This window comes from Callorhinus ursinus, unplaced genomic scaffold, assembly GCF_003265705.2.
Source record: "Callorhinus ursinus isolate GAN/ISIS: 27379988/994484 unplaced genomic scaffold, GSC_fseal_2.0 scaffold48, whole genome shotgun sequence".
Taxonomy (NCBI): Eukaryota; Metazoa; Chordata; class Mammalia; order Carnivora; family Otariidae; genus Callorhinus; species Callorhinus ursinus.
The window spans coordinates 11,068,104-11,138,557 of NW_027397110.1; the positions used below are offsets into that span (position 1 = coordinate 11,068,104).

Here is a 70,454-nt window from a genome sequence, read left to right on the forward strand (position 1 = left end):
AAGAAGGTATTTCAAAACCAAATCAAGATTGAAAAGGCAAACAAAAAAGAACTCCTCTGTTGGCAAATTGTAAAATGCTTCCTTCCTCCTTCTTCTGTTGCTTCTCTGGGCCCACCTTCCCATCACCACCTTCCTGAATTTATTATCCTTAACTAGGAAGGTCAGGTGCACTCGCAATGGAACGAAAGCATGACAAACAGGAAAATGGAAAGCTAACCAAAGCTTGTTTAAAAATGAAAACACGTTGTTCTGAAAAGAGAAAAGAGCTTCATTCTGTCCTACTGACATCCATGATCACAGACAAAAAAAAGCACGGAGGTCTCGTCCATGTCAATAGCTGGGCTTCACTGGCCTGGTTATTTTCATATTTTCATTTGGAAAGCCAGAAGAGCGACCTATGCGTGATCTTAGAAACAGCCATGATAGCACATAGTGATGGGCACGGGGGAGGGTCCCAGATGTCACAACCCCTGTCCTGACACAGACCCAGGCTTCTTCATGAGCTCTGGAAGGTGGGGGCCCCTGGGGGAAGGGGGACACTGTGTATGATGTGGGGAGGAAGCTTAGTCATTATACACATCTCCTTGGGACCCATGAGAAAGGAGATGTATGTGGAGGAGACCCAAGTGACACAGATCGGAGAGAAGACCATCCCCACACCGTGAGGCCCCAGAAAACTCCACTGGGGAATTGGCCAACATTCAGAAGTCCCTGCTCCACCCAAGTCCCCTCAGGCCACACCGCCAAGCCCCGCTACGGTCTCATCTCGAGCATCTCTTGCTCCACGCTCATCCCTAATATTTGCAGGCCCCAGGGTAGGGGTACGAATCAAGCCCACATAGCATAAATCTGAATACTTAACAGCTACAAATCAAATGAACAAACTTTGAAATATGTTCCATCCTTCTCTCCTGACCGACATTTCTTCATGATGACCTAAAAGATTCGGTGCGAATTTGGAAATCTCAACCTCGTCGGAATTCTGTACCCAAAAAGCAGCATGGGGCAACCCCACCCTGGCTCCTAGCCCCCAGCCCGGCCCCCTTCCCTTCCCACCTCCAGCTCCACTCAGCTCGAGCAGGGGTCCTCCCACAAAGGGGCTGCCCAGCCCTGCCTGCACATCCACAGTTCCAGATCCAGCCACCCAAACAACTCCTTGGCCACACCTCGGGCCACCCCGACCTCAAGACGAATGGTAGCCAACCCTGGAGGCTGGCTCAGGATCTTTTGGGCAGAAGTTCTTGAGTAGCAGGCACCAGACAGAAGTCTGAGAAGCTCAGGGTAAGCCACATCCCCATGGAGGGGGGCAGTGGCCCAAGGAGGGCCCGAGCAAGGTTCCCCAAAGCCCAGTGCCCAAAGCAGGGGTCCCTCTTGTCCAAGTCTGGGGTTAGCACAGCCTCTGCCGCCCAAGGGTTCTGACTCCCTGAGGGCAAGAGGCCACAGAGCTCAGAAGACCTATCCCTTCGTGCACAAATGCACAGCTGGAGTCCAGAGAAGGCAAGCAACGCGTCCACACCTGCACGGTGAACCGCTTCAAGCAGGCTCCAGGCTGCAGCCTCCCAACCTCCGCAGTCCCCAGCCACCCCTTTGGACAGAGGTTTGAAGAATCCCTTCTCCTTCCTCCTCCACTCATGCTCCAGGCTTAGAGTTCCCTCCTCACAGTAGTGCTGACCTCACCAAACTCCGAAGGCTCTGGGAGCATCTGCAGGAGGGGTGGGGGCCCGAGGAGGGAAGGCGGCTGTCTGGGTGAGTGTCTAGACCTGCCTAACAAGGAGCATCAGTTTGGACTGGCTTCCAAGCCAATCGCTGAGAATGCTGGCTGGTAGCCAACAGCCGCCTGCTTCCCTGGTGCACAGGCTCTGGAAAGAAGTGTCTCTGGGCCTCCTTGCCGAGAGACTTCTCCCAGGTCCAAGGAACTTGACCGGCTGCCTTCTCTGCCCCGGGCTGGGCGCAGGCGTCAATCCAGCAGGGTGGTGGGGCAGCCTCCTGTAGGTCCGCGGGAGCCAACCCTGTGCATCCCCACAACTCTGTGTCCAAGATGCCACATGGTACCTTGAAAACAGCCACGGAGGGAGGGTTTACACCCCAGAAAGGGGCAAATGCTATAAACCGGGGACTTTTTTTTAATGAAGAGCTGATTATCAAACATTTACCCGCACACCAGTGCATAAATCTGTAGATACGGTGTGTGCATGTCGGTTCACTTGTGCACATCTTCAAGATACATCCTTACCCCCGCCACAGTGTGTGTGCCTGTGTGTGTTCACATACATATTTTTATGCGCGTGCGCACCCACACGCTTCGGGAGTTAGAATCACTCACACAAACATATTCGTTCAGTCTGTCAGCTTTTATTGACCACGTCCCCTCTTCCCAGCCCTTGATCTTGGTCCCAAGTACACAGACATGACAAAGATATGAGCTTTCCGGCAGGAAGCAGGGCCATGAACAGGGAAACGGAGGATTGCTGAGAAATAGGATCAAGCCGCACCAGGGCGTGAGAGGAGTGGGGACTCATCCAGGGCGCGGGGTGCCCAGAGCAGGTGGGGCCTCAGCAAGGCTCTTTCTCTGCACACGTAATCTGTGCACCCACAGGTTCATCTGTGTGCCTGCTTCCTGGTGCTGCCCCTGCCTGATTCTCAGAGACAGAACGGGACCACTCTGATGCTTTTCATTCATTCATTCATTCAGCTCCCATTACGTGCTGTTCTGTGCTCAATGCTGGGGGAGTGGCAATGGAGACAAACACGGTCCCAGCCTCCTCTAGGTCCTGTTCCAGAGGGGAAGCAGGAAAATTTGCAAGTTAAGAATCAAATAATCAGGAACGCCTGCGTGGCTCAGTCAGTTAAGCATCTGCCTTCGGCTCAGGTCATGATCCCAGGGCCCTGAGATCGAGTCCCACATCGGGCTCCCCGCTTCGAGGGAGGCCTGCTTCTCCCCTGCCTGCCGTTCGCCCTGCTTGTGCTTACGCGCTCTCTCTGGCTAGCTCTGTGTCAAATAAAAAAAAAAAGAATCAAATAATCATATCACAAATTTTCATGAGTGCTACAAAGTACATGCATTGGGGTGATGATTTAAAAAAAAAATAACAGGGGTTGACCTCGCCTTCAGTCATCTGAAACTTAGTGGCTTAAAACCACAATAACCATTTTCTTATCCCTTACAATCCCATGGTTCTTCTGCGCCACAGGATGGTGATGGGGGCGGAGGGGGGGGCTGCAGTCATCCGAGGGCCTGACTAGGCTGGAACCACCACAGGGGCTCACCCACGTGCCACAGTCGATGCAGACTGTCGGCTGGGAGCTCAGGGAAGTTCTAGACCCGAACCCCTCATTTCTGCCCCCTGCAGCCCCTCTATGTGTCTTGGGCCTATCACAGCATGGCAGCTGGGTTCAAAGCAGCAGAATCTGGAGGCTCCTCATCATCCGAGGGCCTAGCCTCAGAAATCTCAGCAAGTCACCTCCGCTACATTCTGTCTGTCAAAGCAAATCCCAAGGCCAGTTGGTGGCGGAGGGGGGGGGTGTAGAAACCAAGTCCACCTCCTGCTGGGATCAGCAGCGTGCAGCGAGAGGGGGGCAGCCATCAGGCACCACCTTTAAGCTTAGATACTGCAACCCCTTTAGATTGAGCTGTCAGTATAGGCTCTCACTGATAATTTCAGCTGAAATTTTTAGGGTAAGGAGGGTGAGCTGGACAAAAACAGGGGATGGGAGAGGAGGGAAGTTTCTAGGAGGAGGGAAAAGCATGTGCAAAGCTCCTTTTCCTGAGGCAGAAAAGAATTCGGCCTGTGAGTAGACATAAAAGATGACCCAGGTGATTACCCCTGATGAACAAGGGACAAGTGACATGGGATGAGTAGGAAGAGGTGGGCAGGGGTCAGTCCTCATGGGACAGGACTTTGGATTTTATTCTAAGTGCAAGGAGAGCCCCTGACCCACACGTGACAGGGAAAATCACCACTGAGCTTTCTATGCAAAATTCACCAAGCCAGGGCTAGACACTGTAAGGGGACAGATATGAGTAAGGTACGTCCCTTTCCTACATCCAGGCACCCTGGAAAAGAAGACGAAGCAATATGACAAAAAGCACAAGCTTCCTGGCAAGCAAGGCAAGAAGGGAAACATCACAAGTTCTGTAGCTTTCATTGTCAAAGCCAACACTTCGGTTGCTACAGAGAAGAAAAATTGTTTCTCGACATCGAGCTCTCTGAAGAAGAGAGAAAACACACATGAAATGATATTTAACAACTCAAGGCTAAAAGTAGAGAAGGCCAAAAGAGCAGCCCAGACAGAACCAAGATGGAAGCCTCAGCATCCTTGCGTCTCCAGGCAGCCATCCTCTGAAAACAGCAGGAAAGGGCAGGTGGGAGAGCTTGGGCAGGAGAGTTAGAAAGGCCTGGATTTGCAGCCTTCACCAGCTGTGTGATGCAAGCAAAAGACAGCCTCCCAGAGCCTTCACGTCCACATCTGCATTCGGGTTTGATAATCCCTCTATAGGATCAGCAGCCAGGACGCACCCAGGAGATCTTGAACGTGAAAGCTCCCAGCACAGTGCCTGGAAGTAGGTGGTGCTCAATGAAGAGTCATAATACTCATGGCTAGAATCTAGTCGGCTTTCCCTTTGTGCCGGGCATTAATTTAAACATTTTACATTTTAATGCTAACAGCAACGCTGTGAGATAGATCCTATCTATTAGCCCCGTTTTACAAATGAGGAAATGAGGATGGGAGAGGTGGAGCTCTAGGACCAAAATCACACGGCAGGAATATGGTGGAGCTGGGACAGTAAGCCAGGCAGTGTATTGGCTCTCCCCTTCTAACTCCCATTCTACCCCGCTTCTCTAACAGTGGTCTCTAACTTGTTCCCCTTTTTATCTTCAACCCGCAGTGCATACCCAGTCAGTCCTGCTAGACTGCCCACCCCTGAATAGAAGCACCTCCCTCTATAGAACCAAAATCCCTGTCCCATTGGCTCACCTCACACTCACCTCCCTCCCTCTCGTCTCCCAGAGATGCTCTGCCTCTCTCCTTGTCTTAGTTCTGCCCGATGGAGGTTTTGAAAACCAGGCTAAACTTTTGTTTTCCATAGGACAGTCCTTCAGAGTCCGTTGCTTCTGCCTAACAGACTGGCGAAGGGCTAACAGAGGGAAGGCTCAAAGCTGGCCATGAAAGATGAAGAGGATTCTTCTCATAGGCTCCTTGACCACAGAGACATGGCTCACTTATCACCTGCTTGGCACATGGCAAGGCCTCATAATCTCATGAAGTGAATAAAGGTGAGCAGAATTGAAGTGAACTTAGTTGGGTTGGATTGAACTGGCCTGAACTGAATTGTAAGGCTGAATGGATGGAGGGCGAGTGGGCAGACAGATGGATAGATGGATAGGTGGACAGTTGTTAGTTGGACGGATGGGTGGAGAGATGGATGATTGGATGGATATTTAGATGAATAGTTGGTTGGATAAATGGAAAAAATGGATGGATTTTTAGATGCTGGGATGATGGACAGATGGATGGATGGATGGATGGATGGATGGATGGGGTGGATTTAGTGACTGTAGCTGGTAGGGAAATCTGGTAACTGAAGGTACAGGGGTGGGAAACACTGAATAAATCAGTATGACGGGGGAGAGGGCTCTCGCCAGGGAGAAATAGACAAAGAAATTCTCCCTCCTATAGGGACAGATGGAGGTACTGGGGAGGGTGTGGTACAAGTTATGCGCTCCGTGGCTACTGGGAAGGGAGGAGTTAACAGCAGGGTGGCTCCCCCACCAGCTGCGACCAGGATGACACTGACAGATTACAGCGTGTCCTCTGCACTAATAACGCTGCCGAACCCTCCTCCTGCTGCTCCCCAGCCAGCTCCAGCTCCGGTGGATCAATACCAAAAGGCTCACACTGAAAATCCTCAGCCAACTGCCTCCAAGGTTTGGACACTTTAAAGCACAGAACCGCAGGGTGGAAGGGACCTCGGAGATCACTTCATTCCCCAGACTGGGTGCTCCCTGGGCCAGGAATGGTATCCCATTCACCTTGGCATCCCCTGTCCCATCATAGGGCTGGGCAAGGACCAGGAGGATTCCCAAAGTTTGCTGAGTGAAGGAATCAACCTCCCGGCCAGCGCAGGAGTCCTCACAAAAACCTATCTTCGGCAATGGTCTTTCTGCCTCTACTTACATACTTCTAACCACAAGGGGCTCTCCACCTTTCCCAAGCAAACAGGACCTTCCTTTGTTGGCAGATCTGACCATTAAAATCATCTTCTCTATTTTGAATCCCCCCTCTTCCATTTATTTGTCCACAAACACCTCTTTCCCAATTTCTTCCTCTTCCCTAGCCACCCCCCTTCCCCTGTCCCAGACCATCCAGTAATCCAGTCCTAGCCTCCTGGGATGCTAAAAGCGCATGGTCAAGGGGGAATAAGAAGGAAATTCACACTCACTGAGCAAGATAGGTCAGAAATCTAAGCATGTTGTCTCATGTCATCTTCATGTTAACACGAGGTGAGTGCTATTATCCCCATCTCACAGATGAGGATCCTGAGGCTCAGAGAGGGTAAGTCACGTGCCCAGAGTCACTCAGACACATAGCAGTAGAGCTGGGGCTTGAATCCGGGTCCACTGCAGCCCAGGAGCCCATAGCATGAATATTTCCCATGTCTTTGTTCTCAGCCTCAGATGAGTCTAGAAGGGACTTAACCAGACCTCTAATCCCCCACCACCAAGGGAGGTGGAGGGGACTGCCAGACTGTGGGCTCCTTGCCCAGAGCTTGCTGCTTCTCTCTGTCTCCCCAACCCAGACTGTGGCTTCTGAATGGCGTTTCTCATGGAAGGGACCCAGGGCTCCTCAGAGAGACGGCGGATTCCAGGACTTGGGAAGGGAAAGTACGAGATGACTCCGGAACATTTTGTTCTTCCAGAAAGCCAGGAAGTTAGCAAAAATGACGCAGGCTGGGTCACAAGACTCAGCGTGAAGGGGCTCCTTGGGGCCAGAGATGAGACCATCTCAGCCTGGAGGAGGGGAAGACACCAGACGACCTGCTTGTTATTTTTGAAAACTGGTTTCAACACAGAAGGAGGTGACAGTCAAACACAATAATGTATACAGTACATACGATTACATGCATTATACATATGTTAGATCTAACGTGTAATAGTGTATCTACATATAGGCTCCCACTCTCCGTAGGAGAGTTCGGCAGCTGTGAATGCTTGCTCAGATGCAGCCTGGAAACGTCCAGAGAAAGAGCCCGTGCCCCCAGCCCATTCCAGCCCGGGCCTCTCTCGAGCCCTTCCGCTCCCCACCACCCTGGGACGGCGGGTTGATGAACCTCCGTGAAGCGCCAACTGGCCCTGAAGCCCGGGGAGGGAAGCGGCTTACCCAGAATTCCCTGTGGGTCACTCAGGCTGGACCTCCCGAACTCCTGAGTCTGTGGCCTTGCCGTCAGCCCAGGCCCAGCGGCTCAGCTCTGGTGTACACTGGATGAGCGGGAACTGCTCCAGGAGTCAGCATGAGGGACAGTCCCAGCCCCCCATGGGCCACCTGCCTCCCTTTCAGTGCACCTCCATCCCTGCTAACCAGCTGCCTGTCGTGGTGACAATCCCCTCCTCCCCCCCCAACCCATGCGCAGCCTGGCCCCCACCCAGTCCCTCTCTGGGCCCCACTGGTCCTCATTCCCTCACCTCCCTCCTGTCGCCGTGTCCTCTCCGCGCCCCAAGTCCAGCCCTCTGCCCTCACACACACACCCCCTGCTACGTCCCCCCTCCCTCCAAGCCTTCCTGCCCCTTGCTCAAACCATAATTTAGCGGTAAGACCCTTTCAGATCACCTGAAAAAGTCAGGATTCAATCCCCGACAGGCTGCTCCCAAAGCCCAGGTGTGGGATTAGCATGCACTTGTCTTTTCTTACCTTTTGGGCTTACGTCTGGATAGAACATCTCTAAAAGAAAACACCAGAAACTACTAAGAGTGGTCACTTCTGGGGAGGGAGGGCTGGAAGCAGGGTTGTACGCAAGAGCTCCTTCACGGGGCACCTTCTGAATTTTGTACCATATGCATGAAAAATCTATATAAAAATTAATGAATTAGCTTTAGTAAAGGTGACTGTTAAAAAGCAAAAAAGGCAAGTCCTGACTCCACCGTTTCTGGTTCTATGACCTCGGACAACTTGCTGAAGAACATCAAGCCTCAGGTTACTCATCTGAATAATGCGGATGTTAACAGCACCCGCCTTGTAAGGTCGGTAGCAAGCCGAGGCTCGGGGAGCGGTTAGCACCACGCATGGCAAATCGGCAGTGCTCAGTAAAGGTGAGTGAGGGTCTTCTCTTTGTCCATGTTCTCCAGGACATTCTGAGCTCTTTGATGGCAAGAACCACAGAGCTCAACTCTAGATCTCGAGCTCAGCATGCTCCTGGCATGACGATGAAAAGTCTTGAACAGTCTTGAAATTTCGACTATGAGACACAATTCACTGTCCTCGGGACGGCTTTCGAGGCCCCTCTGTGGCTGCCCTGCTATCTTTCCCGCTGCACCTCCTCCCCATCCCCAAATGCACAATGACCTTTGACAGCGCTTTGCTTGTGTACACACAGCATCGTCCCTGACCCTCCCTTCCCTCCCCCTGCAGGCTCCTTTTGCCTGGTTAACATGCAAACTTGTCTCACCCTTCAAGATCCTGCAAAAGGCGCCGTCCTCTTTGTAGCTTGCTCCTTAGCCCCTAGTAGACTCACTCACCCCCATGAAGTTAGAACAGACCTCCAAGCAACACCTGCCAAGCTGTATTGTTCACTATTTGCCCTCCATCTTCCCCAGGGCTCTGAAAGTCCCAGGAGGACAAGGGCTGTGTTTTTCATCTCTGTGTCCCCCGTGTTTAGCACGTAGCGGGCTCTTAGGGAGGGTTTGTGGAATGAATGAATGAATGACTCATTCCCGACCACTCAGCCACCTGGCAGCCTTCGGGGGCCAAATTACGGTGAGTCACTCACGCGCTGCCCATGCCTCATGGTGAAAGCAGTGATCTAGACTCTTTGCAGTCTCTACACAAGCTCCAACCCAGACGCTGCACCTCTCAGCCTGAGTGCATCCGGAGAACCTTCCAGGTCTGGCCCGGAAGCTGCAGCTGGCATGCTGTTGGGCACTGCAGCTTCGGGGAGGCCAAGTGGCCTGAGGGAGCCCACCTGCCTCTCCTCTCTCTGCTACAGATGCCTGCCGAAGCCCTCGGCAAGTGGGACAGGGAAGGGTGGGGACGGAAAGGCAAACATGGCAGCCCCTGTCCTCACAGACAGATACTGGCAATGGAGGACGTGCCTGGTCACCCCGTTCAACCTACCACCTACGATTCATTGAGTGCCCGCCGTGTGCCACTCTACTCTGTGCCTTTACACAAGCCCTGGCACCTCTCTGAGCCTCAGTTTCCTCCTCAGATGCGGGTGGAAATATTCTCCTCATCTGATATATCAGGATTATTTAGCAAATGGAACCAGATAATCTATGTTTCAGCATTATTGGGTTTGTTGTTGTTGTTCATATATCTTAATAGAACAATAGTGACTAACTGAAGCCCTCTCCTCAGCGACCATGGTGACTTACACATAGTAGGTGTTTAATTGATATTTGAGCCATTGAAATGCAGCCCCGTTGAGGGGCTGGACTTTTCATGGCTTGGGGAGCAGCGCCACGCTGTGGCCGGAACTCAGAACACATGAACCTTCTGGTAAAGGGATCAGGCTGGGAGGGGGCTACTGGGAACCCCACAGAGGTGGTTCTAGGACAGAGGGGAGGAAAAGTCAGACTGACACCACAGCACAGGGAGAAGTTTCTTCCCCGCCCCGCCCAGAGGTGGTATGGGCTCAGAGTACAAATAGGTACAAAAAGGGTTTAAAGCAACACTCCAGATTATTTCTCCACAAATGGGTCTTTGGAAGAACCAGAGTGGCCAAGGAGCAGCCCAAACTACGTGCACAGGTGGTCTGGCCTGGCCCTGTGAACGACACTGAGCATCCTTCATCCAAGAAGATTTGAACTGGCTCTACCATTCACGAGCTGTGTGACCTTGAGCAGACTGCTGCCCTCTCTGGGCTCCAGTATTCTCATCTCTGCAATGAGGTCATAATCCCTGCACTGGTCACCTCAAAGAGTTGTGAAGGTCAAAAGGTGAAAGAAAAGCATGACCAGTTCATAAATGGTCAAATGCTGTACAAACATGATGTGTGGTTTTTATGACTATTTCCAATAACAGTAATATCTGCTATTTATTGAGCTACTCACTATGCTAAGCCCTTCACCATATAATTTCACTTAATTCCCACAAAGCCCTACAAAATAGGTACTTTTAAGAAGCCCATTTTGCAGATGAAGGCATTGAGATTTGGAGAAGTTTAAAATTGTGTCCAAAGGCACACTCAACTAATAAGGAGGAAAGACAATATTTGAACTCAGGACAGTGGAACCCCCAGATCGAGGTAGTCAGCCACAAGGCCATGTTGTCTCGATAGTTTAAGTCACTGAACAGGGATTTAAAGATAGTGCCTGGGGGTGCCCGGCTGGTTCAGTCAGTAGAGCACGCGAGTCCCCATCTCAGGGTCATGAGTCCAAGCCCCACAGTGGGCACTGACCCTACTTAAAAAAATAAAAGATAAAAAAAATAAATAGGGGCACCTGAGTGGCTCAGTCAGTTAAGCGTCCAACTCTTGATTTCTGCTCGGGGTCATGATCTCAGGGTCACGAGGTCAAGCCCCGTGTCAGGCTCCATGCTCAGCGGGAAGTCTACTTGCGATTCTCTTCCTCTCCCTCTCCCTCTGCCCCTCTCCCCAGCTCATGGTTGCTCTCTCTCAAATTAATTAGTTAATTAGTTAATTAACTAAAAGTAGCCCCTGATATGCAATGGTAGATGTCTTGAAGAAAACAAAGTAATTATTGACGTTTCTCCTCTTTTTCCCAGGGAAGTTGGCTTCATTCTCATCCCAATCTCAGCATCTCCTTTGACCTTGGAGCTTCCTGAGAGAGGGGAGCCCCTTGGGCTCTGCACCCAGGGTCCTGTTCAGTCAAGGTCAGAGAATCCCAAAACATTCCCTTCCCGGGTCCATGCCCGGAAAAAAATGCCGTGCATGCTCGCACATGCAAAGGAGTGGGTATGGCAAAGGCAGGCCGGGGACAGGTCCCCTTCAAGGTGTCTGCCAAACAGATGTGCCAAATCTGTTGGAAGAAGGTGGCTATTTCTCAACAGTCACGATGGCCCTCACAGGTCTAGAGTCCTCTTGAGCTTGTGAGTGTCCCCCTATCCGTTTTCTCATTATCTCGTCCCCAAGAATACTTCCCTGGGGTCAGAGTCCTTAGCCCTACTCTACAGGCAAGGAAACCGAGGCTTAAGGAGATGAAAGGAGTTACCCATGGTACAGGTAACAGGCAGGTAAGTGGCAGAGACAGGATCAAGATTCCAGAGTACAAACTGCAGACTCCCAAGGCCCACGGCTGTTTCTGGTGGACAGTCCTGGTTCTAGCCTGGGTGTGCCATCGGCTGGCTGTGTGATCACACGAGCCACTGAGCCTTGGTTGCTTTATGGCAGAGATCCCTGCCAGCTCAGAGGACTTGGTGTCCTCTGTGCACATCCTTGAGCCGTAAAGACAAGGGTGTTTAGCAGCATTCGAAGGTATTATAGAGAAGCAGCTGGGCTGTGGCCTCCTTTGGGAAGCTTTCCCTGGCTGCCCACGGCTGAGTTATTACCCCTTGTTGTACTCCCAGCGCACTCACAGCATTGCATTGTAATTTACCTGCAAATTCCCAAAAGGCCAGGCAGCAGGCACACATGAACATAAAGATGGGCAGGTAGGATGCAATAGGGAAGAGTGGGGAGTGGGGCAAAGTAGAGACACCCCCCCCCCAGCCTGGACGGCAGTACCTATGCAGCTCCAGCTTCTTACCATCATGCACGAAAGCCAAGCTGGTGTTGCTAGATCATAAGAGAAGCCAAAAATCTGGATGTTTATGTGAAATCTGCTTTTTTTAAATGTAGACTCAAAATATCTTTCATTAAGCACCTTATAGGTATTACAGCCCCTGAATCAGCCACACCCGCTTTCCCACTAGACTTCGAGCTACTTGAGAGCATAATTGGTTCTCTCCCTCTGAACTCTGAGTGCCCAACTCGGGGCCTGGATCCCCACAAGTGACCAATGATTGCTTTTGAAACGCTGCAAGATCTTGCCCCCGTCAAAGCCTCCACACGCTCCCGGTGCCCATGCTAATCTGACTGGCGTGGATTAAGGGTTTATTGCACACCAGGCACTGCTTTAAGCACTTTACCTATTATCTGACTTAATTCTCACTACCTACTTACTATAATTCCACCCATTTTACAGATGAGGAAGCTGAGACTCAGATGGTTGCGTGACCTGCCCAAGGCCATGCAGCTAGTGGTAACCTGGGTTCAAATTCAGGCAGTCTGAATTTCTAGTCCTAAGGCCACTGGGAGCCAGGGCGGGCAGCAGGAACAGAGAAAGAGAGCAACATCTGTGCTGCAGAGAGTGGGCCTGCAGTTCAGAGAGGGGCGCCTATTAGCTCAACAGCCAGCCTGAGCCAAAATCAGTGTTTGCCTTTGTCCTCAGGATCCCACATCCCAGCTTCCAACAGAAGAGCCAGTATGGGGGGGAGAGAAGGAGCCAGGAGAGGCCTGGTTATTGCTCATCCCATTGAAACAATCAAGCAGTCCCAAAACCAGCTAAATGGTTCCAAAGAAAATGGGAGTCTATTTTGTCTCCTGTCAACAGGGCTGCAAATCCTGATATATCTCAGGCCCCAGCAGAGAAGCGGATGGCTCAGCACTTGGAGAGATGCCCGCACGAGGCAGGAAGTGGGGTGGATGATTCAACAGGTAGCTCTCTATTCTGAGAGCGGATCCTGTGATGGGTGAGTGTACAGCCAGCTGAGATAAAAAAATAAATTTGAATGCAGACCATCAGAACATACAGCAAGCTTCCCTTTCTTCCAGGGGACTTGAAGTGTCCTTTGGGGCTTTAATCCCTCCAGGTTTTCTATTTTTAAAAAATTTGCTGGGGCAACAAGGCTCTTCGGAGGCTGGGGTGAGCTGGTGACTCAAAGGCTTCCCTTCCTCCCAGCACTCTCTCCGACAGAGGATAAAATGCTGTGGTTCTATGGAGTCAGCCTGGGGCACCATGGTCCCCACCCTCAGTCTTTCTCATCTGTAAAATGGGGCAGTGCTCTCTGCATCGTCACTGAGACAGAAGGGTCAGTGCACATTCCCAGTTCCTCATCTGAAACCCTTGGAACTCGATGTATTTGATTAACCTAGAGCTCTTTGCATTCAAAAATGCATATGGAGAGTCTGCCGTATATTATGGAATATGCCCAGTGAGCTCTGGGGCATATTAAGGGTATTAAGGGTATTCTATAAACCCTTTCATTTTTATGCAACAAAACGTATAGTCATACTAGGTGGAATAAGATAAAGGTTATAAATAACATCCTCTCCAATTCACATCAGGTTGGCCAACAAGCGCTTGCCCCAACCTCATGAGAAAGCTTTTGGTTTTCAGAGCTTTTTTGGATTTGGGGGTTATGTCTGAGGGCCAGCTTTGGTTTCAGGCATAGCTGGATTACCATGCCAATTGCACCTCTACCAACCGGCTGACCTTGGGCGAGACACATCTCCTCACTGCGCCTCTCTTTTCTCATCTAGAAAATGGGGCAATAATCCCTGTGGAGGTTCATGGAAGGCACACAGGAGGTGCAGGTTGCCAGCCACGCTGATGGATCACCACCAGGAGACCTGGGTGAATCTATCGGAACAGTTTGGGGTCTATCTGCACACAAGGTAGGAGACAACTCCTTTTAACCAATGTCGTGAGGCAGCTATGTAAACAGATGATCCATCTATTAACGGAGAGCACGAGAAATACAACCGTCAGCAGGACAGGGCACTTTTGTTAGCCTGACCAGCATCTACCGCCCTGCAATAAAAGCTCTGTGAGGATTCAGGGTCTCACAGGGCCGCTGGGTAGGAGGGAGACAGAACAAGGAATGGCATTATTCTGAAGAAGCGTTTCTCAGCAGAGGCAGCTTGAGGGGACAGCCTTGCCCAGGAAATGGGGGTGCTGCTCTGGTCAGTGTGGTCAAGAACCTGCTCCCCAGACAAGGCCAGCCCCTGGCTCTGTGCCTCTCCCTTTCTGTGTTTCCACTCACTCGTCCGTTCCTTCTGAGCAGCTTTCCCTTGATAAACCATGACCACACACCAGGCCTCCTCCCAGCCAGATTCCCTCAGAAACTCTTAAGTCACACATTTGCTGGCAATCAACTGGTGCCTTTTAGAAAAGGCCAGTTTGGGGTGCCTGGGTGGTACAGTAGGTTGAGGGTCTGACTCTTGGGCTGTGATCTCAGGGTCATGGGATCGTGCCCCATGTAGGGCTCTGCGCTCAGTGTGAAGCCTGCCTGGGACTCTCCCTCTCCCTCTGCCCCTCCTCACTGAGCACTTGCTCTCGCGCGCTCTCTCAAAACAAATAAATAAATCTCACAAAAAGGAAAGGAAAGGAAAGGAAAGGAAAGGAAAGGAAAGGAAAGGAAAGGAAAGGAAAGGAAAGACAAGAAAAAAGAAAAAAGGAAAAGACCAGTTTACATCTGTGGCAGATTTTAAGCTCCTAAAATGGTCATGACAACACCTCTCACTCCACATGCTCTTCCAGAACCTGGTGCCTATGACAGGCAGGCCTGTGACTCGCTGGCAACCAACAGAAGGGGTGGACTTCTGAGACTAGGTTGTAGAAGGCCACCCAGCTTTCAGCCTCCTAGCCAGAATACTTGCTCTGGAAATCTTCAGCCCCCATGTATGTAGTCTGACTGCCCTGAGGCCGCCACATTGTGAGAAAGCCCAGCTCTCTGTGTGGACTCCCCCCATGGTGAGACTCCGAGACCAAACAGAGACAGAGAGAAAGAGAAGGGTCTAGCCAGCCTCCAACTACTCCAGCTCCACCCACATCCAACTAATATAGCCCGGGAGACCCCAGGCTAGAACCAGCCAACCCTTCCCAAATTCCTGACCCACAGAAACCAACAGAGATGATAAAAGGATTATTGTTGTTTTAAGCTGCCACATTTTGGAGGGATGTGTTACACAGCAGTAGATAACCAGAACAGAGGGCAATTTTATTTCCCTCCTGCCTAGGGTGACCAAACTCCCAGTTTGCATGGAACCATCCCAATTTATACCTTTTGTCTGGTATAATTTCTTTCACGTTTTTTAAAAGATTTTATTTATTTGAGAGAGAGAGAACATGGGGGGGGGAATAGAGGGCGAGGGAGAAGCAGGCTCCCCAAGGAGCAGGGAGCCCAGAACGGGACATGATCCCCGGACCCTGGGATCATGACCTGAGCCAAAGGCAGACACTTAACCAGCTGAGCCACCCAGGCGCTCCATCTGGTATAATTTTTGATAGTGACCCCTTTGTCTTCCAAAAGGACCCCAAAATGGATGGCAAATTATATGGCCAGGTTTTCAAGCACACCACATATCCTGACAACTCTTTGCCTTACAATCTAGAATAATCAAAATACACGCGATGCCTCATGTGTAGGCAGCGTTCAAGGAATATGCTTGCTTTCTTGTCCCTTCCCTGTCTCTCCATTTTGTTCTGTCTGGATGCTCAGCAGTTTTACCAAGGGATGTCTTCAGGAGCAGCCCCCTCAAAAGCTCCAGAGTGCCTTCCCCCAGTAAATGGGCCTCAGGGAAAATGGGGCATCGCCATGCAACGCAGCTTCAAGACAAGCCCAGGGCTTCCCCTTTTCACCAGATTCCTGTCACTGAGCCCCTCCCGTGGGGAAATGCTGGAGCTGCCACCGATATTCAGGATAGGAAGGGTCTGAGTAAATTAGAGATAGCAGAGGCAAGAGACAGAGGAGGGGAGTGAGAAAGAGAACCTTCCAAATCTCAGGAAAGGCCTTCCCCACCACCCTGTAAGGAATGGAAGATACTGAATCCACAAAACTGCTCTCAAATCCTGGCTCAGCTATTACTCACTGGACCAAGGACCCAACTGGCCTGAGCCTTCTCCCCACCCACATTAATGGGAGGGTTGATGCCTGTCTCAGAGAACTCTGAGAAAGAATCAAAGAGATGATTAATGATATAAAGCACGAACACATCGTCTGGCATATAGTAAGCACTCAAAAATGCTACTTCCCTTTTGAAGGTATTGGAGGTTCCTATTAGAAAATGCCTTTGCCTTATCTGGCAGGGACAGGCCAGGACAGAACAGCACAAGAGGCTGGTCAGAAAACAGGAATAATGGTGCCTCTCATTTCTAGACATGACAGGAGGGGATGTACATGGAGGGCCTGGCAGTCACCTATGGCTCTCCCTTTTTCAGTTTAGAAATTGCTTTGCAGTCACTGACTCGGCTAGACTGGGAGCTATTTGAAGACAAGAATCTCACTATCAATCATTATATACACAGGGTCCTGCTGCAAAGGGGTGGCTCTTAGTGATACCCACTGAATGAATGATTGCAGACCAATTTCGATCCTCTAATCCATTGACTTAGTCAACCAATACTAACTGGGCACCTACTTTATGTCAAGCACTGTTCTAGCAACTGGGAATACAAGCCCTATCTCCACCCTCTCAGGGTGCTCCATGTGATGGAAGAGACACGCAGATCAAATAGGTACACCCATAATCATTTAATTACCATTGCCACAAGCGTTCAGAAGGGGAAGCACAGGGAGCAGGAAGGAAGGTGTCCCCAACGAAGTGACATTTGACCAAGAGCTGAAAACTCGTCAAGGAACAGAGATGCCTTCCAAGCAGAGACGATAGCTTTTGGGGAGACCCTGAGGAAGGAATGGCAGAATGCAGGCACTGGAAAGAATGTGGGCCAGTTAAGCTCAATGAAGATGCCCAAGCCAGCAGCTGAGAAGGAGCTCATCCGCCCTGGCACTGAGCAGGCTCCACGAAGATGATGGTGCCTGGATGTTGCCAGAGAGGTTAGAGGGGAAAGAATGTGTTCATGTGGGGGGGGGGTGTAGAGAAGGAAGTTAAGAAGTCCCCAAAAAAGAGGGGAAAAACCAAGTAAGAATCAGAGACCCCAGAGGAGGGGAGAAGAGTAATTCCAGAAGTGGCCATTTTGTTAGAATTCTGACAAAGTGGAAGGCGTGGGCAAATGAGGCCCAAGTGGCACTTGAGGTGACACCAAGAAATAGACAAAGGACCCAGACATGTTTACCAAAAAGAAGTCCAAAGAGGGTAGAGTGGCATCAGAGAATGAGCTCCCCAGCACTGGACACATCCAAGCAGATGTAAGCGGCTCCCAGGCTCTTCCCTGCTCGCTCCCTCTTAACCTCCAGGCTCTGCTCAAATGTCACCTCCCCAGATGGGCCTCCTTAAACTCTGCCCTTATAAGTGTGGCACCCAGACCATTCTCTAACACAGAGCCCTGGTGCAGCATCGTTACCTCCTTGTCACATCTCTATACGCTGCCCAGTGTCTACCTTCCCCCCACTTAAAAGTACCCTCCTTGGGGCACCTGAGTGGCTCAGTCGTTAAGCGTCTGCCTTCGGCTCGGGTCGTGGGTCCTGGGATCGAGCCCCGCATCGGGCTCCCTGCTCTGCGGGAGGCCTGCTTCTCCCTCTCCCACTCCCCCTGCTTGTGTTCCCTCTCTTGCTGTGTTTCTCTCTGTCAAATAAATAAATAAAATCTTAAAAAAAAAAAAAGTACCCTCCTTGAGGGCAAGACCTTCACCCACTCTGCTCCCTGCTGCATCCTACACCTAGCCTATACCAGGCACATGGAAGGTGCTCCACAATGTGTCTGTGGAATGAGGAAATAAAATCCCAGCTTTGCCTCCCACTGGCTGTGTGACCTCGTGTTAGAGACTGTACCTCTCTGAGCCTCATTCTACCAACTGTAAAATTTGTATTAAAATATGATTGCCATGAGCTTCAGATGAAATTAGGGACCTTGTCGGGCACCTGGGTGGCTCAGTTGGTTAAGCGACTGCCTTCGGCCCAGGTCATGATCCTGGAGTCCCGGGATCGAGTCCCACATCAGGCTCCCTGCTGAGCAGGGAGTCTGCTTCTCCCTTTGACCCTCTTCCCTCTCATGCTCTCTATCTCCCATTCTCTCTCTCTCAAATAAATAAATAAAATCTTAAAAAAAAAAAGAAAAAGAAATTAGAGACCTTGTCACTTCTAAATTGCGATGCTACTATTAGCCATTGTTGGTAATAATGAAAAAATTCATCACTCAATCACCCAAAGGCAGTGTTTGTGCCTCTCCAAAGTGGGAAGACAGTGTGAAATCTTTGGAGAAATGGGGATCTGCCCTCAAACCTGCATTTTTCTGGCAACAATGTTAAAGTTTTTATTTTACAGCCTCTGAAAGCAGGATCCAGAGGTCCTGGATTCATTAAGCATTTCCTGGGCACGCTCTGTGTGCCAGGTCCTGTGCAGGGCCACGAGGTCTCCTCATGAAACAATGCAGCCACATGGTAGAGGAACGCAGGGTCTGGAGTACCAGAGGTGGGGGACACTGGTACCAGAGACAGACACAGCAACAGAGGGCTCCACCAAGTACTGCAGACACACAGAAGAAAGGACCTGTCCGCAGAGATCCTCACACGCCCAACAGACATTTTCCAAGCACCAACTGTGTGCTAATTCTAGGTGCCGGCAATCCTACAGTGGACAAGCTATGTAAGATCCCACCTCTCCTGAGGCTTCCATTTCTCCTAAGGAGATAAAAAACCAAACAAATAATTTTTTACAAGACAAATGTTAGTCATCCAGTAAAACATCAACAGAGAAGCAAAAGAAGCAGGAGCTGGGTGGCATCCTGAGTTCGAGACCCCAGCTTCTCTGCACTGTTCAGCCTAGAGCACTCCTCCATATCTCCATCTGGAAAATGGGAAGACTAGTAGGCTCGACCTCACACAGCTGTGGTGAGAATTAAATGACTTCATGTAAATCCCCGGAGGAGTGCCAGGCCCCTGGTGGGGAGAAAGTAAAGGGCGTGAGGCTCCTCAGAGGGGTGGTCAGGAAATGTTTGTTTGATGAAAATAAGAGTGCGTGAAGATCTAGAGGAAATGCATTCGGGGCACCAGAGGACCGCAGGTAAAGAGGTCTCCGGGCAGTAATGAACCTGGGTAGGACCCAGAAAGAGAATCCTGCCAGTGAGAAGCTGCCATTTTGAAATTTGCAGGCCACAGAACAGAGTGCAGGATTTTATTCCCAGGCTGGAGGAGAGCTGCTAAACTGTTCTGAGGTGGGAAGACGGGAGATCGGGCGCACTCTGATTTAATGTAAAGGAGGGTCATCCCAGCTGCATGGAGACAGGGGGATGGACAGAGAGAGAAGCAGCAGGGGTGTCAGTTGAGAGGAGGAACAAAAGCAAGAGCTCCCACCCAAGGCCAGAGACTCACTACTGAGAATGAGACAGGACACTCCAAATCCTTCTCCATCTGGGGAGATGTCTGGGCCAAAATATGGGAAAGATGATTAAACTCTGACACAAGCGAGAGACAGCAGCAGATGGCCTGTGAACCCACAGCAAAAAAAAAAAAAAAAGAAGAAGAAGAAGAAAAGAAAAAAGACATGATCTAAGCAATTGAGCAAAAATACATTTCCCCTTACATTTTGGAACACGCTACAGTTAATATTGATCTTAATTACACTAACGTTAATCGAGTGCTCATTTATGTGCCCAGGCCAATGTGCTAAATTTATTTTCTCATTCAATTCTCTTAAAACCCCTATGCCTTCATTCAACAATTCAATAAATATGTATTACTGGCACCCCTCTAGGTGAGACAGACAAAGCCTCTACTCTTATGGAGTTTATACTCTAGAGGCAGAGACAAAACCTAAACAAGGAAGCAGAAAAATATTTCAGAGCATGATGAGAACTATGAAGAACACGAAGCAGGGTAAGGAGGCGAGGAGGGTTGCAGGGAGTAGCAGCGTCTTTAGGAAAGGTGGTCAGAGATCTCATGGAGGAGATAACTCTTGGAACAGAGGTGTAAATGATGAGACCAAGCCAGCCATGGTTAAATCCGGTAAACAGTGTTCCACGCAGAAGTCACAGCAAGTGCAGAGGCCCTGCTGAGCTAGATATGAAGTTGATGTACTTGAGGCTTAGAAAAAAGATCATGGTAGCTACAGCAGAGCGAGTAGAGAAAGGCAGGATACAGGGGTGCCGGGGTTGTGTAGATGGTTAAGTATCTGACTCTTGATTTCAGCTCAGGTTGTGATCTCGTGGTCGTGAGATCGAGCCCCGTGTGTGGGGCTCCACACTCAGTGGGGAGTCTGCTTGAGATTCTCTCTCCCTCTGCCCCCACCCCTGCTGTGCTCAATCTCTCTCTCTAAACAAATTTAAAAAAAAGAAAAGTCAGGATATAAAGTTGAAAGGTAGTTAGGGACCAGACAGGCCACAGGAAGACATTCATGTTTCACTCTACGTACATAACAGGAAACTGCTAGAAGACTGTGAACAGATTGCTTTGGGTACCAGTGGAGAAGGAACCCTAGAGAAGCAAGAGTGGACACTGGGAGTCCAAGCAGGAGGCAGGATATGGTGGAGGAAAGTGGTAGCATTCAAGGTGTATTTTGAAAGTTGGGATGCCTGGGTGGCTCAGTTGGTTAAGCGCCTGCCTTCGGCTCAGGTCATGATCCCAGAGTCCTGGGATCGAGTCCCATCGGGCTCTGTGCTCTTCATGGAATCTGCTTCTTGCTCTGCCTGCTGCTCCCCCGCTTGGCTCTCTCTCTCTCTCTGATAAATAAATATTTTTTTAAAAAAAGGCATATTTTGAGAGTAGAGCAAGGAACACTGGGTAAAGGATTGAATGTGGAAATGTGGGAAAGGGAAAGGGAAGTACCGATGATTAACTACAAGGCTTTGCACTGAGCACCATTAACTGGGTGCCATCAGCAAAAATTAGGAAAACTGGGAACATGAGCAGGTTGGGAGAAAATTTATGGAAACAAATGCACCTATTAACATTTTTTTTCTAAATAAAGATTTTATTTATGAATTTGACAGAGAGAGCACAAGCAGGTGAAGCTACAGAGGGAGAGTGAGCAGATTCCCCACTGAGCAGGGAGCCCAGAAGGCTCCATCCCAGGACCCCGAGATCATGACCTGAGCCGAAGGCAGACGCCTAACCGCTGAACCACCCCCTACCCCCTAGGGCGGCCCCCCATTAATATTTTCATGTCACAGATAAGTAAGCAGCTTGAAGAGAAATCAAATAACCTGTCCAAGTTCACACAACTGGTAAGTGGAATTACTATTTTCACATGAATTTATTTTTACCTTCATAGTGCTCAATTATTATCATCTCCAATTTACAGATAAGGAAACTAAGGCCCAGAGATGTGAAGCTTACACAGCTAGCAAGTGGCAGAGCTGAGCAGATATCAGATCTAACAGATTTATTTTCCAATAAAGGAGTCACGCTGGGAGACTGATAAGGAATCCTAGCAGACCAGATAGAAAAGAATCTGCAGTCTGAATAAAAACACATCCTCAGATTCTGTTTCTATGTTTTGAAATCCCCGAATATGATTCCAGGACAAAATCCAGAGGCCAACAGTTGCAGAAAGGACAGCACCGTTGTCCTTTGTAGCAAAGTGGTTCCCGAGTCGCCACTTCAGAATCACAATCGCTAACACGCAGATTCCAGGCCTCCAGCTTAGACGTAGCTGAGTAACAGTCAATGGAAGTGAGACCCGGAGTCTCCATTCTACACATTAGCGCTCCAGAAATCTTCGTCGTACGACAAAGCTTGAGAACCGTGTAAGTGTGGTTGGAATCCTGGCAGCTACCCCCTACACTCGCGATCGGAGCTACTTACGATACCTTAGCCCTCCGGGCCTCAGTTTCCGAAACTAAAAGAAGGGGAGGGGGCGGGGGGTGGAGGGGGGCCAGGAGGGACGAATGGTAACCGTAAACTCGGCCCCGGACCGTCAACCTGCCCCCAGCTGTGAGACCCGAGCCACACGATTGGCCAGAGAAGGCGGTCACTCTGCGATACAGAGTGGCCGAAGCTTCCGTGAAGCGCTACGGGACACAGACCATCACCACTCCCCGCCTCCAGCTTCCAGTGCACCCCCGCCACGTTTCAAAAATTCGGGACGCCCTCTGGGGGCGTCGCCGGATGCGCCCGTGACGTAACTGTAACACACCTCCGGCGTTTTGGCTCCTTGGAGACCGCGAAGACGTCTCGCAAAGATCGGTGACGAATTTCCGGGTGTGCCGTCGCTTTACGACTCGTGCGTTCTGCCGTTGATTCCGGAGGAAGCTAGAGGGCAGTTTACGACAGCGCCGATTGTGTTTACGGCGCCGGCCGGTGCGCGCGCATCTTTCCTCCTCTTTTCCCTCTTCCTCGGAGGGCAGCCAGGTGCGCGGTCTCCGGCCCGGAGCATCTCTCGCCATCCGGGCCCGGCAGAGGCCTTTACAGGTGAGTGGAATGTTCCGTAGGGTTCGGTGGATCTCTGGAACCGGCTTGGGCTGGGCCCGGCCTTCGGAGCCCTCCCGGAAGAGACCTCCCGTACGGGACCTCCCGTACGTCTCCGGCCGTCCCCGCTGGGCGGGGCAGGAATCCGCCTTCTGGGACCCCAGGCCGGATACTCTTAGGGCTGCGGGGCACAGCCTTGTGGGTGAGGTCCCCTGGCCTTAGACTCCGCTTTTTGGCCACGGGCTGAGCGACTTTGATAGTATCTCGTAACCCAGTTGGGTCTCAGGGTCTTCCAAGTGGCCAGAAGCTCCCAGAGTTTCTGTGAAGGAGGTATTGGGGGGTTCCAAACTGAGCAGTGTTCGACCCTGCCCTGAGGAGTTCACAGTCCAAAGGTTTTCTTCCCTTTTCTGTGAAATGGAGGGCTGTGGTGGCACAGGTTTGATCTCTGATCTGAAACTCCTCTCCGGAACTGATGGCATCCAATCTGTAGTGGCCGCGATGATCTACACAACAGTGCCCCGCCAGCCACAGGGCCCCTTGTGAGTGCCCCACCCTGCCCCTGTCGCCGGTACAGCTGTCATTCTGATGCAACTGACAGGCTGTTTCTGCTTCTGGTTCCATTCTGCTCTTATTTTACACATGTTGAAGCCAGGGGACGTCCTCCCACCTGCTGGAGAAGTGCATGCCAGGCCTTAGGTCTGTTTCCTTCTTGAACTGTGGCAGAACGACTAGATTTTTTTTTTTTTACACGTTTTGAAATATTGGTACTGGGTTACTAGGTACGGTCTACAACCCCATTTGTTTTCGGGCTCCTGCCGAGCTATCACATAATGGGAAGAGTGCTGGACTTAAGGCAGACAACCCTGGAAATCAACTCTCTGTTGAAACAGTGGGCAGATCAACAGCTTAATTGGCCGAGTTGCAAATTTTTAATCTCTAAAATGGGGGTGTGGGGGAGTTAGTACTGTTAACTTATTCAGCCCAGTGTCTGACACACTGTAAATACTCATTTTAACGAGAGTTGTCTTGAAGCTGCCACTCCTTGTCTCAGGCCTCTTCCTGTAGTATAGCTTAAGTTTAGAGTCGGAGGATGAAGCTCTCAGGCGCGTTCCCTGTTGCTGTCACCCCGGTGTCACCTCTGTAGGAAGCTTGAATCTCTTCCCTGTCATGGGACACTGAGAAGAACTTCCCACGATCACTATGCCTGTGCGCTTTGATTACTCTTCAGGCTCCAGAAATATTTGTGCAATGAATTTTCCTCTGGGAACTCACCTGAGGATTACGGTGGATGATAAGTGCATAGGTTTTTGATAGGAACTGTCAGGCAAAGATCTGCTTGAGCATCACACAGAATATGGATTCCAGCCAGACTGCTTTGGTTCAGATTTTTTCATCAACTAGTGTTGCAAATTTGAACAATTTCTTAGCTTCTCTGTGCTTCAGTTTTCTGATCTGAAAAGTGGGGATGATACTAGAAGCTACCTCAGGATTGTTGGGGGCATTCACTGAGTTTATGCAGGGAAAACACTAAGAACAGTAACTGGTACTTATAATCAAACATGTGACATATGGCCACTTTTATGGCCTAAGGTTTATGGTAACCTCAGCTTTCTGACAGGCTTTTTGCTTGGCTCTGTGTCCACTTGTTCTGCATAAGGATTTGCATTGATGACAGAAAATCAGAAGAACAAGAAAGAAAAGTTAAACGTCAGACTATGTTTACGGACTCCTTTCTTTTCTCAGCACCCCACGTATAAATGCATTTTTTGCAAGTCCCAGTTGTAATTGTGTGGTATCCTACAATGGAAGCATTTTCATATGTGTAACTACCAAGTCTTTTGCAATGATCTTGTGCTATGAATTAAATAAGGGTCTTACTCATTTTACAGATGAAAAGACAAACTTGGGGAAGCTATGAATTGTATGCCTTGGTGAAGGTGTTTTTGAGAACTAGAACATGGTTATTACACTTAAGAAAAGGTTTCATTCTATCAAGCCTGAGATGCCACTGAGTTTAAGAAGCACACTATGTTATGTAGCACTAAGAAATACAGCCAATCAAGCATAAGGTGCAGACTCATTTCAAAGACGTTATAGTGAGAAAAGTGGGTGTCACAGAATCAGTGCAATACCGTAAATCAGTTTTGTTAGTGGTCTTCCAAGTTTTAAGTATTCACAGTATAATCTACGAGGAAACAGATTGAGTTAGTAGGAGCTCAACAGTTGAGTGTTCCATTTTGTGTGTTGCCTTTTGAGTTTTATCGTTATTATGTCTTAGCTTATCTCAGTGGAAGGCTGTTTGTACTCGGAGGCCTTTCTTCATGAAGCTACTCACATTACTTGTGTTTTTAAGGTTTTAGAAGATGGCAAAGTTCATGACCCCCGTGATCCAGGACAACCCCTCAGGCTGGGGTCCCTGTGCGGTGCCCGAGCAGTTTCGGGATATGCCCTACCAGCCGTTTAGCAAAGGAGATCGGCTAGGAAAGGTACTTGCCTGTTGGTGAGAGTGAATCTTTTAAACTGTGGCTGCTACCCTCCATTAGTTCATTCCAAGTTCATTCTCTCAAAAACGTAACTCCTGTGTTCCTTATAGGGACACCAGCTGGGGAAGGCTATAACGTCTGGGTACTTCCATTAGTCCTAGGAGAGCTGGGCACTTACAAAGGCCTTGTGAGCCAGTCCTTCTTACGTTTTCCCCAGACTGCGTCTTCACTTATGGGGGTTTCTGGGTCAGCAGAAACGTGTCTGACCTGTGTTCCCTTTCTTCTCTTGTTGCTCTCACAGGTTGCAGACTGGACGGGTGCCACATACCAAGATAAGAGGTACACGAGTAAGTGTTCAACTGACTGCCCAGACCAGGGCCTTGGGAGGATTGTTACTTTTTCTAGTAACCTCCCACCAAAAGCATTCTAGAACAGGAACAAAACAATAATGATAATTCATAGTTTTTAGGGGCATAGTCTGAACTGTAGACAGTTTGGGGTTTTTTTCTTTTTTATGGCCCCAAAACTTAGACTGTTCTTTAAATTGGTTTAATCTGTTATAGTGGGATTTTTTTTTCCCTCCCACTTTTAGGGAGCCACGAACCTTTTCATAGATCCGTTGATTCCCATTTTGCACACTCCAGTACCTGGGATTTACTGAACCTGGGAAGCCAAATCAGTGGACTCCAGATTTATGACCCCAGATTTTAAGATCTTGATACAGTAAATGGGTTGGGTTTTTCTCTGTGCCAGTTGAGATTGTTAGAAGTGACTCCTTGGAATACTAAGTTAAGATTATCTTAGGCAGGACGCCTGGGTGGCTCAGTCAGGCGTCTGCCTTCAGCTCAGGTCATGATCCCAGGGTCCTGGGATCACGTCCCACACTGGGCTCCTTGCTCAGTGGGGAGCCTGCTTCTCCCTCTGCCTGCCACCCCACCTGCTTGTGCTCGCTCTCTCGCTCTGACAAATAAATAAAACCTTAAAAAAAAAAAAAGATTATCTGAGGCTGAGGCCAGCAGTAAAGTATATCATAACCCATTAGACATGTCTGCCTTGGGTGATGATTACGCATTTGCATAATGCGTGTCCCATGTTTGCCCTTTCTGGGAGAGTAAATCTTAACTCCTGTTCTTATAGAATAAGGCAGGGCGTGAAATGGGCTTGAGGTCCTCAGACGCAAGATGTCTTGACTTAGTTCTTTAGATCAGAGCCATTCGAACTTGAATGTGCACATGAATCACCTGGGGATTTTCTTAAAATGGTGATTCTGATTTAAGGGGTCTGGGATGAGTCCGTCAGCGTGCGCTTCTGCTAAGGGTCCCGAGAATACCCTTTAAGTAGCAGGGCTTTAGACCAGCACGTGTGTAAAGTCTGTAGGTAGTAGCTGTTACACCCCACTGCCTTTGCTTGCAGATAAATACTCTTCTCAGTTCGGAGGTGGAAGTCAGTATGCTTATTTCCACGAGGAGGACGAAACTAGTTTCCAGCTGGTGGACACAGCGCGCACACAGAAGACCGCCTACCAGCGGAATCGGATGCGATTCGCACAGGTAGGCCAAGAGCCAGCAATCTGACCGTCTTGGGGCCATTACCATTGGCTGCCACCTGCTAAAAATGCTACCTTGTGTGTACTGAAGAAAGTTCATTTTCGTAGGTCTTCCAGTGACTTCCAAGTAGCTGACCAGTGAGACACCATGCTAAAGTAAACTTTACTGGGTCCAGAGATGCGTTTAAATAGTTTAGGTTTTTGTGGTAGGCTAGGACGTCATGTCTCTGTGCCACTCAGAGGGGGTGTTTGCGTCAGGTAAAAAGGTGCCTGTTGCCTCATTTGATTGCTGTGTGCAGGCTTTATTAAGTAGATGGTCCGGTCAGGCTGCACCTTATTCTACATAAAGAGGCAAACTGCACCTCTAATAAGAGCCCGTAAACCTGCTTCAATAAAAAAATGTGTGAATGTATGTCTACGCGAATTCCAAGTAAAGACCTCCCATGAAGCTCTGCCTGTTGTTCGTCAGATCCCCAGGATTTTAACATGGGTGTTTTTCTTAATTCCCAGCGGAACCTCCGCAGAGACAAAGATCGACGGAACATGTTGCAATTCAACCTGCAGACCCTGCCTAAGAGTGCCAAGCAGAAAGAGAGGTGAGGTCTCCTGTCCTGGAACGAGTTACTTTTCCAGGACTGAGCGTACTCTGAAATCACTGGGCCAGAGCAGGAGGATGGTTGTCTTCCCCGGCATTACAAACAAAAACAAAAACCTTCCAGATGGCAGTGAAGCCACTGTTTGAGCCTGCCGTCATTCTCTGAGGGCCACCACTGGCAGATCGCAAGGTACTTGGCAGTGGCCGTGCACTGGCAGGAAACAAGGGCAGATAAGAAGAGCCTGGGGGCTTCCCTCTGCTCGGTTCTGCCGGGGCCTCCTTCCCAGGAGGCCCTGGGAGCTGGGTCAGGCAGCAGCCGCCCTGCCCAGGCTGGGGCTGCCACTGACCTCTCCAGAGGGGGAGTGAAACCCACCTGGTCGGTGTTGGGGGGCAGTGTGCCTCTTGAAGCACCTGAGTATGCGCTCTTGGTCTGCTCTTTTTCACAAAGCCCCTGTTTTCTTAGTTCTGAGAAGTCATTGGTGATGTTGCGGTTTAGCAGAAGAGGATGGCAGCTTCTACCTTTCCAAAAGCCATGGACTTAAGGATCTGCGCCAAAAGCACAATCTTCTTGTCTTTCTAGAGAGCGCATACGACTGCAGAAAAAGTTTCAGAAACAATTCGGAGTGAGGCAGAAGTGGGACCAAAAGTCACAGGTAGTGTATCCACACCAGACTTCTATCTAGAAATTCAGTGTTGTTTGTTTATTTGGTTTTATAAGCGCTTTATTGAAATAAAATTCACAAACCATACAACCCACCTATTTAAAGGGTACAGTTCAGTGGTTCTTGGTACATTCACGGATACGGGCCCGCGTTACCACAGCCAGTTCCAGAACATTCTCCTTCTGAAAAGAACCCCATGCCCTTCATCAGTCAGACCTTGTTCTCTCTCCCCAGCCCTCGGCTACTACCAGTCTCTTTTATCTCTGGATTTGCCTCTTCTAGACGTTTCATATAAGCAGACTCCTACAACATGTGGGCTTTGTGCCTGGCTCCTTTCACTGAGCATGTTTTCACGGCTCATCCGCCTTGTGTGCATCAGTACCTCCTTATTGCCGAATCTGTTGTATGGATATACCAGGTTTTGTTACCTGTTCACTGGGACATGGACGTCTGGGTGGTTTCCACTTGCTGTTGTTAGGAAAAATGCTGCTGACAACGTTTGTGTGCAGGTGCTTGTGGGGACGCGAGAACGGAAGATGCGTGTAAGCAGGAGATAGGCTCGGGTGGCAGCAGTTAGGTTTTGCTGGATGCGATGCTTGCTGTGCTAACATCCTGTGAGAAATAAAAGAAGCTGCTAGAGCTCCTTTATAAAATACATATGTGTGAAAGAGCTGGTGTGCCCCGGGTGCCGATATCACCTAGGAGTAAAATTCCTGGTTGTTTTTGACCTTTTGACTCCTTCAGTCCTTTCCTAGATTGTAAACTCCAAAGAGTCAGGGATGCTTATTATAAAGCAGCCAGCGCGTGGTAGATGTTCCAGAGAGATTTATTGACTAAAACCTCTTCACACTGTTAATCTGCCTTCTGCTTAGGTTACGTGTTGGTTCTAATTCTTTTCCCTCCACTGATTTTGCACTGCAGAAACCCCGAGACTCTTCAGTGGAGGTCCGTAGTGACTGGGAGGTGAAAGAGGAGATGGACTTTCCTCAGTTGATGAAGATGCGCTACTTGGAAGTATCAGAGCCCCAGGACATGTAAGTGGCGTCTTTGGCTACCTTCCGGCACGCGCTCACGTATGGGCGAGCAGGTTGTGTAGCTCTTTCAGCAGAAAGAGAAAGACCGTAGTTGATCAGAAGCAAAGCTTTTCCTGACGTTACAAAGAGCTGTTTACCCCAAGTAGTAGACAGAAGTAAGTCAGTGGGGGCCAGAGTGCCAGGCCAGAAATCTTCGTACCTGGATGCCTCCGTAACTACCCGCATCCCTGTCTTGGCCTCAGTCTCCCTGTCATTAAAATGGGGAGTTTGAGTCGGTTGTGTTCACGCTTAGTGACAGGGACCTGAGTGAACTCTGAGAGCTTGTCTCTCCTGTTCTCGTCGGGGAAACCATCTCTTCTTTTATATGTTGGATTTCTAGATAAGACTTCAGATTCCGTGGCTTTTCCTTTTTTTTTTTTTTTTTGAGATTTTTTTATTGTTTAAAGAAAAAAAAAACACAACAGGGGTGGGGGGGGTGGTGGGCAGAAGGAGAGGGAGAGAATCTCAAGCAGACTCTGACTCCCTGCTGAAGGCAGAGCCTGATGTGGGGCCTGATCTCACCACCCTGAGAGTATGACCTGAGCTGAAATCAAGAGTCAGATGATGAGCCGACTGAGCCACCCAGGTGCCCCTCCATGGCTTCTTTTTTAAAAAAAAACAAAAACTGATCTTCCCGTTTCCTTGGCGTGTCTGCCCCGCTCTTCCCTCAGCGAGTGTTGTGGGGCCCTGGAGTACTATGATAAAGCCTTCGACCGCATCACCACGAGGAGCGAGAAGCCGCTGCGGAGCATCAAGCGCATCTTCCACACCGTCACCACCACAGACGACCCTGTCATCCGAAAGGTGGGCCCCTGTGAGGAGTGCTGCCAGTTTCTATGGCCGAGTCCGCAGAAGGAACAGCACGCGGGCATATACGTGAATCCTGTGGACCTCAGAAGCCCCTTTTTAGATAAGATGCTCCCGAACAGGTCAGGATTCGATGGGAATACAGGCACCTCGCTGGCTCCACCGTAATGCTGGTGTTGAACGGAGCTGGACTCGAGTCCCGTCTCTGCCGTGCTTCCTGGCGCCACCTACTGAGGCCTTCTCTCCTCCCCTGTGCGGTGGGTAAATGTGCTTACCACAGCCACTGGGGTGAGGACGAGAGCGTCACAAGGTGCCATCCTGGAATGTAGCGAGTGGTCGGAGAGCTGCCGCCCCTCGTGTGCCGGGGCAGTGCCGGCCAGCGGAAGCCTACGGACTCACCCTCAGACAGCTCGAGGCGCGCGTACAGGAGGGCATGAAAGCTCCCTGCGGAGGAGCCCTCCGTGCAGATGGGCAGTTAGAGCTAAGCATATCCTCGTGTCTTTCTCTCTCTGTCCTCTTCGCAGCTGGCAAAAACTCAGGGGAACGTGTTTGCAACTGATGCCATTCTGGCCACACTGATGAGCTGCACCCGCTCTGTGTATTCCTGGGACATCGTTGTGCAGAGAGTCGGGTCCAAGCTCTTCTTTGACAAGAGGGACAACTCTGACTTTGGTAAGAAGCCTGTCTGGGAGCAGCACCAAGGTGTCGGGTGTTGTGTTGGTTCAGAGTGAGTCCCTGGTTCTAGAGAATAGGCAGGAAACGGTCTGTCTCCCCCGCAGGCATTGATAGCCGTGGCTGCACCCTCCCAGCCTGCTCAGGGACCTGGAGAAGGGAAGGCCTGTTGCTGCAGTACCTCCTCAAGGCTTCCTGAGTTCTCCCGGGGCCCCAGTACTGTGCTCCCAAATGTTACTCCTTTGAATGGCACTTTCCTGATTTCTGCCAATGCGCCATACCACCTTTGACGTTTACTTCATGTTTTTCTTTAAATTAATGTCTTTTTTTCTTTACTAAAGTGTATTTATACAGGGAAAACTACGTTTGCACACGTGTTTGATACACACAAACGTGTATACACGTGCCATCAAGGGAAATCAGGTCACTAAAACTTAATAGCAGTGAGATCGAATGGTAAAATTCCATATTTGAAGCTGAGGGCCTTTTCTTTGTTGAATCGCTAACAAAATCAGGCATTCTCTTGAGGAATCCAAAAAAAGATTGAAAGGGGATCAGTTTCTTACGATGTGCTTGAATTTAACATTAGAGAGGATCTGAAGTTACCCAGCAGCACTCCCCGCTTCCTCCCCTCTGCGCCCCACACTTGGGAGAGCCGGCTTGGCAGACGGTGGTTCTTTGAAGGATGGGGCCTGTGCCCCTCCCTGCAGTGCCAGGCACATTGTCGATGGCTTGGTTTCGTGGGCGGGTGACCATGCCACTGCTTTTGCAGACCTCCTGACAGTGAGTGAGACCGCCAATGAGCCCCCGCAAGATGAAGGCAATTCCTTCAATTCGCCCCGCAACTTGGCCATGGAAGCGACCTACATCAACCACAACTTCTCCCAGCAGTGCTTGAGAATGGTGAGGCGGTGAGGGCCTCTGGGCACCAGTTTGTTCGTCAACCTCTGTTTATGGAGCATTTGCTCTGTGGCAGGCTCTGGGGTTGTGGCACTGAGCAGGGCTGTCAGGAGCTCCACGCTAGGGCCTTGAGGTCAGGCTGCCTGACTGAACCCTAGACCCCCCCTCCTTCAGAGCTCTGTGGTGTGCGGTCCGTTTCTTCTCCGTGAGGTTAGAGTACTAAGAACACTCATCTCGGCCAGACAGGTTGTAGGGATTCCTTCAGCTCTTTGATAAATACGCTGTTTCGTACAAATAACACTGTTCAGGTGCTGGAGACCTAGCAGGGAGCAAAGTTTCGGAGGTCCTGAATTCATTCAGAGTTTCTGCTCTAGGAGGCTTCATTCTAATGGAGGAGGAAAGACAGTGAAGTAAATAAACCTATGTTGTAACAAGTGGCGGCCTGTAGTCTAGAAAAATGAAACCAGGAGGGGGGGGCGTGGCTGCTAATCCAGACACACGAAGCACACCGGTGGCACATGCAAGCACTCGGGATCTGTCGGGGTTCGTGCTCGAGGTCAGGAACGGTAAAGAGCCTCCCCCCACCCCCGAGGGCTGCAGGGAGCCGGCCAGGGCTGTAAACTAAGCTGAATGCAGGGTCTGGCCGATGGGCTCAGCCGAAAGTGCTCGCTGTCTCATGGCGCCTCTGTCTGTTGGCAGGGAAAGGAAAGATACAACTTCCCCAACCCAAACCCGTTTGTGGAGGATGACATGGACAAGAACGAAGTCGCCTCTGTCGCCTACCGGTATGTCAGCCACCTGGATGGGGCGGCCTCCCTGAAAGCCAGGGTCTCCGGGGACCAAACAAGCTTCGTGTTCACTGCAGGTACCGCAGGTGGAAGCTTGGAGACGACATTGACCTTATTGTCCGTTGTGAGCACGACGGCGTCATGACCGGAGCCAATGGGGAAGTGTCCTTCATCAACATCAAGACGCTCAACGAGTGGGATTCCAGGGTGAGGCATGCTTGGTCACCCTGTCCGTGGTTCCTGTGGGCCGTGCTGTCCCTGGCCAGCCTGGGTGAGCCTCGGTCTCAGTCCCCATTCATCACTTACACAGCTGCCGAGATTTTATTTATTTATTTATTTATTTATTTTGTCTTCTGAGTTTCTCCTCCCCTTCTTTCTTCACTGAGAAAGAGATCGTGTGTGTAGAACGTGCTTAAGGCCTAAGAACTTTTCTGCTGCTTTCGCACGCAGGAACCGGAAGTAACTACCTTCTCACCGGACTTTCTCCCTCTGTTCCCCTCTGCCCTCCCGTGGGTTTCAGCTCTCTGCCGGTGTCTGGTTTTGATCTCTCATTGTCTGGGTTGGCAGGTGTCCTGTAAGCCCTGGAGCTCTTTTTTTTTTTTTTTTTTTGATCTGTTCTTTCGCTTACAGCAGCCACTACTTTCTCTCCAACCTCCTGATTTCTTCCAACTCCTTCCCTTCTTGAACTCCAAGATCAGTGAAGATTTGGCTCTTCAGGAGGCCTCTTGAAAGAAATGGGCTTCCTTCATCTTTCCTCTGATGCTGATGCTCCTTGCTTGTTGGGCTGCTCCCCTCTCTGAAGCTGCCCCGGGCTTCTGTGCCTGACTCGGCTGCAGGGGGCAGTGCTCCCGGGCGCTGCTGCAGCGAATAAAGGGTCCTCCGTGGGAAGGACAGCTCAGGCGCACATTGAACGGTATCTAGTGAGATGGAGTCTGTGGGCTGTTTTGCTCTGCCTTCATTAGAGCCTCGGGGAGAGCATTTACTGCAGCGGGTTCCCACTCCCCAGACGTCCTTAGCCTCTGTCACCCGATGAAGGAGCACACCAGAGGCCTTGCTGCCAACTCAGCTCTGGGGCCAGTGGCTCTTCTCAGACTTGCCACTGGGCCTCCCATGGCTGCGGTGTGGCTTTGCCCTCTGTGCTGCTACCTGACTCTGGTCTCGCACGTTTCTCTTTGCTCCCTTCACTTGTGTTCTCTGCTGGCTCCCCTCGTTTTTGAGCTCCACTGGAGCCTTCCTTCAAGTCAGTCCCCTGCATGGCTCTTTTTACCACAGTTAATTCTGTATTCATTTTCTTTTGTTCCGTAACAAAGGCTTAAAATGAATCTGAAGGTTCTGGAAGAAACTTCCAGGCTCATTCTAGTTAGCAGAGTTTCAGAGTTCCTTGCCATCGTGGGGCTGAGTGCCCCCGTTCTCATGCCAGCTGTCAGCTGGGGCTTCTCGGTTCCTCGAGGTCCCCCACATCTCTTGCCTGAGGGTCCCCTCCATCTTCAAATCCACAACGGCACAGCAGATTCTTCTCGTGCTTCCAATCTCTCACTTCTCTATGTCTGGTTTACACCCAGATGTAAGAGACTCGTGGTTAGGTAAGGCCCACGCAGATGGTCTCCCTGTGTTAAGGGACCTTAATTACATATGCAGAATGTCTTTGACATAGAAGGTGCGAAACCACGGGTGTGACCTTTCCTCACTGGCATGGGTTCCACCCACAGGAGGGTAAGAGCCATCAGGGGTCATCTTAGAATTGTGCTTACTGCAGGCCTCAACCTTGAACTCTTAACAGTGATTCCTCAGAGCTGCTTGGACTCCCATCCCATTGTTTTTCTACTGAATTCCCTTTTCCCTCCTATGTGTCAGCTGTCTCTCTCCTCCCTTAGGCTCAGCCTCAAACACCTCCTCTCTCTCACCCCACCCTGCCCCCTGCCCCGTGTCCCCCCCCCCCATACTCTTCTGTTGTGCAGGTGGGTGTGGGCCGTCTCCTCCCTCGATTCTGCTGTCATCACCCCAGTGGAGGACGCTGCTGATCATGCCTCTTACTGTGCATTTACTGGTCCCCTAACTGACCTTAGCACCGTCCTCCACCCCACCCTCCACTTGCTTGGTCTCTGCCAACTAACTGTCCAACACACTGCTCCCGTCGTGCAGCACAGCTGTGTGGAGAGGCTCTTGGCGCGCCACGGCAAACTCGCAAGAGTGGTTTTGAGGGAATCGTATCTGTCAAAACACTACCCCTGAATGGTTTGGGCCTAACCACTTAAGGAACTCTGGTGGGGGTTTTTTTGGCCTCTGGTTGCCATGAACCAAGATGATCTGAGACTCTCTGCTACGTCACCTTCAACCAATCACTTTACTCTGGGTCCCAAGTTCCCACGTCCATGCACGAGGCGGTGGGAGAAGACGATCTCTTTGTTTGCACGTGTATATACGCAAGGTCAGGCCTTGGCCTCCCCTCTGCGGTCTCCACCCCCACCCAAGGCTGCCCCAGCCTGTGGCCTGTCTTTTCCCCTCTGTGCCTCTCCCGGCACGCCACCTCCAGCCTCCGTCAGTGCCCCTCCCTGGGTGAGCCATTGCATTGCCTCCAGGGAGCCCTCCCTTCCCACACAGTACACAGTCAATGCTTGCCCCTGCCATTCATATGGCACTTGTGTCACTGGGCACGCGTGGGTCCCGGTCTAGACTAGAGGAGTTACAGTTGGCTGGGTGCCCACTGCGCGGAGGGGGCCGTGTCTTTGCCGCCTTCCTGGTGACAGCCTTGCCTGTGATTTACCTGCGGACTCCCCCCTCTTCCGAACCAAGCCCACAAAGGAGTGCCTTCTCTGCTGGAGGAGGTCCCAGGCCTCAGGCAGTAGGGGCCCCCATTCACTCCTGGGCCCGGCTTGCCTCCCGCAGCACTGCAACGGCGTTGACTGGCGTCAGAAGCTGGACTCTCAGCGAGGGGCTGTCATTGCCACTGAGCTGAAGAACAACAGCTACAAGTTGGCCCGATGGACGTGCTGCGCTTTGCTGGCCGGATCGGAGTATCTCAAACTTGGGTGAGATTCGGGTCCGGAGGTCCTGAATTCATCTGCAGCAAGGAGGGGTCTGCGGGCTGGGCTCGCCTCTCCCCTCTCCCTTGGGAAGAACTGCTCCTTGGCACCGGGTGTTGCTGTCCCTCTGTGCGGCCCCCCCCCCCCTTAAAACCCCCCCCCCCCCCCCCCCGCTAGTTACGTGTCCCGGTACCACGTGAAAGACTCCTCGCGCCACGTCATCCTGGGCACCCAGCAGTTCAAGCCCAATGAGTTTGCCAGCCAGATCAACCTGAGCGTGGAGAACGCCTGGGGCATCCTGCGCTGTGTCATCGACATCTGCATGAAGCTGGAGGAGGGCAAGTACCTCATCCTCAAGGACCCCAACAAGCAGGTCATCCGCGTCTACAGCCTGCCCGACGGGACGTTCAGCTCTGATGAGGACGATGAGGAGGAGGAGGAAGAGGAGGAGGAAGAGGAAGGTGTGTAGCAGGCCTCTTCCTGAAGTCTAGACTTAGCTGTAGGCTAGGGACCAAGCGCTGTAGCCACCCTTCTCTCCGGAGCCCTGATGTGGAACTTCCTAAGAGTTCTCTGAGACTAGACTTTGGAGCAGCCTTCACTCTGGAGCCAGGAGCTGCTTCAAGCACCTTGAAATCATATGAGGGGCCCAGGGGGGAGACGGACCTTTTAGAGGCTAGGGTGAGGAAGAAGCATTGAGGGAAAGGCAGTGGAATGGTTAGCCCGTGGTCTGAAGGAGAAAAGATACTCTGGGCTAGTTACACGGGCCCCAGACTGCCTCTTTGCTGCTTCATTCACCACCAGCTGGTGACTGAAGGGAATTCCTGTTAGCCCCATGACTATCCGAAAGGCTTACCTTCCGAGGGGAGCTGGTGAAAATCAAGCACTTCACCAGTGTGACGTGGCTCCTTTCTCTAACGTTTTGTGTCTTTCAGAGGAAGAAACTTAAACCAGACGGTGATGTGAAGCTGGAGTTTGATTCCACTGAGCCTAGAAGGTCTTTGGATGCTCAGTGGCATGCTTGCCAGATTCTTGCTGTCTGAAGTTTGACGGTGGAATAAAGTATAACTATTTAGTCTCTCTCCTTCATCGTGTGCTTACGTTGATTGGCAGCCCCTCTTCCTTCCCCCAGTAGCTCTTGGGCGAGGGAGGGTGAGATACAGCCGTGTTCTATGTCCACAAGGAATCAGGGCTCCTTTTTTTGTTCTTGAGTATTATTCATTTTACACTTCCTGTTAGAGGGTGAATGTCCTAGATGTTTTTGTTCTTGGAACCGCGTGACATGATCCTTTGCTGGGATGGCTGTAGGTTGTGAGGCACATTGTGGCGGTCCCCACAAGAGGTCCGTTTCTACTGGCAGGGGTGCCTGCTGGCTGTGTGCCAGACCCAGCTGCTGCCCTTAGAGACACAGATCCCTAGTAAAAGGGAAAGCAGGGCACAGTGTTTGAAGGTTGAGGTGGGTATGCTTCATATGAAGGAGACTGCCCCAGAAGATTCTGATGGATGTTCCACTTGGTGGTGATCACTGGTTTGTAAATTGTTTTCGAGCTTGGTTTGGGCTGGTCACCGAGTCCCAAGCCAGCACTCTCAAAGCAGTGTGTTGTAAATCAGCTACAGAATGTTTAGGATACGTAAACTTTTTATAAGTGGATAGTGTCCTATTCTTGATGGTTTGAACCAGTATAATACCCCGCCAGGTATTATACTAAGTTTTCTATAAATACCTCATCTGAGCCTGACCCAGAACTAGAATGCTGGTCGAAGTGGTGTCATTGTATGATGAGGAAACAGGCTCAGCTTTTGAGTAACATTCCTGAAGTTACTATTTTAATCAAAATAATTGAGCCTCAGGGGCGCCTGGGTGGCTCACTCAGTTAAGCATCTGCCTTTGGCTTAGGTCATGATGTCAGGGTCCTGGGACTGAGCCCCCTATCAGGCTCCCCGCTCAGTGGGAAGTCTGCTTGTCCCTCTGCCTCTGCCCTTCCCCCTGTTCATGCTCTCTCTCTCAAATAAAACTTTAAAAAATAATAATGAGCCTCAGAAAGCAACCAAACACTGGTTTTGCTAAAGTTAGGGCATGCAACATGCCTCTTGGGAAGTCTTCAAGATAGGTAGATTATAAAAAGCACATGTTAAAAATATAGTGACAAGTGCCATGGAGTTTCAGAGTTGGGCCTGGGCCTCACCAAACTGCCTCTTGCAGACCCATGGTGCAGTCCAGCAGGATTAGCTGAGATGAGTGGGCAGGTGGAAGTCAGTTTCAGCCTTGGGCCCTAAAAAATGCACCAGCTTCCACTTGCTTCATTTATCTGTCCCCTACTTTACCCGTCCTGCGTGGGGCCATCAAGCTGATGGCTTCAGTCCTGACTCAAACCTTCCACCGCATCCCCCTGCCTGTCAGCCCACTGTCAAGGCCCTGCCACACTTTATCAGTCCTGACTTCCCTCTACTAACCAAATAAGACCAACAATTAATTCGGGTACTTAATTTTATTTGCCAGCACGCATTCTCACATCTTCACAACAACTGAGTAGACCTTTTTATTTTTGGTAAGGTACTTTGCATAGCCTGTCTGGTTTCACAGTTTATTCAACAAATGCTTCCTGATGGCTTGCTGTATGCCAGATCCTGGAGGAAGCCCTGAGGTCACCAGAGTGAGTAAGATCATTTCTGCTCTGTGGACCTTTTCTCTGAAGCAGATACAGGCTATAAATAGATAAGTGGCACTCCCTAGTGGATACTTTGTTCGAGAGGTCGGGGAAGACTTCTCTAGAGAGGTCCCAGGGACAATTTTTAATAAAAAGAAGTTCCAGCCATGCAGTTAGACCATCGAGTTCTTTCCACACCAGGCATGGCTGCCTTCCATGAGAACCCTCAGCCCCATATCACTGGACTTCTTAATGCCCCTTGAAGTTTCCTGTACCTCTCTCAAAATGGCATACATTCTGCCCCTGTAAATCTAAAGCAGGGTCCACATTCCACCTGTGCAAAACCAGCCTCGATCAACCAGTTCACCTGAACGGTGGCTCAGGATCATCCTCCTGCGGTTCACGTTCCCTCCGCAGCCATACCAGTTGCTGGGCATGAGCAGCGGGTTTGTGTCTACACTGGCCTATCATGGGCCACTTTGTTTACAACATTACCAAGAATGCAAAACATGACGAATAAACTTTTTGGAAAGAGCTCACAACTTGGCGTAAGCGGGGCGGGGGGTTAATTCCAAGTTCCACTTAACCGTTTGGTCTCAGGCAAATCACTGCTAAACCTCCATTTGGCCAGTGACGACAGAATGTGGGGAACAGAATCGCCTACCTCTCCTGGTTGGTGAGACTGCCAGCCAGTCATGCATGTTACTTAGCAAACAACAGACTGAATCACTGTAGCAAACACCTGTTGCTTTTTTCTGTCCTGACGTCGACCTGGTTTCCAGTCCCCCAAAACTGGGTAGCCAACGAGTGTCTGGCTACGTTAATGGTGGAATGTAAGACCAAAGTCATCTGCTCCCGTGCCTCCCCTGCACGTGGAGAGGTACAGCTTTAACACAAGAGCCCTGCGCCCCAGCGCGACCCGAACCCCAGCGGCGCCAGACCCTCTGGCCCCCGGGCAACACGTGCACGCCTGTCCCGCGCCGCCAGGAGCCCGCGGCCGCCCCGCCCCTCCCGGCGTGCCGCGCGCCGCGCACGTGACTCCGCCCCCTGCCATTGGCCGGACGGGAGGGGCGGGGCCGCCGCCGCGCCGGCGGGCAGAGCGCGGCCTCAGTCGACTGCGGGCTGTCTCCCGCGCGGCTGAGAGGTCTGCGCTCGGTGCCGAGAGGCAGGCGCTGTAGGCGTGGGCACCGCGCACGCGCGGAGATTGGCCCCCAGAGAGCGCGCGCCGGCAGGAGTGTGGCCTTGCGTCGCGTGGCGGCAGGTGTGCGGGGGCCATCCCTGTCACGTGATCGAGGAGTGCGGCGCGCCGGGCACCTGGCGGGGGCGTGGCCCGGAGGCCACACCTCCTTCGGTCTCCAGGGCGGGGCGGGGCCTAAGAGACCGGCCCCCTCCGAGGGTCTAAGCTGGGGAGGGCTCGGGAAGGGTGTTGGGCACCCCTTAAATTAGGGGAAGAGTGGGGGAACACCCACCCTCGTACTACCATGGCAGTAAGAACGGGGGTGGCGCTCCTGGGAACCGAGGCCCTGGAGGAGATGGAGGCGTTCGGATTTCCTGGGGGGAGCCCCAGATCCGAGCTTGAAAGGATGGGGGCAGGCAGATGAGCTCAGAGGACCTTGGGTTCCGGTCCCGGCTCAACCTCAGATTGCGGTGAGCGGCCAGGTGAGCCCCTGCCCCTCTCCCATCTCCCCGGGCCTCGAGGGGCCATCCAGGGTGCGAGGCCTCACATCCGTGGTCTGCCGCAGGATGGGCTTCTCGGCTGCGGCCCGGCTGTGGGGCCCGCCGGGGCTGCTCCTGACCTTCGTCCTGCACCCGGCTCTGTGCCTGCGCCCAGCCCAGACCTCGGCGCCCCGTCACCGGGACTACTGCGTCCTGGGCGCGGGGCCCGCGGGCCTGCAGATGGCCTACTTCCTGCAGCGGGCCGGGAGGGACTACGCGGTGTTCGAGCGCGCCCCGCGGCCCGGCAGCTTCTTCACGCGCTACCCGCGCCACCGCAAGCTCATCAGCATCAACAAGCGGCACACGGGCAAGGCCAACGCCGAGTTCAATCTGCGCCACGACTGGAACTCTCTGCTCAGCCACGACCCCCGGCTGCTCTTCAGACACTACTCCCGCGCCTACTTCCCCGACGCGGGCGACATGGTGCGCTACCTGGACGACTTCGCAGACCGGCTGGGGCTCCACGTGCTGTACAACACAACCATTGCCCACGTCACTCTGAACAAGGACCGGCAGGCCTGGAACGGCCATTACTTCATCCTGACCGACGGGATGGGTCACGCACACCGGTGCAGGTAAGGAACCCATCCTAGAGCTGACCTGCTGGCACCCCTTGGTGGACGGTACATGGGGAAGAAATGAGAGAATAATTTTTTTTTTTTTTAGAGATTTTTATCCATTTGTCACGTTCACTGTGACACCAACCTTGGGTATTCAGCATCGTCTAGCTTATGTACCCACAAAGCCCTTTCTGAAGAGCACCTCCTAGAACTAGTGTTCCTCAGAAGACATTCCGGGGAAAGTGTCCCACAAGTGTTAGATGGGCTCAGTGGGATTTCAGATCTGAACTAGAGTGGGAGGCCCCACAGGCAGGGCTGCCAGCAATCAGTTTTAGCTTGCTTTGGCTTGGGAGAAAGCTTAATGTTGTGTAGACAGCCCAAACTCAGAGTCACACACTGTACTGCCCTGATTCAGTCTTCACAAGGACCCTGGGGGCAGTTCACTGATCCTCGTTTTACAGATGAAGAGCTGAGGCCCAGAGAAGTTAAGTCACTGGTGCTATGTCACACATTCTGAGCCTGTGTCTTCCTGACCCCGAAGCCTGTGCTCTTTCTGCTACACCAGACTGCCTTTCCCTTCCCGGCTATGGGGCTGCCACTTGGCTCCAGGCAAGTGCCCGGAGTTCATCTTCTCAGGCCCTTCGCCGGAGGCCCAGCCTTGCCCCTTACTTGTTCCAGCCCAGGGAAAGAAGGGGTCTGTCAGCTTGGGACCCTCGCGTTTTAGACAGTCGGGCAACAGCGTAGGAGATTCAGAGCTCAGCTGGGTGGGCAAGGGTGAGAAAACAAGGAGCCATAGGGGGTGCGATGTCTTCTACGGGCCATGCGGTTCTGTTTTCAAAACCGCCTGTAATCAAACTATCCTGCAGGCAGCAGGAGCCAGTGCCTGGCTGCCCCGCACAGGAAGGTAATGCCCGCCAGCATGAATCACGCCCATCTGATTTCGGATTCTGGCTTTGCTGTCCTAGGAGCTTGGGAGGCCATAGACCCACAGGGCCTGTGTCTCCTCACCTGTAAAGCAGGTCAAATAACACCAACTCAGGGCTTCTTTAGGCAATGAGATGATGCACGAAACACTCGGGAGGGGCCTGAGACGGAACTCCTGCTCGGCAGTCCCCTGCATCTGCCCAGCTGTCAGAAAAAGGAAAGTGGACCGCCAAGTTTCATTTTCACCACTGAGAGCCACACTTGGCCTAACTGCTGTGTTCAACATTAGGGGAATTGTTCAAGTTCTCATGTGTCCCCTTCTCAGAGAGTTGGACTAATTCTTGTGTTTGGCATCATCCCGGTACGGGGTAAAGGGAACCATCCACTGGAGTGGGCCCGGGAGGGGCAAGGGTGATGTCTCTCGGATACTTTGGGATAGGTCAGTAAACGGATGAATGAAGGGACATTCTCCTGTGGATTTTTTAGGAGCCAGCAGCCTGGGGGAGGCGGGCCAGCCAGGCAGCAGGGGCAGGGAGTGAGTTTCACGTCGTGGTCTTCCAGCTCAGAAACTAAGCCGTCTTCCATCTGTCCCTTCCCTGCAGTGTGCTTCTTGTGGCCACCGGTTTGTCAGTCCCCAACCAGGTTGACTTCCCTGGCTCTGAATATGTAGAGGGGTACGAGTCTGTGTCCGTGGACCCCAAGGACTTCGAGGGTCAGAATGTGCTGATCCTGGGGCGTGGGAACTCTGCCTTTGAGACAGCAGAGAACATCTTGGGTGTCACCAACTTTATCCACATGCTGAGCCGCTCCCGGGTCCGACTGTCATGGGCCACCCACTACGTAGGAGACCTCAGGTACGCTATGAGCTGCTCATGGATTCCGTACCACCAGCCCCCTTGAGAGCCATTCCTGACCCCACTGGAACAAGTGCCCCTTCCTCTGAATCTCCTTGTGCCCCATTCAGACTCCTTTCTCTCTCCTGGCGTTTCCCTCGGGCCCCAGGGCCATCAACAATGGCCTGCTGGACACCTACCAGCTGAAGTCCTTGGATGGGTTGCTTGAGTCCGACCTGACGGATCTGGCTGTCGTGAAGGACCGCGAGGGCAAATTCCACGTCACCCTGAAGTTCTTCCTGGAGGAAGGCAACCAGAGTGCCGACGCCATCACCCTCCCCCAGGACGACAGCGACAACTTTGCCATGCGCGTGGCCTACGACCGGGTCATCCGCTGCCTGGGCTGGAACTTCGACTTCTCCATTTTCAACAAGTGAGTCCACACAGGGGTGGAGCTGGGGTCACTTCATGAACCCCTTCTGACACCTCCCCGGCGGCAGAGAGTCACCATCCCATGGGCTAGCAGCAGGGCTTTCAGGATGGCACCGTCAGAGTGGACATGGGTGCTGCCTGGTCCCTTGCCCAGGACGTGAGCTCACTGTCCTCACAAGGATGGGTGGCCCAGAGGCCCTCCATCCTGGAGCAGCAGCAGCAGTGGGTCTTCATCTGCGTCGTGATCTTCCACCCGAGAGACGGGAAAGGGGGCATCAGGCAGAATAAGTACTCGGCATAGACTATACGCTTCATAAAATGGTAGCTGCCAACTTCACTTATAATTGCGTGTTCGACTGCTTTGCTTGAGACGTTGCTGCCCCAGGTACCTTGGCAAGGCTTGGTATCAAAGAATCCGTCCAGTGTCTCACTTTCCCCTGGCCAAGGCGCAGGCAGACAAGGAGAACCTGGAGGGCCTGAAGCAGACCCCTGCCCAGCAGGTCCCCCAGGGCCCGGTCGGAGCCCAGAGCCTAGCCTCAAGTCAGGCTCGAATCCTGGCTCTGTCCCCGACCCACCACATCTTCACCCTGAGCCTCAATAATTACTCCATCTGTTAAACAGAGATCATCATACCCGGCTCCTAGGGTCCTGGTGTGGTTTCAACACAATAAGCAATATAAAGCATGACGTACGCTTAGCTCAGTGAGGAGCACATAGTAAGCGTTTCATACACAGCAGTGATTTTTATTAACAACGCTTTCTACTCACAGGTCCCTCCGACTGTCTTCTGGGGGTGAGTTCAGCAAGAAGTACCCGCTGGTCAAAGCTAGCTATGAGTCCAAAGGAAGCCGGGGCCTCTTTGTGCTGGGCACCGCCAGCCACTCTGTGGATTACCGGAAGTCTGCCGGGGGCTTCATTCATGGATTCCGATACACAGGTGAGCCCGGCAGAGAGAACCATCCCTAGGCTTTGTAAACGTAACCTGATTTGCAGCAGCCTTCATGGGAGTGCTTGTCGGTAGTCGATTGTCTTAAATTCCCCTGTTTGGGACAGAGGGCAACAGGTCTTCGTGGGCTGAGGATAGATCTAGAAAAGCGTCAGATGAGGTGTGAAAGCAAGTACATCTGGGGGTAGCATATTACATGCTGAAGCCCTGTGCCAGTCAAGCAGCATGCATTGGCAAGAAGGCAGAGCTGGAGGAGTGCTCGTGGGGGTTCCTCCCTAGCAGAGCGGTCTAGAGGTGAGGCTTCGTGACCTCTCCGTAACCCTCTTTTGGATGGCGTGGCGTCAGAGGCATAAACGAGGTGAACTCTCCGCCCTCGCAGGGCTGTCTTAAGGACAAACTAAGATAATACCTGGGAACCTTGTAGCTATGAAGCATCATGCACAGATTCTTTGGGTACCCACAAATTTCAGTAAAAATTACAATTGGATTACATCAGTTCTGAGGGCATAAATGTTCTGCACTCCAGGCAGGCTGCTGGGTGGGCGAGTGTTAACAAGGGCCAGTTAGTTGATTTTGCCACAAACACCTGAAGCACCCTGCATCCTGCATCCCAGCATTTCTGTATTTAATTTGATGACTTCCATTGGCTTAATACTCATTTTTGCATTTTACTGTCCTTCCAGTTTGGCAGGGGAAGGTAGCCATGTTTGATTTCCAGATGATATATTTTATGTCCCATGCAAGTGGTCAGAGAAGGAAACCAGAGAGAGAGTGTTAGCCAGGACATCCACAGATCAAACACACACACACCCCCGGAATGAACATCCACAGATCAAACACACACACACACACACACACACACACCCGGAATGGACATTCACAGATCGAACACATACACATCCACAGATCAAACACACACACACACACACACACACACACACACACATCCACAGATCGAACACACACAGGCACACACAGACACACACACATCGAACACACACACCACACCCACACACACAGACACACCCACACACACCACACCACACACACACACACACACACACCCGGAATGGAAGAGTCTGTCCCTTTAGTGCCAATACGAAATCCGCAGATCCTGTCATTTCTGCTCCATTTCCAGATAAGGAAACTAGGGCACAGAGAACTTAAGTAACTTCCCCCAAGTCACCCAGCCAGTGGATGGCAGAAGGGTAATTTGAATCCACACGTGTCTGACCCTTAAGCTCACAGCCAACCACTAAGCTTCGGGCACGTGGGGCAACAGTCTCAGGCGCTCAGGCAGCGGCCGCTGTGTGGTCACTACCACAAGCCGAGCGGAGGGCCCTGCTGGGGGAGGGCCGGTGTGGCTACGCACATCCCGCTCATCCTGCTCCAACCTGAGAAACCGGTCCCAGGGGAGACCAGAAGCATTCAGTAAGGCAGAGGAAGCCAACAGAAGAGAAACTAGGAAGGGCGCAGAACAATACCGCGTGGCCGGTTATTCCGGACGCCCAGCCCGTCCGTCCCCCTGCTGTATCTCTGTCAGCCCACCGCCTCCATCTCCTGACCCACGGCTTCTTCGTCTCTCCTGACTGGTCTTCCTGCCACTGCAGGTCTCTCTGGCTTCCCATCCAGCCACACGGTCCCCTCCGCAACACCCTTTCCTGAAACAAAATCTTGCCTTCCCTGTGCTTATAGCTTAAGCGTCTCTGCGCAGCTCCCCACCTCCCCTGCGAGAGCTGGGGGAGCTCCTCGGCGTGCCATTCCAAGCTCTGCCAGGCCCGGGCCACCTCACCTTTCCAGCCTGGTCCCTACCTGCTCCCCAGAATGGGCTAGGCTCTCTGGAGATGGTAGCCCCTTTCGTCAGGGCCCCCCCCCCCCACGCTCCACTAGCTCTGGCGTTCCCCGACCCTGTGTAGAGGGATAGCTCTCGCTTTTCTGCTCTTGGGTCACTCGGACTCCATGACAGTTCGGATGCAGGCAGTGGAGGAGAGGGGGCGCTGAAAGGGTCTCCCACTGGGGCTCTGGGAGAAAGGGGAACTGTGGGCAGGGGAGCGGGGTGAGAGGGAGGCATGGGGTCCAGGGCTGGCAGAGCAGCTGGGAGGGGTCCTGTGGGGGCCTGGAGCCAGAGCTGGCCCCGTCACCCTTGCAGCTACCCTCCAGGGCTGCTTTCGCCCCGGAAGCAGAACTGAGTAGCATGACCGACTGGGCAGCAAAGCCCAGAACACTGTCCATCCAGCCCTTGGTAGGAAGCTTTCGCGGACCCCACTCCAAAGGCATCCTCTCGGCGCCACGCAGGCAAGCGTGCCTTGAGTTCCAAGAAGTCCATGGGGACTGGACAGTGTCCGGTAGTGAAAGATCAGATCTTAAGGGCAGCATGCTGTCCCTCCCTCTGGCCTGATTTCAGTGCGTGCTGTTCACCGCCTGCTGGAGCATCGCCACCACAGCGTCGCTTGGCCCTCCACCCAGCACCCCATCTCACAGCTGACCAGTTCCATCGTCCGGCGCGTGAACGAGGCTTCTGGGCTCTACCAGATGTTCGGTGTGCTGGCCGACGTTGTCCTGTTGAAGGAGTGAGTAGCCCAGCTTCACCATTCACCCCGTCCTAGCTCCTCTCTGCCTGTTCCGGGTATGGAGTGGCCCGGTGGTCCCCTCCTAAGGTGAAGCCTGCATGGCGGGGGGCGGGGGGTGGGGGCGGCAGGGGAGATCCGTTCTGGGGGAAAACGTCAGGGAAATCGACACCACGGGCTCCACAGGCAGGCAGACAGACCTGGGTATGCATCCCAGCTCTGTCACTTTCTACCTGGGTGACCTGGGCCAAGTCACTCAGCCTCTCTGAGCCTCTCTCTCAGCAGCACAGTGGGGATGATCACACCTTGCATGCAGGAGTAAAGGTCACTGGTAGCCCGCAGTCGGCACCAAGCGGGTGAGCAGTAAACCACAGTGATGCGTACCACCAGTGTGGATCGACGGGCTCCCTTGGGCCAGGGCTGTGTTGGCTCCTTATCAGTTAAGTGACAGGTGGCAGATCACAGGCGACACCCGGCAAAGCAGGGAGGGAGAAGGACTGCGGGTGAGGGCGCTCTGAGGACAGGTGGCAGGTGAGAAGCAGGGGGAATCCCTCAGTCGGAGCGGGAGAAGCCTGACCCAAAGCCGGGGAGGGCCACACACACCAAGCTCAGGGACACACAAGGCATTCACAGCGCCCAGCACAAGATATCCCATCACCCTGACTCCTCTCTTCCATTCCCATCCGCCACATTCAGACTCTCCATAAACCCCGTAAGCTCTACCTTCAAATTATGTCAAGAATCTGACCGCCTCTCCCCAGTTCCAGTACTGCCACCTTGGTCCAGACGCCCAGCATCTCACCTGAACTAACTGCGGCCTCCCGCCTTTGCCCCGTGGTCTGCTTTCCACACAGCAGCCTGGCGGTCCTCTCAAAACACCAGTCACACACAATCAGCTCTGCTCAGGACTCTCCAGGGGCTGGGAGCCCTCAGGGCACACATGAGCCCTCCTCACCTACCCCCGAGCCCCTCTCCTGTCCCTCTGCCCAGGGCCCCTTCAGCCACACGGGCCTCTTTCCTGTCCCTCGAAGACACCAAAGCAGTCACTCCCTCCCAGGGCTTTTCTGTTACTGTTCTCTCAGCCTGGGTCACTCTTTCCCCAGATACATTTCTGGTTGCTCAGAGTTTTCGGGGATCTGTCCCAATGTAAGCCAGAGCTCAGCTGTGACAGTCATGGTAAAATGAGGTGCGTGGGGATGACCAGAGGCTGTGCACCGTACAAGAGACACGCGCGCACACACGCACACGCCTCCCTCAGCTCTGCTGCGGCACTCAGGGTCGCGCCAACCCCCCATTATCCCCAGGAACGCCACGGCATTTGAGTACCTGGAGGAGTTCCCCATGCAGATGCTGGCCCAGCTGGAGACCATTACAGGAAGGAAGGCCAGGCATGGGCTCTTCGTCATCAACATGGAGTACGGCAGAAACTTCTCTGGCCCCGACAAGGACGTGTTCTTTTATGACCGGTCTGTGGGGCACACGGAAGACGCCTGGCAGTCTAACTTCCTCCATCCCGTCATCTACTACTACAGGCACCTCCCCACCGGTGAGCTGGGCCTCAGCTGTCCCCCGAGCGCGGGCTTCCAGGAGCTGGGCGGGTCTCTCTCCTGTCACACCTCACCTCTCACACAACTCTCCCGGCTGACAGAGGACACTGGGGGACTCTGCCCAGAAACCGAATGGGGCAGAAGGTCCCGGAATAAGAAACAGCGTTCCCAGATTCTGGCGCATACCGTGACCTGGGCAGGCCACACATGGAATGTTGTGACCTCCTCCAGGCACCACATAGTAAGAGGGACCATCTTGCTGTGTGTCTCCAAAGGAGGCCGAGCATGCAGCGGGAGGGGACCTGGAGACCAACTCTCAGAGGGAACGGGGAAAGGAGCTGGAAGTGGTCAACACAGGCCTGCTGCCAAAACGCAGAAAAACTAGGCAGTGTTCTCAAGCTCTGCTTTCCTTGCCGTGTGGCCAGGGACCATTACTTGAACGCTCTGAGCCTCCACTTCCTCATTTGAGAAATGGGGATAACAGTAGGATAAATGACATAAATAACACAGAATGTGGGGTGCCTGGCTGGCTCAGTCGGTGGGGCATGTGACTCTTGATCTCGAGGTTGTGAATTCAAGCCCCACTTTGGGTGCAGAGATTACTTAAAAAATAAATAAAAATCTAAAAAAAAAAAAAACAAAACACCAGCACAGTACCTGGCACAGAGTAGCTACCAGTAGATGACCCTCCCTGCCCACCCCCCCACCCCCCCAGGGAACACGACTCCTGCTTAAGAGACTGAAGGGCTGTCACTTGGAAGATGATGCTCTAAAAACAAGCAGAGGTAGTATCAGTGACAGGAATGCAGGATTCTATTCAGAATCGGAAGCAACTACTAGTCAAAGCTGTCCCACAGTGTAATGGGTCGCCCCTAAAATCGAGTTTCCCAGTGCCAGGATGGTTGAGTCATGGCTTAATGGCCGTCGGCCTGGGACGCCACAGAAGGGAGCCCACACCAGGTGCGAAGCTGGACTAGGTGAGCTCTCGGGCCTCTGAGTCTCCTCACAGAGCAGTTTTGAAGCAGTCACAATGGACCTCAGTCCATGTGCGCCTTAGAAAGACACGGAGTGCGAGTGATCAGTCTTGGTTCCGCTTTCTGATACCACAAGGAACAGATCTAGTCTCTTCCTTGTGCCAGCCTTGCAAACACACAGATGGCTATTGAAGAGGCTGGCCGCTGCCCAGCACGGAGTGTGTCGGGAAAGCTGAACGCGAGGGAGCGAGGGAAGCACCTGGGATGTGTGGGAACCATGCTGTCCGCTCCAGGATGGGAAGCCCAGCCTCCGGGCTCTGACACAACTCCCTCTCTCCTACCCACAGAGCAGGAGGTGAGGTTCCGCCCTGCTGACTGGGCCCTGCCTCGGCCCACCGCCATCCACCACATTGTGGAAGATTTCTTGACAGACTGGACCGCCCCGGTGGGGCACATCCTACCTCTGAGGCGCTTCCTGGAGAACTGTTTGGACACCGATTTACGAAGCTTCTATGCAGGTAACCTAAGTTCCTAGAAGGGACGGAGCTGAAGGTTGAAAAAAGACGAGACAGATCCATGCCCTGTGGAGTGTTCAGGATTCATATCTAGAATCCACACCCAAGAATTCTGTTAATCCACAAGATAGATGAGATGTTCACAAAGACCCTTCCCAGTATGGCACAGCTAAAGTCGCTGAATAGAATGTCATTTTTAAAGAACTGTCAGGGAAAAAAAGGGAACTCTAAGAAAAGCCTAAAGCCCTTGCTGGACGTGGGATACCTGCCAATCATCAGTGGTAGCTTAGAGCCTAGGTAACTGACCAGTACGTGGGGGTGGGAAGGTAAGGCTGGAGCAGGGTGGGAGGCCTGTTTAGAGACCTTCACTTAAGCTTAGATCTCAGTGACCCAAGTAGGAAACAGAAAACACTCTCAAGAGGGAGATGGTGGAGACTCATGCTTTTGGCTCTGGGTAGAAAAAGGGAAACTCTCCCCTGAGAATTTCTAACCACTAAGCTTCACTCATGTGAGTTTGAGGCCAAACTTCACACTGTCGTCATGGTGTAAAAATCACAGAAGTAAATGGAAGTCTTCTGTGAAGAAACAAACTTTAAAACTAGAGAAAGGGGCACCTGGGTGACTCAGTCAGTTAAGCGTCTGCCTTCAGCTCAGGTCGTGATCCCAGGGTCCTGGGATTGAGCCCCACGTTGGGCTCCCTACTCAGTGGGAATCTGCTTCTCCCTCTGCGCCTCCCCTCTCCTTGTGCACTCTTTCTCTCTTTCCCTTTCTCAAGTAAGCAAAATCTTTTAAAAAATAAAATAACACTAGAGAAATAGAAATATACATTAAAAAACAAAACAAAAAAAACCTAGGGCTTGGGGCGCCTGGGTGGCTCAGTCAGTTAAGCAACCAACTCTTGGTTTCAGCTCGGGTCATGATCTCAGGTTCCTGGGATCGAGCCCTGCACTGGGCTCCATGCTCAGCACGGAGTCTGCTTGTCCCTCTCCCTCTGCTCCGCCTCCCGCTCTCTCTCTCTCTCAAATAAATTAAAAAAAAACTAGGGCTCAAAAAGTTCCCACAGATAAAGTTCCAAGTAAGTTGAACCCACCCCCCACCCCCAAACAAAAGGCACTTAACACAAAAGGACATAAAATGCCAAGAGGGAGCATTAGCAGAAACAACAAACTGCTGGATCAAACCAAAAAGACTATGGGAACTGGAATAGTTACAAACAGAGGATACAAAGTCTGTCTAAAATATGTAAAGAAATGAAAAAGGAGATTATCGAAAATATAATTGGGCAGCATTCAGAAAGACCCAAATAAAACTTCTGGAAATGAAAAAATGTGTAACTAGAAACTCAACCTAGGGGCGCCTGAGGGCCTCAGCCAGTTAAGCATCCAACTTGTGATTTTGGCTCAGGTCATGATCTGAGGGTCCTGGGATCGAGCCCCGCATCGAGGCTCCACACTCAGCAAGAAGTCTGCTTGGGATTCCCTCTCTCTCTCCACCCCTCCCCCCGCTCACATGCTGTCTTTTTCTAAAATAAGTAAATCTAAAAAAGAAAAGGAACTCAACCTAAAGATAACGTAGCACATTAGACAGAGACGAAGAGAGGATTAGTGAACTGGAAGGTAGCTCTGACAAGAGAAGTCTGAGGACCTGGAGGGAGAACTGACATAAATAGGCCAAATTTCAGTATTTTTTAAAACCCCCTGACTGCCTAGGATACCTACCCTTTTCTGTTCAGCAAACATATATTGACCACCAGTTGTATATCAGGTATTATTCAAATCAAATCAGGTTCGAGATGGTCAGTCTCTGGCCTGCAGGTCAGAGAGCAGGTGTCCTTGTCGCCCCAGGCAACATCCTCGGTCAACTTGGAAATAAAATGCATATGTTAAGAGAGCTGGCTTAAAACAGTAGTGTAGGCTAATTGTCTAAATGTATGTGGATGCTCCGAGGTAATTCATAGCACAGGGCTAAGCAACTTTGAAGTGCTAGCATTCTGCAGACTCAGCTACGACCGCATGCTCACCTGGGAAATTGACACGATGCAGGTCTAGAGATCTCAGCTACAAAATCCCTGCCTGTTTCTCGAGGTTTCAGGAGTACCCAAAGATGGCCGTGCCCATTAGGGACCGTGTCCCGCCCTGGGTTACGGCTGCCACGAATGCATCATCCAGGCCCTAGAGCCTCCTGGCTCCCACTCCCTAGACACTGCTCAACACTACAAGCCACTAAGCATCCCTGCCTTCAGCTTGGAAGCATCCTCCCAACTCAGGGCCAGCTGGCAGAGTGGGCTTTCCTCCACCCCCGTAGCTGATGTGCAGCTGTTAGCGCTGGCCCCAGACTCGGCTGGGCTTCTCTGCCCCCCACCAGGCCCCTGCAGAAGGGGTGACATATGTCATCAGAAGGTGGTGCTTGCCAAGAGGCCACCTTGCTGCCGCTCTCCCATCCTCCCCCTGCACCTGCCGTCCTCCCTGCTCAGAGAGGCTTGTCATGGGCTGTTCTGCCAGGGGCCATCTGGGCCAAAAGTCAGAAATGACGTTAGAAGTATCTCTGTGTGTGGCTCCTTACAGCCTGTTCACCCATGTGGGCCTCACAACATCCTTTGTAACGTGCCCAGGTGTTTTGAGATAAAAGACTTAAGACAGTTTTTGGACGTTTGCTCCTTCCCATCCTGTCTCATCCTGAGAAGACTGAGCCCCTATCTCTTTCATCTTTTCTGCTTTTTAAGTCAAAGTTACATAAGCACTTAGCTAAAAGACTTTTTCTCACTTCCACCCTCAGTCTCAGAAGGAACTGCTTCTGGTTCTTCTGGTTTCTTCATATTTCTGAATAATAAATACCCCCAGCTGTTTCCTGATAGAGCTGACTTGACCCATGTACCAGCTTTCTGCTGTTTACCAGTGTTATCTTTCCACCACCACCCCCCACAGGGCTCAAAACAGTGCTGTGCACACAGTATTTGCAACCCAGAGATGGCTGAGGGAATAAAGCCATGCAGGCAGCTCTGAGCTCAAAACAGGACTGACCACCGAGCTCCCGGCCCCAGCCAGGCCAACTTCCAGAAGAGAAGGCTGAGGGTCGGCTCCTCGATGGCTGAACTCCCAGTGGGACTGGCTCCCTGTAAAGCATCATGTTGGGCCCAGATCTCTGGGAGTTGAGTCATTTCTGTGGTCTGCTTTCCATTTGGGGCCTCGTTCTTCCAGAATGTCAGGGCACCCTCCTTTGAACTTCAGGGAGGGACGAGATCCATGGCTACTCAGGTCAGATGTGAGATCCCCACAAAAGTCAGCTCCCCTGCTCAGGGGGGGGAGGGCCCTGGGTGAGGCCCCGGGGCATCGGCACCCCTGCGTCCCATACCTCTCCCCATACCTCTCTTACTCATTCATCTCCTTTTGCTTTTGTGTAGAATCCTGCTTCCTATTCACCCTAACACACCAGAAGCTGCCGCCCTTCTGCCAGCAGGGGTACCTGAGAATGCAGGGGCTCCTGGGGACTGAGAGCCTCTGGCGGCACGGAGTGGAGAGCGGGCTCCTCCGGGACTACACCATTGTGGGCAGGCGCCGTGAGGACCAGGGCCAGGGGCCACTAAGTAGCTCCCAGGCCCCAGGGCCTCCGGTCCAGCCCCTCGACAGCAACAAGGAGGAGCTGTGACCGCCAGGTGGCTCCCAGCCAGCCCTCTGTTCCACCGACGCATGGTTACCAGAGACCACTCAGATCATCACGGTGACCAAGGCCACTCTGAGGGGTGGCCATGCAGTGGTCTCCCCTCTGGTCTGGTCCTTGGATGCCTGGGAGGCGGGATCCTGAGAAGGGTATCCTCCGCCAGGTGGGAGCCGCCTTCCACAGCCAGGCTTGTCTGCAAGTGAACTGTCACTGGGCACCAGGCTGGCTCGGTTCTGTCCCCATCAAGTGCCCAGCGGTCCCATTTCCTTCGGGTCTACTCGTCGGATGAACCGGGCGGACCCTGTCACAGGTGGCACTGTCCTCATTGTCAAAGGGTTCGTGGCAGGCACTTTAAACCTAAGCGCTAACATCCTCAACCCTCTGGGGCGGGTGGGACTGTTGCCTCTGATGAAGACATCAGCTCAGAGAGCTTATTTGACCCCAGACTCCCTGTCTGGGTCCCCTGAGGCCTGGGCCACTCTGCCTCAGCCTGCCCCCACCTCAGTTTCCAGAACCCAGGCTGGGCCAGCCCAGCTTATCATCACAGGCCCGGCTGCCGTCACCAGGCAGAGACGGGACAAGCTCCTGCAAAGCCACCTTATCTGCGCGGGTTTCTGCCTGAGCAGCAGGACTCAGAGCTGCACCCGCCCCAAGACGGCACTCCTTGACGTATCTCCAGCATCTGTGTCTTCTCTCTCCTCCCCAGCACCTTCCCTTTGCCCTGCTCCTGCCCTCTGAACTCCTGAACGACACCTTGCCTCTGGTCTGCCTGAGCAAGTTCTGTAAAACTGTCCCCATGTTTGCAGGGAGGATTCTTTCCAAGGGGATTGATGTGCTGTTTGTACAGGGAGCCTGGCTCAGCGTGTGCAAGGCGGCACTTCTGACTGCATTTGTGTGACAACGACAATGCCCTCAGTCTTCCTCCTCACCAGGAATCCGCCCCCTTCCTACACTCCCGTCAGGCACTTTCGTCCCAAGTAGGAGTAGGCCATGGAAAGCATTTGTACAGAAAATAATCACGGTGATTTTTTTCAAAGCCCAGGACCCTAGATGATTGCTTTTTCATCGGTTCTTACGGGTCCCTGTATGCACTCAGAATTCGAGGGACGCGGGCTTTCTGGATCCATGACCCTTTTCTGGAAACATCCACTTGGCCTCAACCACCAGGCCCACTGCCTGTCTGCACATACCTCTCCCTCCAGTCATGTTAGACCAGTGACACTTGGCAGCCCGAGCCTGCCGGGGAGGTGCTTACCCTGTGACAATACTTGGCAGAGCGTCCCTGGGGACAGAAGCATCTAAAGATCTCTCCCTAGTCCCAGAGGGTTGGGTTCACCATATTTCTTACAGATGATATGTAAACCAGATTTGGGCCCCGTTACCTACCCACCCCCCACCGCTTCCTTTTCCAAGACCTTTTTTGAAACAAATCTTTTCACTAGGACTGTTCCCATAATGTCAAACCCTGCCACACCCATCACACCTCACCAGCCACTGAAGGCAGCTGAGCGCCTATCAAAGTTCAAGGTGCTGCAACAGATAATTCACAGATGCCTAACTGTGTGACATCTGCTCCTCATCCCATCACCTGCCAAATTGTTCATTCCACCAAAATTTCAGCCAGCCTTGTTTGTGTTTCATAAGGCATGGCTCCATGGTTCAGCTGAGTAGAGATGCCTTCCCTGGTATTCTCCTTGTAAAACTGGTCAGTAATTTGGAAAAGAAAATAAATCTCATTTCGAATCCCTATTTCATACTTCAGAATTAATTCCAGAGCAATTTTTAAAAAGACTTTATTTCATAGAGCACAACTAAGCAGAGCAGCAGGGAGAGGGAGAGGAGAAGCAGGGAGCCTGATGCGGGGCTCGATCCCAGGACTCCGGGATCATGACCTGAGCCAAAGGCAGACGCCTAACCGGCTGAGCCACACAGGTGCCCCAATTCCAGAGCAACTTTTAAAAGCCATACAGAAACGGGAGGTGACAAGGGGGCGTTAGAGTAAAAGAAAGGACTGTCCAACTTCAGAAGCAATGGGGTAATTCCCCAGAGGAGAAGGTTTAACATTTCCAGTCTACTTAATTTTTTTAAGTTTTTACTTAGATTCCAGTTAGTTAACATACAGTGTGATACTAGATTCAGGTGAAATTTTTCTTTTTTTTTTTTAAGTAATCTCTACACCCAACGTGGGGCTCGAGCTCCCAACTCCCGAGATCAAGCACTCCGCTGACCGAGCCAGCCAGGCACCCCTCGCCCATACTTAACTAATGTGACCGTTTAAAGAAAAGGATAAAAATTCAAAGGCAGACAGCATGGGTAAAATACTGACAGCAGAATACAATACATAAAAATAGTAATATCTTTATTACTCAACCGATTGTGGGAGTTAATGAGGAAAAAAAATAAGAGAATCATGGGACATTCACCCAATAAAATATTACACGGCTCTCAAAACCTCTCAGAGATGGTGAGAGACCATACCATAAAAATACATGTGTGACAAAGCCAAGTGAAAAGAAGCAGACCATGAGACTGTAGTTGTGAACTACTTATAACTGTGTAAAACTAGAAAGCCACAGACGGGGAAGACTCTGGAAAGGACATCTCACAAAATGTCAACAGTAGTTATATTAGGTTTGTGGAGGCATTTTTCTTTGTCCAAATTTGTGGTTACACTCCATAGTGAAATAAATACATTTATTTTTTAAAAAATCATCTCTGCTCTTGGGATTTAAAATTGCTGGGGGCAAGAGGAGCAGGGAGCCCTCCCAGGGGACATGCTCTGCCCGGTCCCAGTGGTACCCATGGTTTCTTCCCTCTGCCAAGTCAGGAAGACACCGCGCCCAGTGTCAGGGAAGATGTGCCCCCCGCCAGAGAAGGGAATTTTAAGCGGTGTGTGCTCCTCTCCTACAGTCTTTGGATTGACTGACCCAGCACAACAGAGGAGATCTCTGGAAGAATCCTCCCTCCCAAGAGACAGAAAATGAAAGATAAGAAATCCTCACTTTGTGGAGGTCTCCTGGGTGTAATCTCCAATCTGTAGAGCCCCAAATTCCTTTTGTTCCCCAAATAAAGATGGGGGTATAGCTAAAGTCTGTCTAGAAAGTGAATCACCAAGTAGTGAATTTATCTGCTAAACTACTCCTAACATCTAATCATTTACTGCATATTTACTATGTACCCAGAACTGTACTGTGGTTTTAAAAGATAGGCTCACAAATTCTTTGCTACTTTTCCTCCAAAGAGCTGGAGCTCATTCCCCTCCTTGTTGGGTGAGAGCAGGACTGAGTGATTCACTAAGAGCAAACAGAGGAGACGTGACAGGATGTTATTTTCAAGATTAGGTTATAAAAAGACTGTAGCATTCACCCACCAAGAGGCTGTCCTCTCTCTCATCACTCACTCGGGTCATGTTGCAATGACATCCAGGCATCTATGGAGAGTTCCTTGTCCATGTGGCAAGGAACAGATACCTGCCAAGAGCCGTGTGCACAAGCCTAGAAGCAGATCCCACTCCTATCCAGCCTTTAGGGGACTGCAGTGCTGGCCACCACCTTGAACGCAGCCTCCTGAGAGACCCCCAGCCAGAACCACCCAGCACAGCCGCTCTCTGACTCCTGATCCACAGAACTTTGAGATAATGTCTGTTGTTTCACTCTGCTAAATTTCAGGGGTGGGGGGGTGGAGGGCTGGAGGGGTGTTTTGTTACACAGCAACAGATAACTAATGCATGCGCTAGATAGCTTACCTGCATTTTGTCACCACAACCCTAAGAGATAGATAATCCTATCCTCTCCCCCATTCCTACCCTAGTCTCCCCATTCTTACATCGAGAACAATCACACAGCAGGTCGGTGGTGGTGAGGTGCTTTGAAAATCCACTTCCTTCGAGCCATCCTCTCAATATTAAATCATTAAAGTAAACCATGTTGCCTATGGGTTTCCTTCTTGTGAACACTGGCTGACAATAAATTAAGGGACCCCACAATTCTCAAACCTAAGAAACAGGAAATAAAGTGTGTGTGGCCCCACCAGGTGGCAGGGAAATGTTAAACTGCTGATTACACAAAAACGTAACCTCAAAAAGAGTATTCATCCACTCCATCAACCAGGCGTCCTGTGATTCAGGTGAGGGCAGGATGACTCAGACGGGACGAGGAAAGCTCTGGAGTCTGGAGCATCCACTCCCCGCCCGGGCTCCCGCCTCAGTTAGGATCCTCGGTTCCCTGACCAATTACAACAACATCCCTAAAAGCTAAATTGGATTCTTCCCTAGAAAAGAAACCCGTAGGCTGCATCATTTCCCTGCAGATGCTAATTTTTGTTAATACAGTAAAAATGCTGACTGGGGAAAGATTTTTGTCAGACTGCAGGCTTTAAAGAAGCATTTAGTTCAATCTGGCATCCAGACCGAATGTAAATATACCACCAAGTGAAGCTGATGGGCAAATATATGAGAGGCTTTAGCCCAAGTATTTAATCCAAGTACACCACATGACTAATCCATCAACCCTGAAATAAAACGTAACAGATGTATTCAAGCAGGGAAGAAAAGACCAGCAGAATACCCTGTCTCACTCCTTTCTCAAATCTGCATACTGATTTGCCTGCTCCTCTGGAGAAAGCCCCGAGTTTCATGCTCATTGCAAAATGTTTCAGAAATTTGTCACCTGTTTGTTTCATTCTCTTGGAGATATTACCATCTCAGACCAGTCTCTCAAGTCATTCCAAATCATTATAAATTAATTAGATGCAGAAAAGTCTCACCACCAGAAAAAAAAAAAAAAGATAATGCAATCTAGCTTCAAATGTTCAGTGTGTTATAGCCCTTCGTTGTAGTTTAGAAATAAAGCAACTATGAAAATGTATGAGACGAGCCCCCTTAACACCGGCTATGTTTCAGTTTCAAATAAGATGACTATCAGGAAAAGGAGAAGCGTCCAGAAGCCTGCGCGATGAACCGTGGTACACTGAGGATGGCCACAAAGTTTATGACGATTCCTATCAAGATGTGAGGTCTATGTCCCCTCGCCTTGAATGAGGGTGGCTTCTGGGACTGTTTTGACCAAAAGAACATGGTGGCAGTGAAGCCACACTGGCTTCTGGGCACAGGCCCGAGAAGACTGGCAAATTCCATTACTTCTCTGGGAACCCAGCCACCACACGGAGGAAGGCCCATGTAGAGTAAGTGAGGCACGTGGCTGAGCTTCGAGCTAATAGCCCGAAGCAACTCGTAGCCATGTGGGGGTGCCATCTTGGAAACAGATCCTCCAGTCCCAGCTGAGCTCCCCATGCGGGGCAGAGATGAGCTAACCCAGCAGAGCCCCACCCAAATTTCGTATCTATGAGGAAAATGATTCTTGTTCTAAGCCACTAGGTGTTGGGGTGGCTTGTTACACAGCAGTAGATAACACGGACAGACACCATGAAGAGGCTATAAGGTGGCTTCAGTGAAGGTACACATGTAAAAGCAGGTATATTATCTGTATTAGTAACTGTTTCTTGGTTTTGTTTTTGTTTTTTTAGAGTAGGGGAGGAGCAGAGGGAGACGTAGAATCTTAAGCAGACTCCAAGCCCAGCACGGAGATCATGACCTGAGCCAAAATCAAGAGTTGGACACTTAACCAACTGAGCCACCCAGGCACCCCTGGATTAACAATTGTTAATGAGCATATTACAAAGATAATTGTAAAGCACACTCATCAAAAAACTCTTAGTAAAATATAGCTATGGTATTGCACCATTTAGTGTACATACACTGAGGGATCAATTAAAAAGACAAGTGAGGGGTGCCTGGCTGGCTCAGTCAGAAGAGCAAGCGACTCTTGGTCTCGGGGTTGAGTTTGAGCCCCACACTGGACGTAAACGGTACTTAAATAAATAAATACTTTCTAAAAAAAATTATTTAAAGAAAAGTGAAAGAAAGAGAAGCATGAGCAAGTTAAAGAAAAGAAGAGAGCGCATGAAGACTCAACACTTGTTCTGTGGTTCCCTGAAATTAGCAGGTGGAAACTCGGGAGTCTGATGGCTGTCTTTGCCTCCAGAAAACCACAAGTAGCCTGCTAACTCCTGTACACGTGTGCGAGTCAACAAGACTAACCGGTATTTCACTGAGATCAAACACTGCACTTGAAAGGGATTTTCAACCCAACACAACCCAACACAACTGGCCCAACACAACTTTTTTGATAAAAAGACTTCCCATCTTTGTCAGACATGAATTGATCAAGAAGTCATATGGATGGATTATTGGACTTGAAGAAAAGGGTCCTTAGTACCAGCATGTTTGTGGTCCACATGCCTTCCTCTGGAGAACCCACTCAGTGTTCACCCAACTCTATGGGACCCCCCACCACGGGCTGGACACGTAATGCAGACTGGCCAATCAGAGAATGAGCCACAGTTGGACATGTGACCCAAACAGAGCCAATCAGAGCCTTGTCTGAGGCTCCACGTAGGGACACTAGGAGGGAGAGGGACTTTCCTATTCTCAGACTGTAAACCCAAAGCTGGACTTCTTGTGGCTATCTTTCCCACCACATAGGGAATGAAACCAACATGCCGAGGAAAGCAAAACAAGTGAAAGCAAGCCCATGAGCTCTGCAACATTATTGGAGCCCTGATCCCCCCTGTGCCTAAGCTCCTGAACGTGCCAGTTATATGAGCTAAGAAGTCCCTTTTCGGGCACCTGGGTGGCTCAGTTGGTTAAGCGACTGCCTTCGGCTCAGGTCATGATCCTGGAGTCCCCGGATCAAGTCCCACATTGGGCTTCCTGCTCAGTGGGGAGTCTGCTTCTCCCTCTGACCCTCTTTCCTCTCGTGCTTTCTATCTGTCATTCTCTCTCTCTCTCAAATGAATAAATAAAAATAAAAATAAAAATCTTTAAAAAAAAAAAAAGAAGTCCCTTTTCATGAGCGGGTTTGAGTTGGTTCCTGGAGTCGCCAAAGGGTCTTGGTCTTGTCATGAGAAGAATTCAAGGACAAACACGCAGCACAGTAGACCAGCAACACAAACAGGAAAGTTCATTACAACACTCTTGATGGCACAGAGGATGGTATTTTGTTGGAGGAAAAATATGGACATTGATGTCCATGAATCAAGAAATGATTCAAAAGAATTGGATTCTGAATGTGTGAAGTTTAGAAATTTCTTATTAGGGTCACCTGGGTGGCTCAGTCAGTTGGGCATCTGCCTTCGGCTCAGGTCATGATCCCAGGGTCCTGGGATCAAGTCCAGAGCTGGGGTCCTTGCTCAGTGGGGAGCCTGCTTCTCCCTCTCCCTCTGTGGGCCGCTCCCCCTGCTTGTTGTACTCTCTCTCTCTCTCTGACAAAACAAGTGAATAAAGTCTTTAAAATAAAAAAATTTTAAAAAAGAAATTTCTTAAACATACTCACTAGTCTTTTTTTATATATATATGCACAAGACATATATTACATTTTCTTTAAATAAATCAAGAAGAGGGGCATCTGGTGGCTGGATCAGTCAGTAAAGCACGTGACTCTTGATCTCAGGGTTATAAGTCTGAGCCCCACATTGGGTGTACAGATTACTTAAAAATCAAATCTTTAAACAACCAATCAGTCAGGGGCACCTGGGTGGTACAGTCAGTTACGCCTCTGACTCTTGGTTTCAGCTCAGGTCATGATCTTGGGGTCAAAAGATCAAACCCTGTGTGGGGCTCTGCGCTTACCACAGAGTCTGCTTAAAACGCTCTCTCCCTCTCCCTCTGCTCCTCCCCCTGCGCGCTCTCTCTCTTTCTAAAATAAATAAATCTTTAAAAAAGTCAATTAGTCAATCAAAAAGAGCTCTTTCAATAAGCATAAAATAAGAACTCTAAGTGATAAGAAACATTGTGTCATAGTGTAATAACACAGTTTTATTATTCTGGGTTCAAGCAGAAAAACAGATGCCACACAACACATTTCAAGTGAGGAAAATTAATACAGAGAATTTGTTATATACAGGCACTGAGGACCAAAAAGGCAAAGGGAATGCAGAGATAACTCATGGATAATAAGTGCAAACCCAGCACCAGCCCCACCTTGGGTTGTGCTAACTGTTGGGAGTCGCTGGGACCCAGACCTCTGAAAAGGAGGCCCTGCTTGCCTAGTGCTGGTACCTCTGGAGGGGTACAATGAATCTGGTTCAGAGGTCCCAAAGAAAGTGGAGGCTGGAGCCGATGGCTGCCTGGGTGAGGAGCCAACGCTCTGGACAGTGGTAAGAATGGGAAGCAAGAGGCACCTGGTGGCTCTGTCCGTTGAGCATCCGACTCTTGGTTTCGGCTCAGGTCATGATCTCCAGGTGGGGAGATCAAGCCCCGCATCGGGCTCTGTGCTCAGCGAGGAGTCTGCTTCCCCTCACCCTCTCCCCCTGCACCCCCCTCTGCTCACACGCATTCTCGCGCTCTAAAATAAATAATAAAGATTAATAAATAAAGAAATAAATTTTAAAAAAGAAAAGAATGGGAAACAAATAGGTAGGAACAAGTCCCTTCTCCCTCCTCCTACCTTCTCATCTCCCTCAAATGACCCTTAGTGGCAGAAGCTGGCCAGAGCAGTGTGGCTCTCAGGTTTCTAACACTGGCATCACAAAGCACAAAAGGGAAAAGTGGATCTGGAGCTGAGAAACAAAGCTTAGTAACAGGCACAGCAGTGTTTTTATTTCTTAGTGATACATGAAATAACTGTGCAATTAACATTTGATGGCCTCTTAGGTTCAATGAAGCAAGATAGCTAAGCTATTAATATGGTGGCCACTGCAAGGCCCAAAATTGGAGTGATGTAAAAAAAATGTTTAGTCCTCCCCATGTAACTGTTGGCATGAGCAGTGCAGAGTGGGTATGTGGCTCCACAGGGTCAGGGACTCAAACGCCTACCTTTTCTCTCCACCATTTTCAACACCTGACCTAAAGCCTGGGGTCCAAAGTAATTACTCCAGTTCCAGCCAATGCATCCATATTCCAAGTAGAGAGAAAGGGATGGCATGCCCCAACCTTTTAAAGCAGAAGTTGATAAACTCCTACCCATGGGCCAAATCTGGCCTTCTGCCTGTTTGTGTAAAGTTTTACCGAGACACAGACAAGCCTATTCATGTATGCATTGCCTATTTCTCCTTTTGCACTTACAACCACAGAGCTGAGTAGTTGCAACAGAGACCTTAGGGCCTGCAAAACCTAAAGTATTTATCATCTGGACCTTTAAAGAAAGAGTTTGCTGACCCTGACTTTAAAAGAACAGCCTAGAACTTGAACAAATGACTTCAATTCCCACAACCTAGTTACACGGCCAGAGGAACCTGCAAGAAAGGCTGGGAAGTGCAGTCTTTAGCTGAAAAGCCCAGGCTCAACTTAAAATCCTATTACTCTGGAAGCCAACAGGATCCACCACACAACCCTTCCATAAATTCTGCCTCTGGCTTTCCTCTCTTCTGAACTCCCCATCACCTGAACCACTGAGTGGTCTGAACCCCTCATTTGCTGATACTAGGTGTACTTTATTTATTGTTTTCTATAAATTTCCAGCATTTTTAACTAATTATAATACCAGCTACCTACCCAGTAGCCATTCCCTCACTCCTTCCTTGCTAGCAGTTTCCTGATTTTGTTCAGAGTGTGTATGGCTGGAGGAGCTCAGGAGGCTCAGTTGGTTAAGTGACTGCCTTCAGCTCAGGTCATGATCCTGGAGTCCTGGGATCGAGTCCCGCATTGGGCTCCCTGCTCGGCGGGGAGTCTGCTTCTCCCTCTGACCCTCCCCCCTCTCATGCTCTCTCTCTCTATTTCATTCTCTCTCAAATAAATAAATAAAATCTTAAAAAAAAAAAAAAGAAAAAGAAAAGTGGGTCCAGTTCTGCAGAATGAACCCTACAATTGGTCTAATCCATCTCCCTTGCCCACTTATCCGTTTAGAAGTGACCATGTCACCCAGGACTGGTCATGGAGAAGTAAGGAGGGATTCAGGGAAAACTGTCCTGCCTGATTTTTTTAAGATTTATTTATTTATTTGAGAGAGAGAGAGTGCATGCGTGAGCATGCACGCACACATACACACACACACACACACACACACACACACACAGGCATGAGTGGGAGGAGGGGCAGAGGGAGAGAATCTTCAAGCTGACTCCCTGCTGAGCACAGAGCCTGACTGGGGGCTCAATCCCACAACCCACGAGATCATGACCTAAGCTGAAACCAAGAGTCAGATGCTTAACCGACTGAGCCACCCAGGCACCCCACCAATAGCTATTTTTATAGCACGGTATCCTGGTTCAAAAAAAGATAAGACATATATCTTTTTACTCTTGGTGGGTGTCTCAGGCTGCCATAACAAAATTCCACAGACTGAATGGCTTAAACAACAGATATTTAGATATTTAGGTCTCATAGGGTTTTTTTGTTTTTGTTTTTTTTAAAGATTTTATTTATTTATTTGATAGAGAGAGACACAGCGAGAGAGGGAACACAAGCAGGGGGAGTGGGAGAGGGAGAAGCAGGCCTCCCGGTGAGCAGGGAGCCCAACACGGGGCTCGATCCCAGGATCCTGGGATCATGACCTGAGCCGAAGGCAACGCTTTAACGACTGAGCCACCCAGGCACCCCTAGGTCTCGTAGTTATGGAGGCTGGGAAGTCCAAGGTCAAGGGACTGGCAGCTTCAGTTCCTGGGGAGAGCTCTCTTTCTGGCTTGCAGATGGACACCTCGCTACCTTCTCATAACCTCAAGTGGCAGATAAAGAGAGAGAATGCTCTGGTCTCTCTTCCTCTTCTTGTAAGTCCCATCATGAGGGCCCCACACTTATGACTTCATCTAAATTTAATTATCCCTCAAAGGGCCCCCCTCCAAACACCATCACACTGGGAATTAGGGCTTCAACATAGGAATTTGGGTAGGACACAAACATTCAGCCCATAATAGTGGGCTCTCTGCCTTACACATACATCAGTGAATCTTTGTGGTGGGTGACAAGTGGACCAAGCCCTGGACTCTAGAATAGAAGCAAAATGATCTCCTTAGAAGCCAGTTACTGATTCCTTTGAGGATAATCTGAGTCATCTTTACAGACAGGTAACCAGTTCCTTGGGGCCCCTTAACTCGTTAACTCACCCACAGCAGCTGTTTCTTCCTACCTTTTTTTTTTAGATTTTATTTATTTATTTATTTATTTATTTGAGAGGGAGAGAGAGAGCGTGAGCAGGGGGAGGGGCAGAGGAAGAGGGAGAGAGAGAATCTCAAACAGACTCCATGCTGGGCACGGAGCTTGACGCAAGGCTGGATCTCATGACCCTGAGACATGACCTGAGCAGAAATCAAGAGTTGGACATTTAACCAACTGAGCCACCCGGGTACCCCTGTTTCTTCCTACCTTATGACCCCTAGACTTGGGGTCAGCGTTCCAAGGTTGGCTTCAACCTGGATCCAGTTGGGAAGTCTGAGGAAAGCTCTAAACAAAGAGAACTATTTTTCTTTTTTTTTTTTTTTAAGTCTTTTTTTTTGTCAGAGAGAGAGGGCACAAGCAGGGGGAGCGGCAGGCAGAGGGAGAAGCAGGCTTCCCACTGAGCAGGGAGCCCGATGCAGGACTCAATCCCAGGACCCCGGATCATGACCTGAGCCAAAGGCAGATGCTTAACTAACTGAGGCACCCAGGTGTCCCTAGAGAACTATTTTTCTGAACATAAAAACAGTTCACACCAAGTTCCAAGAAAGAAGTAACTTTGTGCTCCAAGAGTTGTGGGTTTTGAAAAACATAAAACAGAGGTGATATAGATCATGTGTAGGTGAACAGAAAGTAAAAATAAGGGACATGAAACCTGACCTGACCCCAACTTCTGCTTCTTGTGGCTCTGAGCTGAATAATTACTGTCTCATAGAACAACTGAGTGCATCTTTCATGTGGTAAGTTTTCGGGCTACTAAGTAAATATTGAAAAACTATGTTCATAGGCTCGCCTGGATGGCTCAGTCAGTTAAGCATCTGCTTTTGACTCAGGGCATGATCCCAGGGTCCTGGGATCTTCTCACTCTGCCCCTCCCCCTGCTTGTGCCCTCTCTCTCTCTCAAATAAAAAAAAATCTTAAAAAAGAAAAATTACCTGAAGGGGGCTCCTGGCTGGCTCAGTCAGTAGAGCATGTGACTCCTGATCTCAGGGTCATAAGTTTAAGTCTCACATTGGGCATAGAGTTTACTTGAAAGAGAAAAGTAAAAATAAAAATTACCTGAAGGCACTGGAGAGCAACCCAGGTAGGCAGAACTGGAAAAGAGGTGACACATTGAAAAAGGAAATGGCATTGGATGAGTTATCCATTTTGTAAAGCTTTTTGCCTAAGGCCAGACTCCAGCTAGCACCACACAGCTCAGCTAAAATTCCAACAGAAGCCTACAGTCTTGCTGGCTCAAAGAACCAGAGGAAAGAGTTAAAGGATACCACAGAAGTGGAAAGTAAGGGTGGGAAAAATCCTCAAGAAGAGAGAGCCACAGGGGCACCTGGCTGGCTCAGTCAGAAGAGTGTGCAACTCTTGATCTGGGGGTTCTGAGTTTGAGCCCCACATTGTATGTAGAGACTACTTAAGTAAAATCTTAAAAAGAGAGAGAGAGAGAGAAAGAGAGCCATAGAGAAGGGGCCCAAATTCTGCATATAAACTCTGTACAAATCTCTGGCTGACCCCTAAACTACCCATGTGTGGGGTAAATTATAAGTAGCTCAGCTAAGGCAGAAAAATAAACAGGGTTCAGTACTGCCCACCACAAAAGAGACAGAGCTTAGAGTTCAAATTGAGCCAAGTTAACTAAAACAAAACAAAACAAAACAAAATCATTCTTTGGAGAAATATACAGAATCCAGAGTATCTGCAATGAATATATCAATCACAATGTGATTCAATCCAGGATACAACCCCAAATTAGTAGAAATATAAAGAAGTAGGAAAATATGACCCATACTGAAGAGAAAAGCAACTAACGAAAAATGACATGGAGTTGACCCAGATGCTGGATATATCAGACAAAGATTTTAAAGCAGTTATTATAAATATCCTCAAGGGGGGTGCCTGGGTGGCTCAGTCATTGGGCGTCTGCCTTTGGCTTGGGTCGTGATCCGAGGGTCCTGGGATCGAGCCCCACATCGGGCTCCCTGCTCTGCGGGAAGCCTGCTTCTCCCTCTCCCACTCCCCCTGCTTGTGTTCCCTCTCTTGCTGTGTCTCTCTCTGTCAAATAAATAAATAAAATCTAAATAAATAAATAAATATCCTCAAGGACATAAAAAAATGCTCACAATGAGTAAATAAATAGAAAATCTCAATAGAAAAATAAATCTATTTTAAAAAATGGAAATTCTAGAACTGAAAAAAATATAATACCTGAAATCAAAAGTTCACTTAACAGTTTTAACAGCATATTGGAGATTACAGAAGAAATTATCAATGAATGTAAAGATAGATCAATAGAAATAATCCAATCTAGGGGCACCTAGCTGGCTCAGTCAGAAAAGCATGTGACTCTTCACCTTGGGGTCATGAGTTCAAGCCCCACGTTGGGTGTAGAACTTACTTCGATAAATAAATATTTTTAAAAAGAAAAAAAAATCCAATCTGAAGAACACAGAGTAAAAGAATTGGAAAATCAAGAGTCTAAGTAATTACAGGACAATATAAAAAGCTCTAATATATGTATAATTGGAGTTTCAGAAGGAGAGAAAAGAGAAAATGGAATAAAAACAATTTTTTAAATATATAACGTTCTGAATTTCCCCAAATTTGGTGAAATGCATACATTTAGATTCTGGAATCTCAGTGAACCCAAGCAAGATAAACACAAAGAGAACCACACTCCAGCACATCACATAAATGCTGAAAACCAAAGATTAACAAAGGATCTTAAAAGCAACTAAAGAAAAACAACACATTATACACATGGAATGAATAACTGGTGACATCTCATTGGAAAGTATGGAAGCCAAAAGACAGTGAAAGGGCATTTTTTAAATGCTGACAGGAAAAGAAGAAAATACATCAACCAGAATTCCATGGCCAATGAAAATATTCTCCAAGAATTAAGGCAAATAAAGACATTTTTAGATACACTAAAATGAAGAGAACCAATTTGCAGCAGTCCTGAACTGTAAGAAATGCTAAAGTAAGTTCTTTGGGTTGAAAAGAAACTACATCAGATGAAAACCTGGATCTCTTCAAGAAGAATTGAAGAGCATTGGAAAGGACAATTATATGAGTAAATATTAGGGGTGGCTGACTGGCTCAGTCAGTGGAGCATGGGACTCTTGATCTCGGGGTTGTGATTCAAGGCCCATGCTGGGCGTAGAGATTACTTAAAATTACACCTAAAAAAAAAAAAAGAGTAAATATTAAAGACTGTATTTTCCTCTTAATTTCATATATATATAACAGTTTAAAGCAAAAATATCAACATTCTATTATAGGATTCTTAGGCTAGAGATATAGTGTTTATATGGGAACATAGCATAAAAGATGAGATGAGATGGCAAATGGACCTATCCAGTTGCAAGATTCTTACATTATTTTATGGGCACAATATTAATATTAACTCTAAATCAATTGTGGGAAGCTAAGGATTTGTACTGCAATCCCTAAAGTAGCAACTAAAAAAATGCAAATAGATTTTTCAATAGATAAAATTGAATTCTAAAACATATACATTCAGTAAACCCAAAAGAAATCTGGAAAGGAAGACCAGAAGAACAAAAGACCTACGGAACAAACCGAAAACAAATAGTAACATAGTAGATCTAAATCCAAACATGTCAATAATTATGTTCATTGTAAACGAACTAAATACTCCAATTAAAAGGCAAAGATTGTAAAAATGTATAAAAAAGCGAGACCTAGGGGCACCTGGCTGGCTCAGTCGGAACAGCATGTGACTCTTGATCCCAGAGTTGTGAGTTCAGGCTCCACAGGCTCCACGTTGGGTGTGGAGCCTACTTGGGGAAAAAAAAAAAAAAGTAAGACCCAACTATATCCCGCTATAAGAGATGCACTTATACATAAAGTCTCAGATAGGCTGACAATAAAAGAATTGAAAAAGATACATTAGACAAACAATAATCATAAAAATGTTGGAGTAGTTCTTTAAATAGCAGATAAAGTAAACTCCAAGATGAAGGGCATTGCTGGAGTTAAGGAGAGACATTCCATAATAGTGAAACAGTCACTACATGAGAAAGACACAACAATCATAAATCTGTAGGAACCTAATAACAAAGCTTCCAAATAAATGAAGAAAAAATAGGGGTGCCTGGGTGGCTCAGATGGTTAGGCATCTGCCTTCAGCTCAGGTCATGGTCCCGGGGTCCTGGGATCGAGTCCCGCATTAGGCTCCCTGCTCCTTGGGGAGCCTGCTTCTCCCTCTGCCTCTGCCTCTCTCTCTGTGTGTCTCTCATGAATAAATAAAATCTTTAAAAAAAAATGAAGAAAAAATGGACAGATTTAAAGGGAGAAATAGATAAATTCACAATCATACCTGATTTTAACATCCTGCTCTCGACAATTAATAGAACAGCTAGCAGAACAATCAGCAAAGACATGGAGAAGCTAACCAATACTCTTATCAGCCACCTTGACCTAATTGACATTTATAGAACACACCACTCAGCAACTATAGAATAGACAGCCTTTTCAGGCACACATGGTACATTCACAAAGACAGACCATAGGCTGGGCCATAAAGCAAGCGTCCATAAATTTCAAGATGGAAATCTAAGAGTACTTACTATGAGCCCTTTACTTGCATTATCCTGTTTAATCCTTCACAATAACCCTAAGACATTGGTGAGTATTATTATTAGTCCAATTTTACACATAAAGTAAATGCTCAGGGGGGCCTGGGTGGCTCAGTCGATTAGGCGACCAACTCTTGGTTTTGGCTCAGTTCATGATCTCAGGGTCGTGGGATCAGGCCCCATGTCAGGCTCCATGCTCAGCGTGAAGTCGGCTTGTCCCTCTCCCTCTGTTCCTCCCCCACCAAAAAAATAAATAAATGAATAAAATCTTTAAAAAAAAAAAAAAAGCAAAGACTCAGGAAGCAAAAGTCATTGTTATTCATGGGACCTCATTATAATTCTTGTCAGTGACACTTTCACAAACTAAAGACAAATATACTTATCCTCAGACCTAGCCCCACCACATCCTTGCAGTCAGTGGAAGAATTGAGGACATGCAGTCAGAAGTTCTGGATGTAAGCCTGGCCTCACCTCTACCTGTGTGCCTTCGGTAAGTCACATGACCTCTCTCTGACTTGATTTCCATCCATAAACAGTATCTAAGGTACAGGCTGCTGGCCCCATTTTACAGATGAGGAAATCAAGCCTTATATGGGTTATGTCACACTGTGTGTAAGTGACAGAGCCAAGATCCATATCCAGGTCCATGTGACTCCAAAGCTCACATGTTCACCAACCTGGGCTCCGAGATCTAAGACCAGCACACCCAGACCTGCCTTCCTAGCTCAGGTCTGTGATTGGCACCTCCAGGAAAAGTCTATAATAAGACCCAACGTTGTAAAGGAAACCTTTTCAAAGAGCTTTGTACATGTTAACTCTTATTTACAGATAATATTAAAGGCACAGTAGAGTTGAGCTGTTAAACCCACACCAGCAGACTCTGAGCCACCAGACCTGCCTGGGCAGGAACACGTGGGGAGCCTCACCCCAACAGCAGGCAGGATCTGGAATGAGCCCTGGTGCCCCAGTCTGCACGTGTCCACCAGAGGCAGAGGGGTGGGCACGTGAAGGCGACAGCATACACCCGCCTGCACTCCAGACCTGCCATCCCAGGAAGGTACAGTGGCCGGTCTGGGAGTTAAGGGTTACGAGGCTACTCCATGTGCAGTCTTCATGTTCAGAAAGGGGTGAGGGGACATTGTGTGATTGCTGGAAACACGACAGAACATGAATCACCATGGAACATGAAACCAGCTTTAAGATTTTTATTTATTCGAGAGAGAGAGAGAATGGTAGAGAGAGCATGAGAGGGAAGAAGGTCAGAGGGAGAAGCAGACTCCCTGCTGAGCAGGGAGCCCGATGCGGGACTCAATCCAGGGACTCCAGGATCATGACCTGAGCCGAAGGCAGTCGCTTAACCAACTGAGCCACCCAGGCGCCCGAAACCAGCTTCTTGAAATGCAAAATGTACATTACAATTCTAATTGTTCTGCAAAAGTGTTTTTAAAAAACATTAAAAAAACATCAAAACATAAAAAAGACCAACCCAGCAATTACCATCAAGATGGAAACTGAAAGCAGATACTCTAGGAAAAACACCTCCCAGAAACACTATGAGCTTAGATGTGGCCCAACACCTCTCTCTGCAGTGTTTTTTGCTAAAGTGCCTCCCTCCAGCTATGAAATCTCCCGACACTGAGATGCACTGTCTCCCACACCCGTCCCCTGTCCAGCGGACCTGAGGGAGCTGGCTCCCCACAGCTGGGCCCAGCTTGCTGGGCCCACTGAGGAGTCTGTCAGAGCCACGCTGCCACCATGTGGACATTTTTGCTAATGACCGCTGCTGAGACCCACAGCATCCGAGAACCACGGCGGCCGAGAACCACCGCTGACGGCCGCTGCCCACCCTGCCCTGGGTTTGAGCCCCTTAGTTGCAGTCCAATGGCCTAGACTGGCTGGCTGGTCCCTAGGGATCAGGGGGAGGGGGAGGAGCAGCAGCCTAGAGTCAAATCAGTCCCTTGGCTAGGGGCAGTAGAATACCTTTAAGCTTCTACCTCCTACTATTTGGGTGACCCTGGACAAGCTACTTAAACTCTATGTACTTCATTTTCCCCATCTGCAAGATAGGGACTCACAGGGTTGTAGGATTAAATGAGTTGATACATGCAGGGTGCTTAGCACAGTGGCGGGTGTTTGGTAACTCTCCAGTATATCAACAGCTTCCAAACCCTCTGACCACGACCCAGAGCAAGAAACACATTCTAGGGGTGCCTGGGTGGCTCAGTCGTTAGGTGTCTGCCTTCAGCTCAGGTCATGATCCCAGGGTCCTGGGATCGAGCCCCACGTTGTGCTCCCTGCTCGCCGGGAGGCCTGCTTCTCCCTCTCCCACTCCCCCTGCTTGTGTTCTGACTCTTGCTGTCTCTCTCTCTGTCAAATAAATAAAATCTTTAAAAA

At 50.2% G+C, this 70,454-nt stretch overlaps 2 protein-coding genes across 2 annotated transcripts; both read left to right on the forward strand.

Annotated features, from left to right (window-relative positions):
• The first annotated feature begins 22,313 nt into the window (after nt 1–22,313).
• Nucleotides 22,314–36,084, forward strand: EIF3D (eukaryotic translation initiation factor 3 subunit D). Its single transcript, XM_025882128.2, has 15 exons — nt 22,314–22,457; nt 24,808–24,940; nt 25,239–25,284; nt 26,351–26,487; nt 26,994–27,079; nt 27,659–27,731; nt 28,662–28,774; nt 29,485–29,617; nt 30,145–30,292; nt 31,065–31,195; nt 31,892–31,977; nt 32,058–32,187; nt 34,867–35,009; nt 35,181–35,464; nt 35,936–36,084. Exons 2-15 carry the CDS (start codon nt 24,818–24,820, stop codon nt 35,947–35,949), a joined length of 1,647 nt encoding a protein of 548 aa, XP_025737913.1. The 5' UTR covers nt 22,314–22,457; nt 24,808–24,817; the 3' UTR covers nt 35,950–36,084.
• A 2,664-nt stretch (nt 36,085–38,748) lies between these two features.
• On the forward strand, nt 38,749–53,225 carry FOXRED2 (FAD dependent oxidoreductase domain containing 2). Its single transcript, XM_025882251.2, has 9 exons — nt 38,749–38,909; nt 39,391–39,939; nt 41,451–41,702; nt 41,851–42,114; nt 42,884–43,050; nt 45,464–45,629; nt 46,931–47,172; nt 48,495–48,665; nt 52,063–53,225. Exons 2-9 carry the CDS (start codon nt 39,392–39,394, stop codon nt 52,305–52,307), a joined length of 2,055 nt encoding a protein of 684 aa, XP_025738036.2. The 5' UTR covers nt 38,749–38,909; nt 39,391; the 3' UTR covers nt 52,308–53,225.
• The last annotated feature ends 17,229 nt before the right edge of the window (nt 53,226–70,454 follow it).

Bases quoted from the DNA above. Each gene is read 5' to 3' on its own strand.
- FOXRED2 (XM_025882251.2), top strand. From the start codon at position 39,392: ATGGGCTTCTCGGCTGCGGCCCGGCTGTGGGGCCCGCCGGGGCTGCTC. The intron at 41,703-41,850 runs GTACGCTATGAG...CTCGGGCCCCAG, and splicing joins CACTACGTAGGAGACCTCAG to GGCCATCAACAATGGCCTGC. The intron at 43,051-45,463 runs GTGAGCCCGGCA...GCCTGATTTCAG, and splicing joins TCATGGATTCCGATACACAG to TGCGTGCTGTTCACCGCCTG.
- EIF3D (XM_025882128.2), top strand. From the start codon at position 24,818: ATGGCAAAGTTCATGACCCCCGTGATCCAGGACAACCCCTCAGGCTGG. The intron at 24,941-25,238 runs GTACTTGCCTGT...TTGCTCTCACAG, and splicing joins AAGGAGATCGGCTAGGAAAG to GTTGCAGACTGGACGGGTGC. The intron at 32,188-34,866 runs GTGAGGCATGCT...TGCCTCCCGCAG, and splicing joins TCAACGAGTGGGATTCCAGG to CACTGCAACGGCGTTGACTG.